Source organism: Solea solea, chromosome 15 (genome assembly GCF_958295425.1).
Source record: "Solea solea chromosome 15, fSolSol10.1, whole genome shotgun sequence".
NCBI lineage: Eukaryota > Metazoa > Chordata > Actinopteri > Pleuronectiformes > Soleidae > Solea > Solea solea.
The window spans coordinates 19,828,318-19,900,406 of NC_081148.1; the positions used below are offsets into that span (position 1 = coordinate 19,828,318).

The window sequence follows — 72,089 nt, forward strand, 5'->3', positions numbered from 1 at the left end:
TAACAGGACCAGGTCGCCGTCAGTCGAGTATCCCTCTGCTAGCGGAATAAAAGTGAATGCCAGCGAGTGAAAGTCTCCATTTTCCAGCCTCTTATTAAATCATTCTCCTTAACCCTCTTTGGTTTTTGTGCTGCCTCTGCCATGACATCCACTCAATGAACACAAATTCAGAGTTCCAAATATAATATTTTTATAGACCGATTACGCCAATGGTTGTTTTTTTGTCTCTTAGAACCAAAAAAAAAAAAAAACTCCCACATGCGAGTTTACTTCTCAAATGTTGTGCAGGTGATTAAGAGGAGAATCCTCTTTGAACTGTCAGGTAGAGAGAGATTCCCGCCCATTGCCTTCTGTCTGCTCACACACCCTGGAAACACAATATGGGGGTTTCTCCTGGCACCACAATAGATCACCACCTGCCTGATTCACCCGTGAAAGAGGAGCTGTGCGAATGCCTGAATGACCTAATTTGTTGAGGAATGAATCGGCGGATTTCTTCAAGGTCTTAAGGCGCAAAAGAACCCCCTCCATTCAATGCGAGCATCTGCCACAAAGTTATCTGAGCATCTTGATATATGGCAGGTGTGATCGTGATTGACCAGCCCGCCAACCGGCCATTAAATGTGACAGCTGCATCTCCTGTTTAGACCAAAATCTACACGTGTTTGTATAAAAGTACTTTGCAAGCAATGTTTGTTTTTAGTCAGGATGTGATTAAAACCAAAGATAAATGAAACAAGAGATTAAATTTAATTTTTCCTGCCAAATGTTAAGAAAAAACAACAGTTCAAGAAGAATTTTGTATCCTGTTCCATTTTCCTTTGTTCCTTTAAAAAGTCCACTGTGTTGTTTAGGAGCGTTTATTAGCAGAAGATGAATACACTAGCTTTAACCCTTTAACACCTAAAATTGTGGTTTTGCCCATTTTTCCAGATTAACTTACAATTTACAATTTACTACTGGTTAAAGTAGTGTATTGAAGAAAAAGATAAAGTGTTCAACAGCTTTTGCATGTTGAATTTAAAATTTGAGCAGTATAAAACATATTTAAAATAGCATTTATTTGAGTTTTTGCCTCTCTGGTGACAAAGACGCGGATTCACCAGCTTCCTGCGACAGCGCGAGTTAAATTACCATAATAACCACATGTTGCCTTTGACGTGCAACTTCTCAGCTTTCAGAAACCGCTGCAATTTTTCCAATGGCACAAACCATCGTGTAATTACGGTAATACAAAGTGCGATTGCGCAAACGCATCTTCTGCGATACGCTTGGTGTTAAAGTGTTAAAATAAAATAATTTAAGGTGGGTTTTTTTGCCTTAGCAATAGCTTAGTTTTGTCCTTTTAACAAGGGTTGTGCTTTCATAGTCTATCATCTTATATCATCTAATAGGAGCCTGGTTGTAAAGCCTCTGAACGCCTAGTTACAAACACAGAAATTATGATAATGGAGGCTTTAAAACACAAGTTCAGATCCTGATTGTCATGAGCAGTTGCCGTTTGCTTTGATGTTTGTCAGGTGGGAGCACCATCACTGCTGAACTCCACTTGAACTTTCCTCCTTCTGCATTCGACACCATTTCATTTCCTACCCCATACATGTAGTGCAAGTGCCATCATCTACTTCTCATTCTCCTCCTGCTCATTCTCCCCCCCCCAGGATGTCAACCACCACTTCTTTTTCTCTGCCTTAATCCCACTGCTCCCTATAACCTTCCCTTTCACCCACTGTATGAGCCCATTCACTCATCCACCCCCACCCAGTTTCCTCTCCCTTCCTTCCTCGGGTCCTTTTCTCCCTTAAATCGTTTCCATGGTTCATTTCAACTTCAGGCTTCAACAGCCCGGCAATGCTAATATGATTTCCAGCTGAAATGAAACATGCAAATGTGCTGCAACCTCTCCTTATCCCCAGTGGCGTCCTCTTGGCGTTTGCTTCATTAGGCTGGGTTGGACGAGGGTCGAAGATTTAAGGATTAATGTTTGACATTTTCTGGGCCTCACCTTTGGCGATCGAGTGTCAGTTATTTGTCCGGCATTATAAAAGCCCTTTTTGTTTATTGTCTCCTTATACATTTTGCAAAGTGTGTTTACTGTTACAGCTGTGTGTGTGTGTTCTTGTACAGGTATCTTTGTTTGCACCCAAAATCTTATAATTAAACCATAGGGAGTGACAACATTTTGGTCATTTTTGAGAGTTAGAATTGGGTTTAGGGTTAGGTATTTAGCTGACAGCACACAAAGGTCTGAAATAATGTCGTAATGTCCAGCTGTTTCAATACTTAAAAACCACAGAAGAGACATTATAAGGGTCGGATATGTTCAGCCTATCAGGTCCTGGGATCTATTGCTTGATCTCCACGGACTTAAGGAAGCATTTTCCTGCCACTACGGCAGTGTAAACCATCTGAGTTGACTGGTGAGGTGGCCAATCTGACTGCTTTTGTCTGTTTCTGTTCAAATAAATCCCCCTTTCTTTAACATCATTTTACATAATACAGAATCATATTAAATATTGTTGCACAAACAACTTCTTCTCCTTGCAAATGTCCATACTCACCTATGTTCATCAGACTAAGCGTTTTGGCCATTCTGGGGCTACATAACAGCTTTGAAATGCATGTTATTGTTGTTTCTTAAGTAATTACTGTATATTCTAAGAAATACCATGGATGGATGGATGGAGATAGATAGATAGATAGATAGATAGATAGATAGATAGATAGATAGATAGATAGATAGATAGATAGATAGATAGATAGATAGATAGATAGATGGATAGATGGATAGATAGATGTCAAGCACATATGTACATGATGCCTCCAGCAGCAAGCCCAGAAGTGGGCATTTGGTTCCCAGAGGGGGGGGGAGTCCGAGAATAAACTAATCTTATTAATCTCACACACAGTTTGGTGTAACGGCCTCATGAAACAAGATGAAACAAACTGATAGAGAGAATTCCTCACACTCATGCCTAATACACTGCCAGCCTTTGTTTCCAATCGGCTTTGGTCTGTGACAGTGTCTGTGTGGCGGCCCAAAGCCTGGATCATATGACTCACACATGCTCCGTCCCCTCAGGGTCTCCAAAAAAATAACCAGACGTCTGACCAAAGCCTGACCCTCAGTCTGATTCACACATATTATAAGTGTTTCTAAATTATTCACACAACAACTCGTCGCCGTTCTTATTGCATTTCATGTCCGTCTGCATAAAGCTTCGTTTACTTCTCCAAACCCTGTGCTTAATGACTCATGAATAGTTTAGGCCTCATTTGCCAAGTGGAAGAATTCTCGTTGTTCAATCAACAATGAAGCTCAAAGTGTGTCAAGAATAAATCAAACAAACAAAAAAAACAACAACATGACATACCGAATTATCCAATTATCTTTGTTTTGGCCCTTTAAAAAGAAATCATCGGCCACTCTGGCATCATATCTTTGTACCGTTCCCAATTAGTGCTCTCCAATCCCAGAGCAGCGCGTCCAGCATTCTTTGGAGGTTTATTTACATATTTACATAATGGTTGAATCAGGGGAGTGCAGCATAGCGTGAAACGCTGTATTCCTGTAGATTTCCGCTCCAGTTTGAGTCTGCGAGCTCATCCAATATTGAATGTCTTTGTCTACAAAGTAGAATGAGTGTGGCTGAGAGGCAGAGAAATGGGACAGAAATCTACTTCATCTCTGTTTTGATACTGCCGTCAGTTCACAGCCGCTCGTCTCTTCGCCCGTCAAAGGTTGGTCTTGTAAACCAACATGACAGCTCACTTTCTATTGGATTCTATCAAACTGTTAGCTGCTGCTGCTGCTGCTGCTGCTGCTGCTGCTGCAGTCAGGTCAAAGTCAGTCACACCACACACTGCTGTTCTACCCGTTCTCATTTCTCTCTCTCACTTGTACATCTGCGCGGCAAAAATAACCACACGGATAATTTATTCAGTTTCCACTTTGATCTTCCTTGCATTCCCCGTTCCTACATTTTAATTCCTGTCCCATGTGCTTACCCATCCCCTGCTTTTATTACACATTAAATACATAAAGTTGAATATTTTAAAGATAAATCCAGTGAGGAATTGCATTAATGTATGAATGCACGCCTCATTTGTGTTTTTTTCTATTGTTCCAGTCAGTGTATCTAAAGCAAAACACCATTGTGTAAGCTGTAGTCATCGCTGAAACATTTCAGAAACGTCGAACACTTCCTCCACATGAGGGTCGCAGGGCAATATAGATAGTTAGATAGATAAACTTTATTTTCTACAGATAGATAAAATGATTTTCCAATTAGTGACAGAAATGTTCCTTTCACACGAGTTGGACAACGATGAAACACTTTCAAACTCACAAGGTAAAACCAGTCAAATAGGAAACGCGGTTAAAAGAACAACGATAACAGATAAAGTTATGTGCGGTGTGATGATTGCTGTTTGATTTTGTTCTGGGTGGATATTGCAGAGGGAATTTTCGTAAATGTTTTTATGAGCCAGTGGGACTTTACAGCGTCTTTCTGAGTGATGAGTGCTGATATAGTTCAGAGAGTGGTGTTTGCCAGCAACCTTCTCGCTGTGAGGCAACAGTGATATCCACATGCACCACTGTGTGGCCCAACAAGGGTCTTCATCCGTCCATCACAGGGCCACATAGAGACAAACACACACTCACCTTGAGTCAATTTAGCCTCTCCCTTCATACTATAAAATGAAGAATTTATAGTGTGAACAAAAATCGTTACAATACACCCGCCCCAACAAGTGGTATACATACATTACTATGTAATTGTTGTGAATAATAAAATTTCTCTGCAATATTTTTTCCCCAAACATCCACTGTTGATGTTGACAGTGGAGTCAGGGAGACTCATGTTTATCTTTTCTCCTCTTTCATGATTATTAACTCACTGCTCTCTCCTGATGACATGTGTAAAGAAAGCAATAACGTCATGTTCGTTACTTAGACACAAGAGCATTTCCAAGAAATGTAGGACAGAGCTGGAGGTTGGAGCGACCTTGAACTCGTACTATATTAAAGTCATCCCTGATCTTATCTCCCTGTGATGTACACACAGATGAACACTGGAAGGGTTAATCTTGAGGTGGAGGTATTAAGTTTTATTCTGGAGGCTTTACAAACCTGCTCTGCTGTGATTAAGGATTAATTTCCCTCTCTTTTTTTTTTTCCAGGTTAATTTTTCGTCTCAGAGCTGAAAATGTGATACCGAGAGCAATCCTCTCTGGATTATTTAGTCAGCCACTTCAAAGGAGAGCAATTATAATCCTGTATTATTGATATGGGGGGGAAGAAATTGTGAGTAAATGTCAAAGTAACTGAAACCAAACCATCTGCCACAGGACAGGCATGCACATGAACATGAAAGGTTATTTATTATTTTCTAAAGACATTGTGTACACAAACACTGCAGGATAAGGAATATATCAATATTTGGTTGTGATTTTTTATTTTTATTATTATTTTGAGTGCAGCATCTGTTTAAAGGTGCAGTATAAGACGCATGGTGACCTTTGCAAACCAGAAAGTATGTAATTTGCATTGTAAGCTTCTGTTTTATAATAATAAATGTATGCTCTGGCTGGTTTGGGCTGTTTTTGAAACATGGGGGCGCAATATGACGGCAGGACTGTAAAGTAAATGTTGAATAGCATGCAGACAAATGGAAGTAGGACACATATTTATTGCTGTAGATATGCCAGAGAGTATGCCAGAGAGTATAAGACGAGACTAAGGAAAATATATAAGAATAAGGCTTAAACACAAAATGTATAGTATTTGTGAGGAAGAGGAGAGAGCAAAATGATCTTATTGGGAGTAAATCTGCCTCCTGTGAAAAGTCCGTAGCTGACTTTGCTCGGTCTATTAACACCACTGTATTTTACCAGTAATGGTGTTAGTTCGAGAGCTCAGTATTATCTCAGGTGGTACTTGGTATAAAACGTTTGACTAAAGTGGACTAAAGTGGAGATGATGAGGTGAGTTGATGTCGAAGTTACACCTGGTGGAGCTGACCTGACCCCAGCACACCTGTGGACAATCACACGCAGAGTGGGAGAGGCAGCAGTAACAGCAAGGCTCTACAAACCCAACAATCTTAATCTAAAAGTCATTCTAAACATAATCAAACATGTTTATGTGTATAGTAAAAGGTAGAAGGTAGAAGATGGATTCCACGCAAACCTTCTGTCACATCACTGATTCTCCCAGTTATTACTACTAAACCTGATACACTGTCTCACACAAGAGCCTCCCATTCTCAGATGCTTATATAAGACTTATTCCCCCACCCCCCACCCCCCATTATTCTGCATGCATTGTGTTTTCATACAGACACACTGCAGCACCATGCACCATGGAGAGTGTAGCATTATATACGCTGTCAGGCGAGCAGCGACCTTCTGTCCATGTTTGTTCACAGATAGATGAGAGAATGGCCTGACCTTTTCTCTACGGAGTGTTCATAAATGTTACTGGTGTCACATTTACTCATACGATGGACGCGAGCGTGCGCATGCAAACGTGTCAGCTGATGAAGCCAGTGACAACAGCTGTAGTTTATATTATGATCTAATTTCTGTGCGTATACTGACTGAGATTTTGTTTATGAGTCGATTTTGCATCTGACTCCACCTCTGTAGGTGGCGCTGTATCTCTCTGTAACCTGTTTCCTGTGGACCTATATGTCACAAAAAAATAAAGTGGTGAGCGGTTTGGATGGCATGGCTCTTGCGTTTATACGTTGTCTCTTTCTACTTCTGGGTCAAAGACCAGAGAGGACATTTTGGTGCATGAGCAGAACGTGAAGACTGATTCCAGCACGACTAAGCGTATACATGCAGGAGTAATCAGACTATGATTCACATCATCCAGGTATCTTAGTCTGATTAAGACTAGCTCGAGTTTAGTCAGGCTAACGTGTTCACTTGACATTAAGAGAAAAACTAATTATTGTCTTAGTCTGACTAAAAGTGGCCTTTTAACATGCATGTAAACACGCTAAATGTTAGTATGTTGATTTGAAGTTAATTTAAAGTAAATTGAGTTGCACATTGTCATGCGTCTAGCTGCATCACTGTGGGTTAAAGGTCCAGCATGTATCATAAAGTAGGATTTATATGCAGAAAATCAATATACTCCCCATAAGTATGTGTGTGTAACATGTGTAATTACTGTAAAATAACAATTGCCATGTTTTTTATAACCTTGGAATAAGCCTTTTATAGGGGTCTTGCTTTAATGAAGTGTGCCATGTTGTGCTGCTATATTTCCACAGCAGCCTGCACAGATAAACAAGCCAGAGCATGTGTTTCACGGATATGAAGGGGCCCAAATCAGCTCTTTCAGTGATATATCTTTTGCATTTCTTATCCAAACATTGCCAAATCATGATGAATGAGAACACTGCAGGAAAAACCTCCAGTTCTGAAACATTCTGCCAAGTCGCTCCGAAGATACATGCTGCAACTGCGGTAATATCTTGCTGTTCATCACCGTCAGCACTGCATGAATAATAACATTTTGTGCCTGAGTGACCCTGATGGATTTAAAGTTCACTGACCTTTAAAATGTCGGAATCAGAACCAGATGCAATTTTTCCAAAGAGCTTTCACGCATTTTTTTCCCCAAGTCATACTTATTTAAAAAAAACACCTACATTTACATGTTTTTTTAATGTGCATTTTGACAGCAAGCATGTCAGTGTGTGGCAGAGTGCGTTCAGAGTACCGGACATGCTGAAGGTTGAAAAGTGACATTTTAATGATGGGTAACTCATTGCTCCTGCGACAGATGGCTACCAGTGTGTGTCTATTATCAGAACAAGTCAAGGTCGTGTCAGCAGAACACCACCATCACCACCACTAAAACTACCACGTTTTTACATCAACGACACAGACACAAAGATGTTTTAGAGCAGGGCTGTAAAACTCAAACGACGTGGGCATCTAGTCACAGTCATGAGGGGGCCCATCCAGAGAAAAAACGTGTGGTTGGGCAGTATGAGCTTGAAATTATAACACCATATTCCACCATGGTATCGCAGTTAAGATATTCATGGTGATATATCACAGAATTTCAAAGTAAAATCCCTTCCTGTGATATGGAATTACAATAAAGATATATTTATGATGCAAAATAAATGTATTCATATCAAAAACAGAGAAATAAACCTAAAATTAGGTAAATAATAACGTGGGCAACTGTGATAAAACACCAAAAAAGCATTTAATAATGTCTTATTATTATTATTATACAAACATCGCTAGCAATTATATGTAGTGTTATATTCTGTGCCTCAGCCACACACACTGTATTTAGAGGAAGAGGAAGGTCACAGGCCTTGCTTTCATTATAACATGATATTAAGTACTGGGCCGCATGTGGCCGCCGGTTGGCCAACTCTGTCTTGGATAAAAGTTTGTGTCTTTATGCTCAGTTTATGCCACAAACCGTAAACTAACATCCCCATCATAACTTTGTCTTGCACACACACACACACAGACAGATGTGCAGCAGTGTGGGAAACAGAACAATGCGTGTTAGTTTAGATCAGCAGCTGTGGAAGAGTCTGGGTTGGCTGAGGTGATGTCTCTGGACACTCAGCACATGAGTGTGTAATCACAGACAGACAGAGACAGACGGACATCTATAGTATAGTGTTGCTCCATGCATGTGTGTGCATGTTTTATGTGTTTTTGTCAGGTCCCTTGGACTTAAATGACTTTTGATTCTTGATTTTGGACTTTTTTTGAATTTGTGTATCTCGTTTTCGTTTGATTTCGTGTTTTTCAGTTGCCCTGTACTTTGTCATAGTTTCCCGTTTTACTTTGTAGAGTCTTCTAAGTTACTTCCTGTCATTGCCTGCTCCCTCTCTCTCTGTGGTAATAGCCTGCAAAGCCCCGATGTGTTACACCTGTGTTCTCTTATCCTGGCCTCCCTGGTGCATTTCGTGCATGTGCTTCCTGTCTCTTTGTTGGTTCGTCTCTTTAGTGCTTTCAGTGTCTTAGTCCAGCAGTTAGGATTCCTTGTTTTTATTGTCTGGGAACATTTGTTTTTATCTGAGCAATATCCTGTACCCATCTTTACATTATTTTTTACATTCTAATTGTTTTTTATATATGAAAATAACATGTTGGGCTAAAGTGAACAGAGCATCTCAGAACAAATGAGAGTTTTCCAATGAAAATGCTTCAATTGCAACTGTAACATGTCTTTTCTAAACTCTGACAAGCTCTAAACAGAGTTTTCAATAGTGTTTTAGTGGTCTCTGTTCATCAAGCTGGTAGAAATGTCAGAAAAAGAACAGTGATTTATCACGATTAGATTTTTTTTTCCCACCTCTGTACTTTAATCTTCTACACCTGACACTGATGTTTAAGGAAACTCAAAATACTATATTTTTCCATCAGGATCAGAGAGAAACATTACTATGTTTGGACAATGGACAGTTATAAACCAGAAAAGGCATCACTTGCAAAGGCTTTTTGCATTTGCACTGAAGAGAGCGAAAAGGATAACATGCCTGAAAGCAAAGTGCTGTCGTGTTATTAATGTGTTAAGTCTCGGCATGAATCACGACGAGCCCAAACCGCACGGATTTATTTAAAACCACAGTGTTTCTGGTCAGAATCTCTTCAGGTCGCAATGTTTAAACATGGTTTCTGCAGCCATTTACAGAATACATACCGTGTAATTACGCCGCTGCTGCTATTGTGTTCCTTGGCGAGTCTTTGCACGCACTCAGGAAACTCACTTACAATAGCGGTTTGAACGTTAACATGATCACAGAGGCAGAGTACAAAGAAATACACAGTGCTACAAAGGCCAATGCAAATGTCATTATACAATAAAAGTCAGGGGATCTCCAAAGTACAGTTGAAACTTTATGCGGCAAATTCCATTACGCTTAAAGCACCAGTGAGTGACTTTTAAATATAAACAAATGTCAAACCCTTGTCACATTAGTTCACACGGTGGTGATTAACAACTCTCTCCCTCTCTACCCAGCGACATTCTGCGCTGCACACAGGAAGTGATTCCTTTTTGTGTTAAGACATATGCAGGCAACAGCAACATCGCTCTAGTAAAGTGAAATGGCTGTAAACAGGTTGGAATTATGATCCTTCTATTGTCTACCGCTTTATCCTCCACATGAGGGTCTCGCGGCTGCTTGTGCCAATCCCAGCTGACATAGGGTGAAAGGTGGGGTAAAGCCTGGATTAGAGTGTCCAATTAACCTCTGCATGATTTTGGACTGTGAGAGGAAACCCACCCACATACACACACACTCACACACAGGGAGAACATGCAAACTCCACACAGAAAGTTTCAGGAGTGAATTCTACTGTATATACCTGATCGTTCAGCAGTTGGATGAAGTTTGTTGACCTCTTGCCCCCGACTGCATGTGTACACAGGAACGTGTGAGTCGGAGCATTATTGATCCATCATTTCACAATAAACTTTGACCTAATAAAGATGAGAAAGGGAAAGTGAGTGGCACAGGTGACAAAATAAACCGCAAACACAGACAAGTTGAGAGACAGAATGAGTGCACACATCCGCTTCCGCACAATAAACTCCAATCAACGCGCTCTCAGTGGATTCCCTCAGAGGAGCGAGAGCCTGCTCATCAATACAAAGTTTTTGTGAAAGGTCACTTTGCTCCTGTAATGAAACAGTTCTGTCCTGGTGTTCACGGAGCACTTTGTTCCTGTACACAAGGAAGGTGCACAAGGTCACTGAAGGAAGTATTGAGTAAAAAGAATTGATGTGAATCATTTGCTGAGGCCTTCACAGTCACCAGATCTCGACCCGAATGAACTTTCCAAGAGACATTTGAGATGAGGCTTGAGGTAAGACAGCACTCATTCAACCACAAATAAGGGATATGATAGACATTTTTATTGTAGAATAATAGGGAGCACTGAAACAAACATGGCAGTCCATTGTCTTATTAAAGCAGAACTATGCAGGATCTTTACTCTAATTTACCAGCTTTGGAGTCATTGAGACTGGGGGCCGTCAAAAACAGCCTTGCAAGATCAGGGCTGCTGACCCAGAGTCGTCAGAATCTCGGGTCTCACGAGGTGGGGTTTTTTTTTTCCAAACCACAGAAGCAGGATGGACATGACTCCACATCTTGTGTTCACCTTCAGGGCATCAGTGGTGAGTTTTACGTCAGTGAGGATAAAGAGGTAGACATTGGAAGGATGTTTACGTGGTGTCGTAAAAGTGTGTACTCCAAAACTGTAGGGGGAGCTCCGAAGAGAGAAAGACAAAAAGCGACCAGAGGTGTCATGGGACAGCACAAATATTAGTCCATCGTATTGGCAACAGAGGTCATGCTACATCAGAGGTATCAAACTGGCGGCTCATGGGCCGCGTGCGGTCCTGCAACCGATTAAATGCAGTCTACCACTAAATATCACGTCATAGTGAGAACACGGCCCGCAGTATAATACTAAATATATTTGCCAGCAATATTAGGATATTTGGTTTAATTATCACATTAAATTACATATATATATAAATATAATCTTCTTTGGTGTCTTAATTACAGTTGTCCACAATAGTTTTTACTTTTATTTCTCAGTGTTTGGTATAATTAGATTTATTTAGCATCATAAATATGTTTTTATTGTGAAGTTTGCTACGTTTAATATGAAAACAAACACTTTTACTGTGGAATATGATTATGAAAATCTTTATAACAATATCATGACACACTATTGTGCTTTAATTTTAAGCTCATATTGGGTTTTTTTTTCCACCACTTTTTTTTCCTCTCTAGACCAGACTAGATGCTCATTGGCCCATTTGAGTTTGACACCTCTGTGCTACATTGTATTAAATAAAATAAAAGACAGGCACAAGCATATACTGTATATATATATATATAAATAAAACATACACACAAATGTGTAAAATACTAAAAAGAAACACATTGGAAGATCAAATGAGCATAGGAACATAAGTCTGAACTCCTGTTTTGAAGCCTCCAGAGTCACGATTCTTACAGCGCTGTGTGATTGACAGCACGCATGAGCCATGCTTTATCATTTATTTTCCTCTAAATCATTTACAAAAACAACAACATTATGTTCTATTGATGAAGACCTGAGACGACCGCTGTTCATCATATTCTAACTTCCTGGTTGACTACACCGAAGAAACCGAACGACTTATTTACAGTCTATGGTCTGGACCAACATGAGGTTCTGGGATTCCCAGGAGATTTTCAGTTACGTGACTTCTTTCCTCAAACTGGTGCGGACGACCAGAGACACAAATCCAGGAGGCAAAGCTATACAGAGCTTTCTATGTTTAGTTTCACAGTATAAAATGGCATTGTCTGAGATTGTCCTCTGCAGACTGAGGGGGGAGGAAGTGAGATGTGGGGTGGTATAGAAGAAAAAAAAGGCCAGAGGAGGGAGGCATGATAGAGGAGGAGAGAACGAACAATGCACTAATGTGGTGAGACAGGATCAGTCTCGGGAGCATCTGTTTTTAGAGTCTCTAAATTCCGAGTTTATTTTATCTGTGAGAACGGAGATTTCAGTGCTTACATTCTCCTTATTGCACACTACGATTTCAAATATGGCCGTAACCATAAAAGGATAAATATACACATAAAACAAACACAAAACAACTCCAGAAATGTACATGTAAAGTTGTCATTGTGCCGTCTTACTGTCTGAGGTATAAAAAGAGTAAACACATTGTTTGGTGTGAGCTACAGGAGACCTCAGCCTCCCACTGTGTTCAATGACCTTAACCATCAATCTGTAATGGAGAGACTTGGTTTTTAGATATATCTTCACCATACTGTCCAAAAATTACACTGACCGTGTCCAGTAATTCCTCCCTAACCTTCCATGCATCATAACACATACATAACAGTGAATATTCCTCATGCAGGTGAGTTGTATTTACACGTGATCCCGTCATTAAAAACCATTCCCAACCTTTTAGACTAACAGGCCACTTTATTAGGTACACCTGTTCAACAACAGCGTGTTAATGTAAACATCTAATCAGAAGGAAGCTAAATGGTCTTGATGATAACTCAAAGCTGATTTATGCTAAAAGAAAGAATAAAAACTATCAAGAGTAAAATACACAATGAAAAAGTAAGGAAAAAAAACGATAAAATTGGAAATTAAGAATTAAGAACAGAGGGGAAGTGTCATCGTGCTGATGAATTTTAAAAGCCATTCTGAATGGTTTTGAGTTTTGGTTTAGTTTCAAATGTACTAAGTTTAAAAACTTTTGGAAAAATGCCCAGTGATGGAATGGAAATCAGGGGGTAACCCTGTTCCAGAGGTCATGAGGAGCAACAGCAATATCGCATTAAAATCTCTGCTAAATATGGTGGAGCGAGGCCATTTATGCCTTTAAAAGCAAAAAAGTTCTTATCTAATCGAAAGGGAAAACTAGTTTAAAGTGTGTCACAGTATTTAAGCCTTGAGCTAGTAAAAGCGTGGATTGCTGTTTTCAAATCTTAAAGAAAGGGCTTTGAAAAAAGCTCATTTTAACAACAGAGTCAATGTGTTTATCAAATTTAAGACTGCTGTCAAAACTCTGGTCTGAAAGAAGAGGCCACATCAGCACCAACACTTGACATGGAGACATTGTACTTACAAGTTTACTACTATTATCTAATCTTACTAGATTACTAATTATTAGATTACTAATTAATAAAACCCTCTCTCTCTCTCCTGATGCAATTGTCGTTTTTAATCTCTCCATCCGTCCTCTTCTTCCTGACATCCTCTGCTTTTTCCTCTAAGATGAGCCTCTCTTTACTCTTCTGCGTTGTGTGTAAACAGCCTTGTGTGTTTTACCATGAAAAGGCAGAGATTGGGAGCTTCTCCCTGAGGAGCTGAACACAGCGGGGCTGCGTTTTCTGTTCCAACAGCCCAGGGTCAGTCAGTCAGTCAGTCAGAGCGGGCTCTGTTTATAGACCTTCAAAATATTCACGTGTTATTACAGCGAAGGCCTGAGAAATAATTCAAAACATGTGTGTGTGTCTTTATTACATAACACATAAGCATTTACAAAAGAATGAGTGGGGTGGCTCTGGATGCAGGAAGCAAAGATTGGAAAAGAATGAGGGGAGGTTTTCAGTCTTTGGTTCCCACTTATTTCTCACTGCCATTTAAAAAGGGAGAGGGAATCTGGAGATGATTTGAGGTCAGTCAACCTCAATCATACGAGAGTCATTCATTAGTTTGGGAACTGTTTAATAGCTGGTGGATTCCAGCCACTTGAACTCGGCTCGCTGTAAAAAAAACAAAAAAAACACCCGAAAACATCTCCCCTTCATGCCAAGTCATGCATATTTCCTCCAGTTTCTGTGTAAAAGGAGCAGATTGTTTGAAAACACGCTTGTTGCGCTCCTCCCACGTCCTCCACTGAACCCCCCCCCCCACTCTCTGGTCAGGACTTGAAGGCTCCATGTGGCATCTCTGGAGAGCATCATTTCATCTCCGCTGTGCTTTATGAGAAAGCCTGGGAGGATAGAAAATGAACATACTTGTGTAGTTACAGAAGCCCCAGGGTCAAACCCTGAGCTCATAACAAAAAAAAAAAACATGAGATGTTTAGTCGTGATCCAAGAGGAAAAATAACAATATCAGAGCTTTAAAGTCCAGAACTGCAAGAATATAAACCCCCGGGAGACAGTTTGACCTTCACTTTCAGGACAAGAAAACCACAGTAAAACATATGCAGTGGCAACAAGCTCACACTCAGATCTTAGAAACAGACGGAAGTATTTTGGCACATGCAGCTCGGCCCATTTGATCATTTTCTCCTCCTCTAATGTTTATTATGAGCTGCACTAACGTGAGACCTCCCCGCAGATCCTCCCGAATAAAGTTGATAGCTTTTTTTTTGGTGTTTGCTCAATAAAACAGATGGATTTCTTAAAGATGACGCCTGTTCTCATTAACCAGGTCACTAACTGCATCATCTGTTATTCGACCAGGTATCGATGACACTGCAAATGCTGCAATGCAGATTTCACAGGCGCACACGCGTCACTGAGAGGGTTACAAGTGCAATCACAAACTGTTTCACCCACACACACACACTCTGGTTTCAACGACTTCAGAGGACATTGCATTGACTTACATTCATTTCCTAGAGACCTTAACCATAATTACTACTGGCCTCATCCTAACCCTAACCTCAGTCTAATTTTAATTTTTCATGCCTTCACCTTAAAAAATGCATTCATTTATGTTACAGGGACTTGATTTTGATCAATAATGTGACTGTGTAAACAGAAGTCCCCACAACATAAGGAATATACCAATACCAGGTACACACACACACACACACACACACATTAACATTAACTGCCCCCTGCTGACTGAACACCTGGTACTGTCGTCTCTATTAATCAGTTAAAGCACCTACACATGTGCCTTCATTGTTTCTTACTGCAGTATTGATTTCTTATGTACATCCGGTGTATGTGTGTGTTCGTGTGTGTGTGTGTGTGTGTGTGTGTGTGTGTGTGTGTGTGTGTGTGTGTGTGTGCAGTCTTTGTGAGCACATTATGACCTTGTGAGGACATTGTGGCTGCTCCCCTCAAGCTCTATGGTGAGGGTGAGAAATGAGTGCTTAAGTTAAGCATTTAGTTGTGATCGTTAAGGGTAGAGAATGCATTATAAGTGTCTCTACATTTTGTCTGGGCACCCACAACTGTAAAGGGCTTTTTCTGGGTTAAGGTTACAATGGGATTAGGTTAAGGGTTAAGGTTAGTCACTTAGTTGTGATGGTTAAGGTTAGGGTTAGAATTGGTTAAGGTGAAGGGTTAGGGTTAGGCACTTAGCTGTGATGGTTAAGGTAAGGGTTAGACACTTAGTTGTGATGGTTAAGGTAAGGGTAAGGGGCTAGCTAGGGAATGCATTATGTTTATGAGGGTCCTCACTACGAATGCTGTGCAAACGCGCACGTGTGTGTGTGCGTGTGTGTGTCTAAGTGGGTCAAACCTCTGTTGCCTCTCATATATCAGTCTGTTGGGAGAAAAACAGTGAGAGATGAGCTTTAATCTGGGATTGGAGCTAAATCCTCTAACTCAATTAAATATCACTGTCTTACAGGAGACACACACAAACACACACTGTTACTTTATATACTGGTATGTTTTTATAACTTTTCTATCTAAATTTCATTATTTTTTAATATTTTATATTATTATTTTTTTTTTATCTATCTTATTACTATAAGGCTTAGGTGACCGACTGTGTGACGTTTTTGCAAATCCACACACACACACACACACACACACACAGGTCCCAGGTCATGTTTCACTGAGTGTGAAACACAATCAACATTAGGAGTGAAAAGGCAATTTCAGGCTTCAACGACATGAACACTTGTCTGTGTTTCAGTGTCGTTTCTTGTTTGGTGTGTGTTTTTAGGACCTTTTTCTTGGCTATAGACACTGACCTCATCAGGGCCAGTAGTAAAACCTGGTCCAAATGAAGCAGAACCTCATTACTGAGGAGCTGGTTAAGTTTAGAGCTAAGATTTGTAGGTTAAGGTTAGGGTTAGGCATTAACTGGCTGTGGTTAGGGTTTGGTAAAACACTTTGTTGAGTCTGTCCAAGTTAATGGACGTCAAAACAGTGTCCTAAGAAGACAAGCTGGACAAAACTGTACATTTTGTCTGATCACTATTATTGTTTTATTTTCTTCAATTCCTGCCAAATGAAAATAATTTCACCCATGTTTTACACAAACTTCTGAAAAGTCTCAGAGCTACAAAATGTCCTCACTGTGACAGCAAAAGGTTTTAGGTTTCATTCCCGAAGGAGCCTTTTCTTTTCACACAGGAAGGTCAGAGTTCACGGTCGGCCTCTGGAGCAGGCAGGAGCTCGACCCTCACTGTCGTTCACTGACACCTGGACACCCACTGACATGACAGATGAGTGGGTCAAGGTTAGTCTCACACTCTCCACTGCACGACCACAATCAGAGGAAATGGACAGTGTCTTACCCGGTCTAATCTAAAATGTCCTTGTGTGGAAACACAGATCTTTAGCTCCAGCATTCAGGATAAAACAAAGACTTTCATCACTTACTGAAGCTGTTTGACTCCAGGCTGTGTCACCGTCCACTCCATTTAAGCAGAGAGAGGTAAATCCAGCTCCTGCAGCAAACAAACAAAATCCAGAATGAACATTAAAACAAATACCAGGCACATGATTAGATTGTGCAGTGTCAACAGGGAAAAATGAAGTTAAATGTGTACAGAGAGGTGAGTAAATGTCCTAAATTAATAATAATGTGGCATTTTTTATCATTTATTTACAGAACATGTGGTTATGATTTGACAGCAGACTGAGAAGAGCCCCTTTATTATCATTGTATGTTCATATAAAGGAAATTAAAGTTGCTGCTAGATGGTGACAATATAAAAAGAGAGGACATAAAATAAGAGGAATTAAACGTTTTACATTTTGATTCTGACTGACATATTTTTTTCTTCTGGGACAGAAGTTCAGGACTCTTGATTAAAATTTAAATGTCTTATTTAACAGTCTCTAAATCTCATATTTATATTGTAGGAGAGAAAAGACTGAACGGTGACATGAGGATTTTCCATGAACAGACTGACTGTGACCTCCAGTGGTCAACAGCAGAAGTGCACGTGACCTTATTGCACAGAGAAGGTCACTAGGTGGCGCCACCTGCATAAGAATACATGTTAGAGCGCGAGCTCATTGTCCAAAGGGTTCGACAGTTCAACACAAACACAAACTTGTTTTTATGTCTTAGTGATGACACATTATTGATATAATACATTCCCTATCCCTTTAACTCAATTCTAACCCTAAAACCAGGTCTTAACCCTGAAAAGCTCCAAAATGTTCTGGGGTCAAGACAATAAAAAAAAAATAAAATAAAAAAAGTCAATAAAGATAGCTTATTTTATGTTTGTTTGTTATGTTAGGACCACACAAAGATAAAAATACATGTATACACACACACACACACACACACACACACACACACACAGCTATCAATCTTAAAATTATCTTAATTCTTCAATTCCTTTGGACAGCCTTAACAAAGCATAAACCTTAACCCTAACCAGTTATTTAATGCTCTAACCTTAAGCTTAGCCTAACCCTAAACATACAACATGTCTTAAAGAAGACCCCACAAACACAGAAACATGCTCACACGCATTAGAAGAAGATGAAGTCATTAATTAGTGAGTCACATGATGGACATATAAGCAGAACATGCAGTTCAGGTCCCGGGACTTGTTTTTTCCAAAGACTGCTCTTCTCTATTTGTCCACCTTTAAACATTAAAGGGAAATCAGAGCTGCAGGCTGTTTACACACTGTCAAAGTCCACAAGTCAAAGCTCATCAGACACTTTGTCTCTGCTTCTCCTGGTGTGTGTGTTCTTTTCCTCTCTGTTAATCCTCACTCATATTTACACATACATATTTTGTTGCATAATTAGAAGAAGGAAAAGAAAAACATCACATGAGAAAGTAAGTTTCATTGTTATTGTTCATGAAGTTTCAGGTGAAACTGCAGTGAGATGAAGTTCAAACCGAAACAACATCAGTATAATCGCAGGAAATCTTGCAACACTCGGGTGTATAAGTGTGTGTGTGTGTGTGTGTGTGCGTGTGTCACACTGAGACTTTGGTTGTCATGTTGACAGTCCAGGTGACGTGTCATGAGGTGTGTCTGCATCTGGTAATAGTACCTGCTATTACTTCCTCCACTGCTACTATGTAAACTGAAGATAATATCACACCTTCTCAGTTGGCCTCTGTGAGAAAATAAAAAAAAACTAAACTAAAAACACTTGATTTACTAATACTTGACTGTTTTTGTCTGTTTCTGGTCAAATAAAACCCCACTTTCTTCTGATTTTACTAGGGATGTCCAGATACCACTGCTTTGTATCTGTCCAATATGCAATCCAGTCATTTTGACCAGTATCGGACCGATACCGATACTGATTGATACCAATTCCCATCCCTAGATTTTACATAATAGCTGGCTAGATAGCTGGCTGCATGAAGTTACCTGACACTCGTCTAAACAACAGAACTGTACACGTCCAACAAGTGTTATGTATATATATATATATATACATATATATATTCTGAAGTGTTAAATTAACCTGCACATACAGTTTATAGCAGAAAAACAGTCTAAATGCTATTTAAATGTGTTAATGATAGATAGAGAAGATGGAGGTGTGGTGTTGATGACAGCAGAGATGTGGGGCCTTGTTTTGTGTCAAACTGGTCTGGGAGGAGACAGAGGTGACACTCGTCTTGTTTTGTTTTGCATGAACCAGCAGCAGCAGCAGCAGCAGCAGCAGCAGCAGCAGCAGCAGCATCAGTGTTTGTTTTGGGGAAGAAAAGTGCAGTGTGACACTTTGCTTTGATGGACAGGATTTCCATGGTGGTGACAACCACACAAAACCATCAGCAAGTGGAAACTGTCTGTTGTTGATGCAGTATCCTGGATGTGTTGTATAAAAGTACCTCAAAGGGATACTTGAGTAAAAGTACAAATGTGTTGCCAGAAAATGACTGTGGTAGAAGTTGAAGTCCCTTTTTATTAAATCATATTACTTAAGTTTTAGAAGTAAAAGTAGTAAAAAAAAAGTGAGGATTTAGGATTGAGCCATGGTAGCTCAGTGGTAGGGCAAGTTGTCTTTCAACTGATAGATGAGGGTTCAATTCCTGGCTCTGCTAGTCTATAGGTGTCCTTGAGCAAGAAACTTAACCCCATGTTGAAGTGTGTGAATGACAAAACTATAGTGTGAAGCGGCTCATCAAGACTAGAAAAGCTCTAAATAAATAAATACAGACCATTACCAACTCTTCTTCTGATTTTATTTGGTAGTAACAAAGATAGTTAGAGAAAATGTAGGGGAGTAAAAGTAAAAGTTGCTAGAAATATAAATAACAAAGTAAAGTAGACACGTGAATTTTGTACTTAAGTACACTAACAAAGTATTTGACATTTGTCCAAACTCTACCACTAATAACTGTGACATTTCCAAATGAAAAGCTCAGACTTTGCACATCTTTTTGAAGTGTCACTACAAAAGCAGCGAGTGTATTCAGTAGATGATGGATACGAGAAACGATTGTCTTTTACGCGGGTTTTAATGTGACAATATTTATGCAAAACATACTGAGTTGTTTCTGTTGTAGTGGCTAACCCTCATGGACAAAATACAGAAGCAGCTGTTTTGACATTTTAATTAAAATAAAAGAAAAACACACTAATAATACAAAAAGAGGAACATGGATTATGGAGGCAATGGGAGCAGAAATAAAAGAAAAAGAACAGTGGGAACAAGAACGCAACACGTTCCACTGTGTCTGTCTCACAGAGGGTGACTTTGAAATGTGACTGACGTTGAGAAAGTCTGTTCTTTTTATTCTTTTTTTTATTCTCATCTGTCAATGAAAGCCTTTTCAACTTATATCAAATGTCAACAGTTTGTTTTCTCGGGGAAGAAAAAAGAACATTTTTCTCTGACATGTAAATTTAGTCCAGGAATAGAACGTGTGTTTTGATCCTAGATTAAGTTACCTGACAGTCAGCGTGTCGAAACAACAGAACTGTACACGTCTAACCAGTAAGTGTAAAAACACATTTTTCTTTTCTGCAGTCGAAATGCTGTTTTAAGATGACAGACGTTGACTGTTAACTTGGATTGAATTCAAATATTCAAAATAAGTCTAAAAACACTTAACAGTAATCTCACAAATATGTAAATTGATCAATTTGACAAACACATGTAGTGGTGGAGAGCAGATTATTTACTTCCATTCACATTTTAGAGCAGGGGCCTCAAACTCAAATGACCAGTGAGCATCTAGTCTGGTCAGTAGGAGCCAGTCAAGTGAAAAAAAAATCCAACTTTCTTTCAAAAATGAGGGGGTGGGCACTATATACTTAAACATTCTAAATAAAAGTGTTTGTTTGGGTATGGAATGACAGTAAAACATGTATTTAAGATGCAAAATGTACCTATAGACATCAGAAAATGACATAAACCTGATGGCGGGCCATATGTGGTCCATGGGCCGCGAATTTAGCTCCAAAAGCCAAACAGAGTTAATCCATAATTCTTTATTCAGAAGCACAAACTCAATTATTTTTAACAATTAATTCCCAGTATCGAGTAAGACGCCACAAATCTCCTCAGAGCAGGGCGGTTTTCTTTAATTCAGCTTTAATTCAGCTCGTCCCGTTGGCCCCGATTCAACAACCGAGGCAGCGCGTTACGTAAATAACAACACAGCGGCCATGACTGTGTGTTAATCACATGCCACGCAGCAGTCACTGCAGGTAACTGGCTCTCTTACAAATCACCCTGTGGCTGTGTTTGCCTGTGTGTCCTATTTATGTGCACGTTTGTGCTGGATTTTCCCCAAGAGAAAAGCTCATCTACAGGTGAATGATGGACCAATCAGTGGCTCTCACAGAGAGGGCTGAACCATGCAGATACAACGTCTAATTGCGACGGTAATTGGAAATTCTGACATATTTTGCAACCGCAGTTTTTATTTGGGATAACACAGAAGTCACGCTTCTGTTTAAGGTTATTTATACATGTATTTATACATATATACACACACATGTAAATACAAATCAGCTACAGTATTTTAGCTGAGTCATGTTTTGGGCTTTTTATTTCTTCTTTAAGGGAGCTGACTATTTTTCAGACTTTTCGTATCGTGCTGATATCTGTCGATATCCGTCCATTTGTGGTGATAAATGTTAAATATATGTTACATATACATTAAATGTATGTTAAATTCAAACAACAGTGACTTTTACTGTCACTGCAATGCTAATTGAACATATTGCAGGTGCACCGATACTCGACCTTACACTCTGTTCACACTAATTCATTTACATTATAAACTTTGAACTGATGTGGTTAATTTTAGTGTGTCAGCGACATGCTTGAAAGACAGACAGTGTCTCTGCTTTAGAGCAGCAGCAAAGAATGATCACATGATGTGAGGAGAGGGTGAAACAGATCACAAGATCGTTACATTCTTCATATATATATGTATATATATATATACATATATATATCCACAAACAAAGCATGCATGTGTGTGTGAGAGAGAGAGCATTAGCTAACCTGAGGTAAGGTTCCTCCTGTTGCTTGTTTCCCTGTTGAGGAGAAAAGTTTCCACACCAGCACGTCGATATGTGAACGCAGGGTTTCTCAAACCTCTGAAAAACCCTGATACCGAGCCATTAATTAGAATCAGGTGTGTTGGACCAGGGAAACATCTAAACCATGCAGGACACTGGGTCACCAGGATCAGGACTGAGAAACACAATTGGCGCTTTTCCATGATACAGTTCTAGCACGACTCGGCTCAACTCTGCTTTATATTATGACAAACGCACTTGACCTGAATAAGCGAGTATCTCAATAGTTGCCAATTCATTTGGTAGTCAGTTAATCAATCAATCAATCAATCAATCAATTGCTCAGCTTTAAGTATATGAACTGTAGAATCTATAGAAATGCCACAAGTAACGCCTTCACAGGACACACTGTATTTTTGGGTTTTTGTTGAAAACACCACTCTCGTTATTTTGGAATCAGCCTACAACCTCTCAGCAGTGTTTCTTCTATGTGTACCAGTCAGTGCCAGGCTGCAGGAGCTCGGGCTCACTTCCAGTATCTGTGGTAACAATGCAGCAGACGCCTCCTCCTCCTTCCTCCTGCCTGTTTGACAATATTTACCACCTGCTGCAGTTTTGCTCAGCTCAGCCTCCTCTCGTGTCATACCAGAGCTCGGCTCCACTAATTTGCCACAAGGAAAAGGTTTGTTTCATATATATATATATATATATATATATATACACATATACATATATATATATATATATATATATATATATATACATACTGTGAATAAGTGTTTTATATATATATATATATATATATATATATATATGTATACAAGCAATGATGAGAGAGAGGAAGAGGTTGAAGAACAAAGTTTAATTTGAAAGTCACAACTGCCCTGTTCTTCTTCTTTGTGTTAGTTAAAGGTGCAATATGCAACATTCTGCATCACAAGAAAACCAGGAAAACAAATGTTACTTAGATAAATATGTATTGTAGAGTCTTGACCAGAGAGTTTCATCTCACTCCTTCTCTGTGTGTTGATATGATTTTGATTTTAATGCTGCAGCTCAGAGGTCTCAAACACGCGGTCTGTGGGCCAAATGCAGCCCTTCAAATGGTTTTATGCGGCTCCACCACTTCACGTCAATAAATTATAATTAGTAATTTCTCAATTTCTTTTAATTTACATATTAATTTTGCAAGTTTTGTAACAAAACACTTTCATTATGAAAAGTCACCACAAACATTGTCACTGCGATATCACATTGAAATGTTGAGAACAAACAAAACGCTCCAGTACTTATTTCTTTCTTCCTGAGGTAGTGAGTGCACATAGTTCCACAGAAAGCCTCTTGTTCCTGGTATCAGTGGAAACCACATCTAACCTCCAAAGAAAGTTTGTTCATTGGCTATAAAAGCTTCAGCCAAGTAACGCCACTTTTCCACTACATGGTTCCGGCACGACTCGACTCAGCACGGCTTGCTTTTCCATTAGCGATGGTACCTGGTACTTCTTTTAGTACCTGCTCTGACGAGGTTCCAAGCGAGCTGAGTCGATACTATGCGTGACGTCACCAGTCATGAGCACGACGTCCAACACAAGAATCAAACCGAACAATGTCGAACTGTAGATCAGTTAAAAACCTGCATTAATCTCTAATTCTAATATCTCTAATAAAATCTCACTAAACTAATCTTTTTAATTAACCGATTGTAATGATTCAGTCACACCGAAAACAACTGCTTTACAAGTCATTTGTTTGTGTGTGTCGCGTATAAAACAAAGTCACAGCAGTTTCATGCAGCCGTGCTGTGATGACCCCGCCCACATTGAGGAGGTACTACATTGTAATGGAAGAGTTGAGCCGTGCCGTGCCGGGACCATGTAGTGGATAAGCGGTTTAGTTCTTTCTTCCGGAGGTGAATGTGCACATAGTTCCACAGAAAGTATCTCGTTCCTGGGATCAATGGAAACACAGCTAAACCGAAGGTGACTCTCTGGATTGACCTCCAAAGAAAGTTTGTTCTTTGATTATAAAAACTTCAGCCAAGTAAGAGATAAAACCATGGCTAAAACTGGTCTGGCATTTCCACAATGCTGAGCTCAACGAGCCGAGAAAGGGCTCAGAAAAGACTCCGAGCTTCTGCTGGACTCGTACTGATGCATAAGTTATTTTAACATCTGTATTCATTGGCGACTGCCTAGAATAGCTATGATAGCTCACTGGGCTTAGCTGCCTGATCACAGTCTGACACGTGTGATCAACCGCGATGACTAGTTAGTGGTGCTCAACTACTGCATATTGAACCTTTAAGTGTAATAATTGAATTGTCCGAGGGTACAAACGTGGTGTAACATGCAAATATAGATCAAAACAAATATGCGGATGTTGCAGTGACAGAGAAGCTGAGTGACACCTCATCCATGAGTCATAATGAACAGTTCAATTAGTCGGTTACAAGTGTTAAATTCAGTGTTGCTGGTGCTCTGCATGCTTTGGGCTACCATGCCTCTATTAATCACATGTGGTGAGAAGACACTGCGACCTTCCTATTAAACAGATGCGTGTATTATACAAGTGGCACAGAAATAGCAACAATAACCATAATGTCCAAAAAACTAAATAAACAAAATAAATACACCTTGCGTTTTTTTCTGGTTCTGCATTAAAATGGGCTCACAAAGCTATTTTTAATCATTGGCCTTGGCAATTCTTATTCGTATAATGGTGGAAGGTCCTTGTTGTTTCCTTGACACAAACAACAAAGGGCCGCGTTGAGACATAATTCATGCAGCAAGTGTGACAAAAAGGTCATTACACGTCAAGTTCGGTCTGACGAGTTTGCATCAAGGCAAGGACACGTCAGTCGTCTGTGCACAAAGATCCGCTGTCTGCTCAGCCAACAATTATCATTCCAGCTGTGGGGAAGCAGAGAGTCTTATCCCAGCCGCTGCTTGTTCTCTTCTGACGTTGCTGTCCACTAACAATTAAGTTTCACCTCTCATTAAAAAAAATATCTTTGCAAACAGAGTCTGACCAGGTGACGCTGGGCGGGCGATGGTATCCACGGCAATGAGGTGAAGAGAGATGCAACTGACCAGCAACTCATCAGATCTACAAATGGGAAAAGGAGAGAAATATTATGCCACAGTTAGAAATGTGTCAATCCCAGTTGACATAGGGTGGACAGGTCGCCAGTCCATCAAAGGACCACATAGAGACAAACAACCGTCCACTCTCACAGTGTCCAATTTACCTAATCCCCAAATCTGCATGTTTTTGGACTGTGGGAGGTAACTGGAAAACCAGGAGAACATGTAAACTCCATAGAGAAAGGCCCTTGTTCTGACCGGGTCATATTTTAGATAATTATACAGGACCACAGAGCCATAACCTGAAAAATAAAACATTGCTGTTTTGTTTCCCTCCCCCGGTTTTCTTGTACTTTGTGTTGCGGTCAAGAGGGTTTTTAAACGTAAGCTTTTTAATATGTGAAGTGTGCAGCGTCCACATCTGTCTTCTTTCATGACTTTGATCAGCGCCACTGACAGGAGAGCTCGGCTCTGCAAACCACAGCAGCAGCAGAAGCAGCAGCAGCAGCAGCAGGAGCAGCAGCAGCACGTGCAGCTCACACTCTGACATCACAGGCTCGTTAGATTCAATTATACGTGAGATCACACGAGCGTGCCAGTGCCTCAGAGGAACATCTGTGGAAAAGTGTGAATGGCTCGGCCTGAAGTTCTGATGGAGTGATGAATTGCAAAACCCTCACTCTTAGTCTGAGGGTATGAGAAGGTAAGGAGTTTGAGAGTGTAAAAACTTTTAAATAGGGGTGGGTCGAAATATCGATTTGGCGATATATCGCCGTCCTTCCTCGTGCAATATGACGATATATGATATACTTTTAAATACATACCTTTGTCTACTACATTTAAACCGCAGCCAAATAAGTTCACACAAGGCTGATTAAGCCTCTCCACTCCACACACCTCTCTCGGTCTGTGTTTCTCAGTGCAGCAGTATTTAGATCAACATTCCCAAGCTGCACAAAGGAAGTGATGTGTTTTAGTGTCGAGGCAGACACAAGGCAAAGACAACACTGTGATAACTAAAGTGAGACGGCTGCTAAACAGATTCAAATATCACTCAAAACATTAAGAATCGCCCAGCAAAACATTTCAGAAGTGAATTCTACTGCTCATCCCCTGCTCTGCTGCTATAAACATCTGATAGTTTTGCTTCACAGAGCCTTTTTTCAGATGAAGGTCACGGCATAAAAATAAATACAATCATTTTTTGTTCATGAAGACCAAACAGAGGCAGAATCATAATATCACCAACAACCAAACAAAATCACCAGCAGTTACACACTGCAGCTTTAAATCTCTGGAGACATTTATGGCCCCACCCCCTCATGCAATAAGGTCAGACTTGTCATACAACAAGTGTTTAATTATTGCTCCTGTCTGAATGTAGAACAAAAGCACAAATAAAGATGCAGTCAGAGATAGACTGAAGCAGATAAAACAACATACGCTCTTATAGTTATAGAAGAGCAAATCCAGTGAAAGTGAGATAACGCGGTGACCTCACGCGTCTGTATTTATACTCCAACTCTGAGATACTGTATGTACTGTGGGATATAAAAAACATATCTACCTTAGGATGTGTGCTCCTGTGCTCCACAGTCAGTCCCTCAGCGCTGCGGTCTCATGCAGCATGTCTCTCTGCAGTGGATCCAGTCTCAGTGTTGTGGCCCTGGTCACACCCGCCCCCCCCCACTGCTGCAGATACAACCACTCAAAAAGCTCTGCTGGGTTTCCCGACGGTTTGTAGTGTCACGTTCAAAAACTGTGTCGGAAAACTTTCGCCCGAAATGTGTTAAAATTAATCGTTAAAGTGCATTAAAAATATTAATAATACTGTCATGTTTTCATCAGGTTTCTTATCAACACTTGGTGAAATAATCATCATTTAATATGTCTTTAATAATGTATAGGTAAAGTAAGAGGATTTTTCTTGTTTAGGCATTAATATTTTATGAATACTACAGTGTATGAATCCAATAAAGACCTCTAATGGTTGTGTGAATTTATTTCCAATGTGTAGCAGACAAGGTTTCAAAAGCTATTTCAACTATTTACGACGGACTGAGAGTCTCAGCTGTTATAAAGTACATTATTATTGTTTATTGTGGTTGTGAGTATTTTTAAAAGGAGTGACAACATCAACCTGCTAAATATCTTATTACCAATTAATTGTCAGTTGCGGTACTGGAATGGTACAGTTTTAATTCCACATATCAGGGATTGTTTGACTGTTGTTATTTAACATTAATATTAAATCATGATTAGTTCACCAGGTTTTTTTTTTTACCATATATTATTCTGTTTGTATAAAATTAGAAACACTGACTCGTGCACCATAAGTCCCTCAATTCACAAAAACCATCTTTCGGCGTTCAAAATCCTGTGAATTTGCTGTTTTTAAAAAAAAATCCAAAGGCCATCTGTGCACTCGCCAGTGCAGACTTTGGCTAGCTGCCCTTCAGTGTGAACTGAGCCAAATATGGCCACCACACAGCACACAGTCCTCACATGTATTTATGTTCCCACAGGGCTCTGCTCCTCTTTAAAGTTTGTGTATCGGAGCTCTGTGGATCGCAGTCGTGCGTGTAACTGACGGATTGTGTCCTTCTGAGCAGTGTTCAAGTGAGGTAGATCACACTTTTTTCCACTTCATGCTCAATCCTTCATTGGGAAATTTGAAAAATTTGAGAAGTAAAGTTGTCAAACAGCCCTGACGTAAAAAAAAAAAAAAAAACAATGTCTGAATGTGGACTTGTAAAAATGTAAATAAGACTGTTATTGCTTTAGTCCACAGCAATAACCAAGCATGTGACAGGCACTTGAAACTCATCGGTCCTCCCACCACAGTGGGGCGCTATATGTAACCTACACCGAGCTCTCGTCCGGCCTGGGCAGCAGCTGCGTGTGTTTCCTCTTCTCTAAGATCTTATTGAGCTCCTCGGCAAAGGAGTAACAGACCGGTGAAGTGTTCTCAGAGTCACTCTGCCTCAGCAGCACATAACTGTTCCCGTTCATCCTCCGCAGGACGCTGGGCAGCGTGGCCGACAGTCCGTTGGGGAAGTCGCACTCTGGAGACGGATGTTGCGGCGTGGGAGGGAGAGGAGGTGCGGGGGGAGGTGGCCCCTTATTAGGCGATGGGTGACCCTCGCCAGGGACAATCTGGAGGAAACCTCCGTCCTCGATGTTGCCGTTATGATGCTTTGAATCGCCGTTGCAAATGCTTTTGCCGTTACAGTGGTTTGAGATTGTCTTCAGCTCCATGTGGGAGGAGCTTCTGAGCTGTTTCCTGTTCTTGTTGTGCCTCTTGCTGCTCGGGTAGGCTGACGTCGCTGCACGTAACGAGTACTTCCCTCTGTTGCCCACGCGCAGGCAGAATCCCACATAGAGGAGGACGACGGTGAGGACCACACACAGTCCTGTGAGGATGGTGATGAGGGACAAGTACATGGCCTCCATGTTCCTGGGGGAGAACAGCTTTGAGTGGGGGAGGAGAGGAGCTGGAGCTGGCGGGAAGGGCTTCTCCGAAGACGGATGTTCTGTCAGCGGTGGATGTTCTGGCGGGGTGGTGAAGACGTGGTGAGGGTCTTCAGTTGGCTCAACCCGTGGTGGCGGGGGCAGGTTGGGGTTGATGGTGACGTTGTAGGTAACTACAGCGACCCTGACGTTGTTCTCAACAGCGTAGCAGGTGTACAGCCCGCTCTGGTCCTGCCGCGCCTCAATGATCAACAGTCCGTCTGTGCCAGTTCGAAAACCCGAGTTGAGACCGTAGCCATGCAGCTCGCTGCCATCGAGAGTCCAGAGAGGAGTCGCCAGGTTGGAGCTGAGCTCACACTGCAGCAGCACGTCGTCGCCCACCCTCACAGAGCGGCTCCGCTGCACGACGTCTGCAACACAGATATATACAGTTTACAACAAGCCTCTGACTTCTTGATGGTTTTATATTTTTAAATGTCCAATGAGTAAGAATCAGTCATATTTAAATGTGACAAACGGAGGACGTCTCCAGTCTTCTCTAACTTTCTCTGGGACTAGAGGACCTACAGTGGCCTTCATAGGCCAGAAAATTGGTCATTCACAAGCAGGTTCTTACTCAAAAACATGCACATACAAACAACAGGCTTATTCGATGGCTACACATCACAGTGATAACAGACATACTTATCGGTAGTATATTCAATTTCTGCTAATGAACCTTTCTAAAGGTTACACACTGGACCTTTAAAGCTGTAGTGCATACCTTTTTGTGTCTTTTGTTGTTGTACATGTTATTATTTAGCTGTTTAGTGTTTATAATCACAATGTGACATTATTTGCATGCTGCTTCCTCTATTTCTGCCAAGCAACACTATCAGACCTGACAAAGGGAGCGTTTATGTGTATACAGCAGCAGTGCAGAGGCGGGCGGGGAGGAGAAGTGTCTCTCCTGTCAAACTGCTGACAAACCAGGTTCTTTTACAAGTAGAATTCACTTCTGAATCTTTTCATGGACGTGTTTCTATGTGTTCTCTGTCACACTCAACATGTTTACGGCCTTCTCTGCAAGCTTTACTTGTAAAATGTCTTTACATACTGTGAAACAAATCATTTCCTGTGTGCCACATAAAATCAAAACACCACTATACTGAGAAACAGAGCTGTGTGGTGCTGATAGACTAAATCAGTATTGTGTTTCAATATAATGAACATTTGCTTGTATTCAGAGGTCACTCACTATAGTTTTAACACAAACTAAATTCCATTTAAAGGCTGTCCAAACGCCACTGAAGCATAGATTTCAATGACATAGTTTAATTCCTGCCCTCGTGTTCCCTCAAACAAAGAGAGACACAGCAAGACAATAGAGAAGATGCTACAATTTATCTGGCTCAAACCCAGGAGCCAGGAGTGAGAGAGGCTATTTTCCTGTCTGGAATATCAAACAGATCTCTCTCCAAAGATGTTAAAAATGTGATTAAAGAAGGGAGGAGAGGATTTTTGCCAACACAGTGTGTGCATAATCAACTTTCAAAGAGGCCGTCATGCCATCTCCTGACAACTATGCATCTTTCAAGTAATTCTCTATTTTTACTCCTCCTTTCATCATTCACTGTCAAAACTTTTCCAGAGCAGTAGCACCTAGCAGCATACCATCTTGTACGTTCTCACATCCACTGCTGCCATGCTGAATGTCCTGTCTTAAAGTGGACCTGCAGAGAGGAAGAAAACAACATAATGAAAAAAATAATAGTCAATTCAGTGCAATGCAATAGTAATAATAACATTAGGGCAAGAAGTACACATTTGCTGTAATGTCCTTATTTCTATTTTGTGCTGAATTCTAATCTAAATGCGTTATCACCCATGTCTTTTAGCACTTAACGGGGTTTCTACTGAGTAAGCATTGCTGTTTAGGTTAATCAGTGTCCAGTGAGTACACAGCTGCACGCAATGTTTATCATCAAAGCCGACATTTCTGTCTGTCCTGTCATTACGCAACACTTCTTGGAGCTGCCGCGGTGACAGGACACCGTGATACGGCGAGGTTACTCAAACCAAACACAGAAAAGGGCACCTGCAGCACTTCAATCACTGGATAAAATCTCACACACACACACACACACACACACACACAGCCAAGCACCCACCTGTCTGCTTGTGTCATTATGTCCACGCAGTGGGCTCCGTTCCAGGCACAGTGAGGGTCTCTGGCAAAGATGCAGTCATAACAGGAAACGTACCTGCGGCAGTCAGAGAGCGGCAGCTGCACCACGCCTGATGGAGAGCCCACGTACACACTCATCTGAGGGAGGAGACGGGGATTAAATATCGCACGATGGAGATGACTCCTCAAATGTGTGTGTTTACAAGTTAGAGTCCAACACACTACCTGTTCAACAGATATCAGTAGATTGTTAACAGGCTGTGGTTCCTCGAATAGTTGGAGCTCCTCGATAATGTGCAGTTGACCTTTGACTTCTACGGCCTTGTGCAACCATCCTTCATCTGTGCGACACAGGAAAAGAAGGAGAAACATGGTTGGTCATTCTTTAAGCAGGCCATTTTATTCTTTTTCTTCTTAGTTTACGCAGCTGTGTTTTTGAATCTCGTTTCACCTGTCCACATTCCAGCTCTGCATACAGGAAGTGAGGCAAGAGGCAAGGAGGAAGTACAACTGCAGCATTGCGCTAGTAAAGCAAGATGGTTAGAACAGGTTGGGGTATGTTTGAAAACAACAAAACTGGGGATGGAAAGTCTCCTGGATGTTCAGCGGTTTGACAGAATTAATGTTTGTTATGAATGGTTAACTATCACTTAGGTATACGTGAACTCAAATCCAGTCACTTTTTTATATATAGCCCAACATCACAAACACAGTTTGCCTCAAAGGGTTTTTACATTCTGTAGAGTAATGTCCAGTTATCATGTAGTTACACCGGCAGTGTTTTAATAATTCCTCAGAATTTGTTTATAATACAAGAGAATTTACTGAATAAACCAGGATTATTTACATTGCCTCAAGTATTGTTGTATTTATTTATTCTTTTTTGACTTTAATGTGTAGTATTTATTTATTTATTTATTTATTTATATTTTTTTTTTCTTTAGTATTACCTACTCCTTTTGAGTTTGGTCTCGCTTAGTTTGTATGCGGGTGGGACATGGGAGGGATTTGGAGGGATTTGGAGCCATGTTTGTGTATTTTCTGTGGTGTGTATGTCTTGTTAAAATGGAAAATTGAAAATAAAATATTCCCCCCCCCCCCCCCCCCCCAAAAAAAAAGTACCAAGAAGGTTCAAGAGGTTCAAAGATGTGCTCTTTCTCCTGCAAACAGCAACATTTCAAGTGACAGGCTGCTATTTTTGATCAAGTCTCTGCTTCTGATTTTCATATTAGAAAGTAGAGCTAATTAGAATAATTGGGACCATTTTTTTGGGCAAACTTTTAATAGCTATTAAATAATTAAACAGCCAATTATAACTTATTGTTGTAATTTGTGTTCTCAGAAACGGCCAATAAGTGAACCATCCAAATGTATCACATTTCTATAAAATACATATACACAGTGCAGACTCAAAATGCAGTAGAGAGAGACAGGCTAAGTTAAGCTAATGCGTCTTCTCATGGAACTGCTTTATACTTTTTAGATGGAGGAAAAGAGATAAGTGGACAAACCCAACACACAACGGTCGAAATAAAATCAATATAATGGAAAAAGTAATCGATAGTAAACAATAACAAGGCTCTCGGACGACACGGTACATACATCATATGGATGATATAGATTGGTACACACCAGTGCCCATGTATAACACATGGTTCGCTTGTCCGTCCACGCCTTGGATCGTGTGCACGGCCATGTGCGTGTAGTGCGTGGTCCTCCTGAACAAGAGGGGGCGCCTGTCTGACGGCTGGACCTGCTGAAACATCAGAGGATGTCTTCTGACGAAGTTCAGCATGTCATCGGGCAGCGAGGTGGAATCATTTATGGCCCTGGCCCTCAGAGCGTCGGTCATGCACTGTAAAAAAAAAAAAAAAAGAAAGAAGAAGAAGCCAGAGAGAGAGAGAGAGAGAGAGAGCAATGAAGGCACGATGTGAGCTGCAGGAAATAAAAGAGACACCTTTGGCTCATTCGTTATTTAAGTGTCTTTAAATAGATACGGTATTAGAAGGAAGAGAGTCGGGCGTGAAGCTTAGTGCGATGGTCTGCAGACAAAATTAGAGATCAAGAAGAAAGTGCCTGTGGAAGAGTATGTGTGTATGTGTGTGGGGAAAAGTGACCTGCCGATGCAAACATGTGGATGCCTCAGCTCTTTCCGTCCCTGACTAAGGGAACAACTTCCCCTCTCTCTTTGTGCCAAATGACTCAAACCAGCTCCTCTAAGAGGCTTTCACGCTCCCGCATTAAAACCTTCGACTGCTTCCACTTTTTCAGTTTTTCAGTTAATAGCAAAGTTTAAATTAAGTCCTACAAAGTGCTGAAGTGATACTACAGCGGATAATGTTTGTAGTGCCATGGACCCAAATGCCACACAAAGCCACCGTCACCAAAGCCATGGGCTGGAGTTAATAATCATGGAAATGGGTTTCAGTGCCATAAGCTGTTTTTTTGAGCTTCTTTCCTCCATCTTGTTCCCTGCTTCCTCACTTCATACGTTCAGATTGCCAACTACACTCTTTAAAATTGGATTAAAATCTGATTCAGTACAACAGATTTGAGGGTCCACATTCACAGCAACAATCTGCAATGAAGCATGAGTTTGGTAAGATAAGATGTGTTGCACGGCCACATATTGATCACCTATACTTTATGTGACAGAAATCCTCTAAAAGAAATCCGATGCGAGTCACTTCAGCCTGGTAATGTGAATGTACTCTTTTACTCTGGATCAGTTCCATCTGTCGTGGCTTTCTGGGTATGAAGAGCAGACGGAGAGAGGGTGTGAGTGTTTACCGTCCCAGGTCGTGGGTCAGGGATCTTTCCAGTGTATTCCTTCCAGTTGGAGCCTGAATCCTGGTTCTCCATGTAGGGTCCTTGAAAAGCCTCTTGGACTTCAGACAGAGAGAACCGACACACAGCAGACGCCTTCACGTTTTTCCTTTGGACATCGACACAGGCACAATGAGAAAGACCAGAGACACACGCCGCCCACAATAACATCAGTAAACCCAGAGTTGCCATAGAGACAGCAGTAGAAGTACAGCAGATCAGTGGTGGCTCACCTAGCTGCGACTTCAGAAAGAGATAAATGGGAGGAACAAACACGGGAGGGGTGGGGAGTTTGTAAGAAGCTGATTACTACAGACAGGATCCAGACGTTTAGTGAGAGCTTAGGTGACAAGAGGATGGATCTTAAGAGGAGAAAGAGATGCTGTTGTTTACACTTTTACTGATACGGAAGGTAGATCATTAGATACGTAAGGTTAAGATACTATTGGTATTTGATCTGAAAAAGTGGTATCAAGCTTTCCCTAATTCAAGCCCAACATTTTATTCTTCTTGAACTGGCAGGTGATGGGTGTCTGTTATTGTGGAGTAGTGAATACTTTTCATAAACGCCAGCCATAGTGACATTTTAAAGGCGTCAGGCTGCACAATTCTAAATCCTAAGCAGGGTAGAGACTTCAGTGTGACGCAGTATTGTGTGGGAAAACTACTTTCACCTTGTGCCACATGAAAATCAGACCCGGGGTGCTATTTTTCAAAGACTAAAAGATGTGAGTTTGTTTCATTGGAAGGGTAAACTCTTTTCACAAGCTGTTCTTTTGTTTAGTAGCTGTTCAATATATGTTTGCTGAATCAAGTCTAACTGGCTGTTTCCATGGCAACCGCAGGTATGGTTAAACCAACCAGGGCTGAAAAACAACTTTGAGATTTAAGCCCACCGAAATTGACGTAAATTATATAAATATTCAGTCTTCCTCTGAGCAGTTGGCTTCTTTATGTTACAATTACTATTCTCCCCACAGTTTGGATTAATAAAAAAAGATTCTCCCTTTGTCTCGCCCGCCTCTCTCTCATCTCATCCCTTCTTTTTCGTCTCAGTGTATCGATTGCTCCCATCGCTGTCCCACTCCTTTTTGCATTTGCATCCTTAAAAAGACTCCTTCGGGCAGAGTATCAAGACAACATGAAAATTCCCTCTCACCACTCCAGGCCGAAGATGCCGTAGAAGAGTGTGTCCTGTGGTGTTTGCCCAGGCGTGACGAACACGCTCCGCAGCACGTTGAAGTGAAAGTCGTACTCCGGCAGGGAACACATCAGTCTGGTCTTAAGGAAGGACGTCCACCGCTTCTGGAGAGTTAGACGGCCTCCTCTGTCGCCCTGAGGGAAGAGAGGTGGAGGGGGAGCGGAGAAACAGGGCTCATATTAGTTGATATGTTCATATCAACTAAGATATGTTCAAGACTCCCTACAGTTACCAGTGTTTACACCTGCTCGACACAGGCGATCATTCATTTATTGCCTCTGTAGAACCAACCACTACATTATCCTTTAAAGAGGTGGAAATTATGACCTTCACTTGCAGGGTTTTATTATTTATTTCCAATTGGGATGAATATCTTTCTACTTTTCTGCTCGATCAGCCTGAAATCAATTGCAAAAGAAGCTAGAATCTTAAGAGAGCTGGTCTCACTGCATGTTTTTAAATGAACTCTGTGAAGAATAAGTTTACAGAGTCACGTAAATGCGGCTGTAGGTGTTTTGAATTGAGAGTGCCCAGTTTGATCGCTGAATGCTGACAATTTCACAGTTTATATGTTGACATTTTATCACACAGCAATTTCTTTCTTTGTTTAGATTGATATTAATTAACAGCGTGTGAATGTGTAGGATAAATACTGACAGATGATATCTTAAGTTGCCTGCAAATGTTAATGTAATTTGCTGTTTTGTCTGAGTGCAACCGTGTTAAATGTACTGCCGTGTGATCATTTAATCTCAACACGGTGTTCCTGGGTGAAACAACATACCTCGCTGACAGAGGAGCATGAGCTATGTGTTTGTCCTCAGTAAGTAGATAGCACTCACTGTGGAGTAAAGTTTCTCACAGGTGGCGACAATCACACTCAGACACAGACACATCTCAACACCCACTCGGTGTCCTAAAAAAAGCCCTGACAGGTTTATAACAGAGAAGCTCCACTCACATCTACAATTCATCTGAAACCCCTGAGCAAATCCTCTTTTTTGTTTTCATCATCTCCTTAGATTTGAATGCGCTCAGTCAGTGGCAAATTGAAAATGTCAAACTTACTGAAACACAGCATTTTGACGAGGATGGGGACAAAAAATAAATAAATGTTGCCAAACTTTCAGTGAGAGGAACTTGTGAGATTGTTTTATTTTTTAGACGCCACAAGAGACAACAACAAGGTTATTACACTGTGCAGGTGAATCTGTTTGTTCACTGCTGCGTCCTCGGCAACAGGGAATGTAAATCATTCATATTTTAGGCATCAGAGAAGATGCTAAACAGTCAAGTATTGCCCCTGCAGTCAGTTATCGCTCTCACTCTGAGGCACTCCGACTCTGCGCCTCATTCATCAGCTACACAGTGTGCTCCTGGGGCCTTGTTACAAATGAAGGCTCCATGTAGCCGCTCATCTATTACAGCAGCCATGACTTCACTTACAGTAGCCTCATGATGTATAGCTGCACTACCAGTTGCCAAACAATCTCGCGCTCTCACCTTACAAACGCGAGCCACTCGTGCCACTCTGCTGTGGCTGTAGGTGGTCGTTTGCTCCGGGCTCCGCTCGGTGAAGAAGAAGTAGATCTTATCGTCGTCGCCAATGCTGCTGCTCAAACTTTCCCTCACAAGTGCAGATCCCACAAAGTCTGCCTCTGTGTGTTGGAGAAAAAGATGCAATAAGTCGTACGGTGGTTCTGTAGTGATCCACAGAAAGTGTTTACATTCATGGAAACTTGTCTACTGATCTCTAACCCTGTAAAGACCTGATATTGGAGGGGAATTCTGGGATTTGTTTGACCCATGTCTGTAAGAGTGGCTGTGTTAGAGAATAGCACTTTACAAAAACCTTTATAATTGGTCCAGTAGATCAAATGGTCAGCGGCTGTGTCCTGGCTACAATGTAATCCTATGGGACGACTATAAAATTCCACTTCATGCCCACTAAATATCATTGTTTTCCCCATTAAATGGCTTGAATTGTTATTGTAAGAGTCTGACAACATCACTGAAGCAGAAGCAACAGCTTCACATCCTTGCTGCAGCTACTTTATAATACTGTCACTTCACCCTGACCCGCTTCTGATCCACAAAGGGTTAATCATGAACTGGATGGGTGTTTTTCTTACATTAACCAGCACCCATAGATTAATTTTTAGTAGCCAGTGCACATCGTTTCTTTTTTTTTTTTTACCAAAGGTTAAATCATATTTCAAGTTATAGCAGCTCAAGTAGAGCTTTGACTCACTCAGCTCCCCTTGCCTCATTATCATCTCTCTCTACCTGTCACTCATGCAGACTCACAGACACACACACTGACAATAGACACATCTGCACAGTGAAGCCAAATATGAACTATGGTCACAGGAGATGCACTTTTTTTTGTCGTATTTATCACTGTCAGCAAAGGATTGGATCTCCCGGGACAGATGTGAATACCAAGTCTGAATGAGGCCATGAGAGTGATTATAGTAGCTGTCCTGAACAAAAAAAAGACAATAATAAAACAGTCTAATGGCTGTAAAAGGGTCCAGATGCAGACAAAGTTTCAGTCTTTCTCTAAGCAACTGCCTTCTTATACTACGAGTGTGCACAGATGGAGAAAACAAAAAAGTAAGAGGAGAAGATGTTTACATGCTTCACTAATCATATTTGGGGGAATGTGTTAATGAGACTTTCTGAAGCTCGGCTCGCACCTCCGGAATGACAGACTGGGTCTGAAAAAACAGGATTATCTATGCATGAAAAACGCTTTAAGAGAAAGTGGAGCAATCAGTAGCTGCTTTTGAAAAGCAGTAAAAATATTCATTATCGATCCACTGAAACTGCTCGGGCAACCTCAGCAGAATACTGTGGATGATTAACCTGGGGTTTGGTGGACAGAAGCGTCCACTTCTTGGACATTTAACTCACCATTAAGCCAGCGCGTTGGCGCATCTTCTGTCTTCAGCGTAGGAGCCGGAGAGTTGCGGCGAATATCCGGAAAACTCCTGAACTCATACTGGGATGCTGAATACATCTGCTGGTCTGGAGGTGAAAACAATTTGTCTAGTAATTCGGTTCATCTGTGAAACTCTAGGAATGATTAGCAGCTGGTGAAGGGTTTTACCGATGATGAGGGCAGTGTAGCCTGTTGTTGGGCCATAGGGACATTTGTCTTTGCCCTCCTCAGGCGGAGACGACATCACAAACCTCTTCTCATTCTATATGAACACAAACACTTGGGTGATTAGGAAGACATTTAGATCATAACAACACCAAATGGACTATGATCTGTCGAGCACAGACATACTATATATGCACAGAGTGGTTTGAAGGCGTAGGTCCCACACACGTAGAGATGAGTCGAGTTGAACCTCTGAAGGAAGCGGATGTGATTGAAACACTCGGTCTGGAAGAGGAAGTGAATATTAATCCACAGAGAACCAATCACACACAAAAAAAGATGAAACAAAAGAACTGAAGGAGAAATAACTAAATGACTACCTCATTGTCTTTTCCCTTAAGTAGACACTGCTGTTTTTGTTCAGGAGAGGCCTCCCACTCCATCTACAACACATCATATAACATGCAGTGAGACAGAAAGACAGCACAGGGGTTTCATATCACTGACTTGCACAAGTTTAAGATGAAGACAACAGATCTGGCTGCCGAGAAATGGAGCATAATGTCTACTTTATTTCCAGCAGGATGTGGAGGAGTGGTTTGTGAGGGAGTGCTGCAGTACGTACACACACACATATCCACACACACACACACACAGCACAAACGTACGGTGTCACACGTCAATGCTGTGTCAACATAATTAGTATTAACAGCCTAATGTCAAGTTGTCAGCAAGTAAAAAAACACAGCAGCACGAACAGGTGAAAGAGTTTCCAGCTTCTAGTACGTAAGGGAACATAACTCTCTATATCGATGTAATCACAGCAAAGCATCTTACAGTAAACTAGAAAGAAATGGAAATAGCTATCAACTGAGCATGAATGCTATATATCCCTCTAGATTTCACATGTGGTTGGTTTTGTGACGGATGTTACTGGTGAGAAAACTGTATTAGTTACTGGGGAAGGAAACAGTTGCTGCACAACCTCTATATTTCCTCAGTGAAGTCAATCGGGAAGTAAGAATAGATTCAGTTGTGCAAAGAATTTGAATTTGATTGATTTAATACATATTCTTGAGGAGCTAATGGTCTCAGTCACTAGTTTTAAGGTCATCTTTAATAACACATGATGTCAATTTTGTAAATTATGCCTCCATTTGGAAGAAAATAGAGAGTGAAGGACAGCACATATGTGTGAACACCAGGATTAAATTAACAACAACAGTCCTGCTCTCAGGATTATGTTATTAACTGACGTAAACACATCAGTGCCATGTTCCCCCAGCACACAGTGCTGCCACTTATGATGTAAAAATACTACACAGTGACGGAAATGATGAGTGATCAATAATTCAACGGCCATGAGAATTACCAGTGATTAGTTTTCAATGTGAAGAAATACAACGTGAAGGTTGACACTGTATAAAAGGAAGAGTGCTTGTATAATCATGAGCCGTGGCACGGGGGGCATTTTTTTGCAAATGTGCCGAGCAGAAGAGACAGTTTAAGCTGTGACCTTTAAATACAAAACATCCTGGAGTTTGCAAAAATGCCACAGATGTCAGAGAAATGTGCATAAAATGATGAATTACATAAATAAGGCAAATGTTGCCAATGTTAAGTTTCATGTGTTTCAGCGGCATTGGATGATATTAATATGAATTCTGTTTAAAGAAGATACAATAGTCATTAATATGTATGTTTATGCAGCAAAATGCTCCCGTGGTGTAACTCTGAGCTGTTGTGCAAAAGTTATTTAACACAGTTAGAGGGGGTTGTTTTTATTATAAAAAAATAAAAATAAATCCCCACATTGTAGAATGAAAATAAGGCCATGGTAGAGTTAAGGACACGGTGGCTGCGGTGCACAACACGGAAACAAACACTCACAGTGAGAGCAGAGTCGGCTGAGATGTCAGAGGCATTGAGACGGTATACAACTCCCCGGGCACCGACATAGAGATGCTCACTGTCAGCCTCCAGCAGCATGGTGCTGTAGTTCACGGCAGAGGACTGGAAACGCCTGCAGCCCTGGAGACCTGAGGAGAGGAGAGGAGAGGAATTGGTTTTCAAGGTCCCATCCTCATTAATAATTCACCCAAAAAAAGAAAGAAAAACACAATTTAACACAGACCAAAATCGATAAAATTAAGTCTCAGAAGAAAAAACGCCCCCCAAACAGCACAGACATTACTTAAAGAGATCAGATTGACCATCATTCAAATAACAGGAATATTCAACAAGCAGTCAAGCCTCTCTAAGAGTCTGTGTTTAACACACAGTCTTTCAGACCTCCATGTTAGCCTCCATGTTTGCAGAACTACACATAAAGTATCAAGAGGGTATGTGCAATTTTTGGGACAAAAAAGATCAAGGTGTGCTCTGTGTTTGTTGGTGGCAATTGCCCCATGTACGGCACTCCACTGGAGGAGGAGTACGTGAGGAGAAGAGAGGAGATTATTTGGGAATAAAAGTGACCTTTTGTAACCGTCTGACAACATTTGTCCATGAAAAATGGCTCCAAATGTCCTTGGGTAAAAAAAAAAAAAAAAGAATTAACAAGCAGCGCTGCTATAAAAGAAGATTGGCGAAACTTTTTGATGGGAAAAAAAAACAGTCACGACAACCGGGTTTAACCGTCCCTTCACTGCTGAGCGTCTTTTCAGTGGCATATGTGAGAATTGGACTATACGAGGCTCCGTTGAAAAGGACTGATTCACATTTGTATGGCTGAACACGTTACCAACGGAGCCTTCTCTCTGCAGAAACACTGTACACTGCAGCTATTGATCACGGTCTTTCTCTGTGGGAACACTTTCATTTGTCCTCTGTAATACTTCTTAGTGCAAAGTGCACGTCCAAATACATGCAACGTCCTGTTAAGTGAATATTTGGACGGATGGATGGATAGATGTACACCTCCCGTGTTGAATTTGCACAAAGTTATTACCATTAGAGGTGTGGCGTAATAAACGCAGAAGAGTGAAGAGCGAACACTCCTTGAATCAAACATGACAGCATGAGAATAAAAGGAGAAATATAAATCTATTCATCTTCATGATGGATTTCTCGCGGTATGATTGTCGAACATCAGTGCAAATTGGCACAACGTCCTTGCTCTTTGATTCTGAGGAGCCGGCTTCAAAAACTCTGAGCTTCTGCTTTTTTTAGACGGCCTGGGAAGAGGGGCTTTTATCGAACTCCATTGTACTGCAGCTGCACAGAGAATCTCTTCAGGCAACTTCACAGCTCTGTTTAGTTCACGGCAACAAATTCAATGTTGAGCAAATTTTAAGATTTGATTCACATAGGCGTCTACTAATTATCTAGCCATCCTCGCCTGGACTTGAGGAATCAATTACTGAGCCGATGATTGAAGATTACATGTCATCTACTTTGATGATGAATGACTTGTTAGTTAGAGTGCCGCCGCTAACGCTGCGAAACATCTAATCAACTTTGTTTTTAAAGATTTTCCACTTGTAAAGTATATGAACAACCACAGAAGTATGACAGAAGAGGAAAAAGAAGAACGTTTCTGTGGCTCAATGTCTCTGTCGCGCTTGTGTAATATACACAAAAACCTCTGTTTAGCTTCTTCACGTGTTTGACAGGACAGGATACTAATGAGGGGTCACATGTACAAACACTCGTTCTGTGAAGTACACGCACACAGGTCGTGCAGTTAAGGAGTTATGTCATTTATAAACACACAATCAAATGTGCCTAAATAAACACACATGTCCTCACGCACGCACAGATGATAAAAATACTGCAGCTAAAAATAACACAAAAGTTGTAACTGTATGTGTAAAAATAGGTTGTACCGTGATCTTCTTGGGTGGAGTTTTCCCAGCAATTAAGACACACAAACCTCACCAATTTGGCACAAAACAAACATTCAGCAGCTCTAAACACAAGAGCGTCCGACTTCCGTCATCCTCAGCCAACCCCACTTCCCCCCCCCCGAAGACTGCATGCATCTCAAGTAAGCCATTATTAAGATTCTTATCAGCTGCTGCAAAACACAATCCACTCTGCTCACTCCGGCAGCAGCAGCAGCAGTCAGTTCTCATCGCAGGCAGCTTCTAGGTGATCAGGTGTCTACTTTTCCTACTTAATTCACAGCTGCAGGAAGCAGGGTATTACCTGTACGGGATTGTCGGAACAATACCCTTTCCCTACGTGATGCGAGTGTTTCATTGTGGGTGAAGTCAAAGCATTATAGCGGACACAATGCCCAAGTTTCCTCGCTGTAATCCGAGTATTAGGACACACAATACCTATTGTGTGTGAGGGGCCCTGACAGCCAGAGTCAGGTAATATAAAACAAGTTTGCTAATGGAATGACACAGCCGAGGGAGATTTGTCTGGGTGATATTAAACAATCTCACGAAAAGCATTTTAGCCTCAGCTTACCAGATTGTGCGTCAAAAGGCACGTTGGTGTTTTCCGCGGGAGAAGAATAAAGAATAAAGAGGCAGTGAGAGGAAACATGGAGGGACATTGGCTCATCAGCATAGTACACAGTGTTCAGGGAATAAGCACACACACACACACGTGTGCTTATTCTACACTTGAGGCGTTGGACTGTGATGTGACGGAAGTCTAACGTGTACATTTACACTCCAGCGCCTGACCAGTGTGTACAGTTCAGATGTTCTGAAGAACAAAGGAGCCGACTGAATAAATAAACACAGTGAAGTCATCTGACTATTGCTTGTTTTCTTGTGTGATAGATTTTTCAGAACCGTTTTTACACATAAAATGAAACAAACTAGGGCTGAACGATGGGAACTTAATTTGTGTACTCAAATGACTTAAGACTTAAAATCTGATGCTACACAACAACTAATAATACATGAAATCAATATTTTTGGCTAATCCTTGACATATCCAAGACTGATTTGAAAAAGAAAAATCCCCCAGCTCCCAAACATTTGTTATATGGAAAATAACACCTTTTTTTTTTTTTTTTTTTTTTTTAAATACAGTAAATAACATTGACATCAAGTAATCAAACTGGCCTTTAAAGGGTTAAAATCCTCACAATGATTGAATGTTTGGTAGTTTTGAGCAGGGCTCAAGTTGTTTAAGAGATTTATGCAGAAAAAAGCAAAAAAGAATACTAATCTGTAATGTTTTATAACAGCTTCTGGAAATGGACATTTTTGTCCTCTAATGACTTGAGTAGGTAGTAAGAGTATTTAAAAAAAAAAAATTGGAATTCCAAAATTTGTCAAGAGACTTTCTTACAAATAAAAACGCTGACACAGCCAAAATCACAGCCAGATCAAGAGGGTAAAAGTTGCCCAAATGGACAACAATGTCTATAATGAAGCCTGAGGGAAAATATCTAATTGAAATCTATTCTAATTAATTTTCTACCAGATTTGCGAAAAAGTCATTGCAACATAGACTTAAAACATGATGGCGCATTATCAAAAGAGATACAAGAGCTGGGACTATTTGTTTTTGTCGTGATTTGACTGTATTTTGATACTTGGTGCTGATTCAATACTCCACAAATATTGTGATGAGTCATATTTCCAAAATCAATGCAGTGTACAAAAGTGGTACATCAACAGAGTGTTTTATGTTAAAGTTAACTGCTATATTTAGCTGCCAAAGATTATAATAATTATAAATACTATCAGGCCAAGTAGAAAATACAGTGTTGTGTCTACGTTTGGCCTGGTTCACACTGCATGGATCACGGCTGTGTTTTCATTTCAGCTCCCATGTTCACAAATGAGAGTGTTTACTCTGCATGCGTGAGGCACACATCTATTTTGGAGCTCAGGCATCTTGCCTATTATTGAAGATTTTCACAAATTTTTCCCAGCAAAAATAGACAGAGAGAGGATTTGTTGATCATGATATTGACATTCTACCAGCATGATTACGTAAATCAGACACCTCTCGTCGTAGTTTCAGTGTCTCGGCTGAATCTGAAATACATGAGAAAGATACGTATTATATTTGAAAAAGTAGTTTAGCAACTGTGCAGATTCTCTCCCTCTCTCTCTGAGTAAATAAAAACCATGTGATGATCTCTGTCAGAGATAAATCAGAAAATAAAGTCCCAATCACACTGGTGGTGTGGGGAGACGAGTGAGACGCAGCGTGAGTGAAACTCATAACACACAGATGCACGTTAGACACGAGCAAGACAACTGAACATTTTATAATGACTGTACTATGGGTTAATGTGCAACGTGTGGTAGTTGTTGTGTGTTCTCTGTACGCATGAGTGTAAGAATAATACTATTCTAATAATAATAATAGAATAAACACAGACTATTAGAACAGGACACCTCACAAATGTAAAAAAACTAAGACAGTTCCCAAATTAAAAAATTAAAAAATCTTGAATTAAATGTGCAGCTGGTACTTTTAATCCATTTTAATCCATTTCTGTTCATTAAAATAGTAGAAATATCACAATTATGGGAAGAAAATAAACCCCCACAATATATCATGATTTGAGATACTATCAAAATACTAACTACTCTACATTCTGTATACAGAAACCTGCAGCTTTTGCAATTTGCTTGCAAAGTGCATTATAATTTCTATTTGAAAGCGGTTAACTGTTCAATCCTGGACTGAAAGTGTGAATGCAAGTGTCCGCAACAGGTGCTCCAGAGATTCTCCTGCCAGCTGCCAACTCTAATCTGTGGTTAATGTCCAAGTAAAGTAATCTGAGAAACATTTACTTAGATTTACAGTTATAAAGATAACTCCAATATTCACAATTGGACTGACGCCATGCCAGTTTTTAAACATGCTACTAATAATCGGTCGATTATTTTCTCGATTAATCCATAAAATGTCAGAAAATGTTGAAAAATGTCAATCAGTGTTTGTCAAACCTGGAAATGATGATGTTCTCGAATGTCGAACGAAAATGATTAACTTTTAATGATTTCTTTGTTATGTGGAGCAAAGAAACCAGAGAATATTCACATTTCAGAAGCTGAAACAATCAGAAAGCTTCAAACCTACTAATCGAATATCAAGATAGTTGACGATTAATTTAGTGATCGCTTAATAATCGTGTTATCGAGTAATTGTTTCAGCTCTACCTGCTACTTCCATTTACTTCCTGGGCTTCACTTTTCAAACAGGAAGGCTACATTCACAATTAAATTACCGTCGACAAGTGAGAACACAGCGGGAGAAACTCCAGACAGAACACACAGTGAGTGAATGGACGAGTGTCATCACCTCACCTTGATCCCCTGGAGATTCTCCTGCTGTTGTGAACACATTTCGTTCACTTTTGTTCACAAAAAAAATCAACTCTCAGTTCATTACCCAGAGTCCAAAACGACTTCTGTTTTGGCTGCTCACGAGCCAGAATTCATTATATTAATAACCTTTCTGACTTTCCTCCCTTGGTTCTTTTGACCTTGGGTAGAAGTGAGGAGAGAGCAACAGATGTGCTTCAGTGCATGCATTTACCAAATCAATAGCCACCCAGGTGAGGGGGCCTTTAGGTTGCTAAGGAACACAGCGATTAAAGGCATTAGTGATACATTTGCACATTGAAAAATCTGCAAAAACGCAAAACTGAAGAGACAACGCAGCATGAAGTCATCGGAGAGAGCGAGAGAGAGACAAAGCCAGAGTACAAAACTAAGCAATGTGGACAGGAGATATATGGGAGAGGAGGGAGAGGAGGGAGAGTGATGAGGTGGCAGATGAGGAGATGAGTGTAGGAGGACCTGTAGGTTGCAGACTTGAGCAGAAACTGATGATATACAGGAAACTGCATGAGATAAAGGTATTAGGAAAGGCTCAGAGCCGGTGAGGAGTATTGTGAACGGAGAGATGGGTAATGATGAGTGTGAGAAGAAGAGGAGGAGAGGAGGAGAATGGGGATATTGTCCCACAAATAGATTGCATTAGCAGATTTGGCTGCAGGTCAAACCTGAGAAAATGTATTTCAAACGTCTTTGTGTTAAGTCCCGGATCAGGTAACAGTGAGAGAGACACACTTGGCGACACATCCACAAAAGAAAAATACTGTATATAACTATCTTGAGCCATACTATGACAGTTGTCATGGTTACAGTGCTTTTCACAAGACCCTACAATGGTCTCAGTCTCCCTGGATGCTCCAAGAGTATAAGCACTTTACTCCTCCTCCTTTTCTGTCTGCGCGACCTCCAGCTACATCCCATCACTCACACAAGGTAAATGAATAAAAATCCGAAAAGAAATCATAGTTTACAGGAGGGGCAGGTGAGGATCAACAGAGGGAGGCAAATGTGTGTGTGCACATCGGTGCAAATAAGACGAGGAGCGAGAAGGGTGTGCGGGGGAAAAGAGAAAAGAGCTGTGTCAGGACAGAGTGGGGGATTAAGGGAGGCATAAGAGAGGAAGGAAATAAAGCGCGCTGAAAACGAGATCAAGACAGGGACAGAAGACAGTGACTGTAATATAACAGAGTTTCTTTGCAACGGGAGACGTGCAGCTGTGTATTTTACAAAACATGCAAAAGCACTGCATCAATATTTGAAGTTCACTTCGTCGTGAGGTATTTTGCCGCGACGGGGTTCAGTGTTTAAGAGTTGAATCAGAGCCAGAATCAGAGTATTTCAATAATCCCTTGAGAGGAAAATTGGAAGTCGGCGTTTCAGTTGCTCCGTGAAGAATAGAATTTGCACAAAGACTAAGAGAAAATAAAATGTAAACTTAAATAATGTAAGCAAAAAGATTGGTACAATGCTTGGGCCACAATTTTGTTGTTGTTCTCAATCAGCAAAAGTATGAATAAAATTTTTCAGTTCTAAAGGCTAAATTGTATTTAAAAGTATTTAGTGTAAAAAAAAACACTCCCTTTCATTGAAGCCTTGATAAGAACGGTTGGTAAAACCTTTGTTTGTCCTACTATTTCAAGTCAAAATGGCTGCTGTGAAAAATGCCTATTATTCCAAGTTTATTCAAGTGTATTCATGTTTAAACATGTTGTAGGAGGACCTGTGCAGGGTGAACCCAGCCTTTCGCCCTATGTCTCCTCCCACGAGGTGAATAAATGAATGAATGTTGCATGAAATGAACTCATCGCGAGCTTGCTAACATACAGCATAAGACCAACCTTCAATCACACCGTGACGTTCAAAATGCCAAAGATCACGGAATCTGACATAAAATCCTTACTTTGCATCAGAAAGGCCAACAGCTACGCTAGTGGGGGCCTAAGACTTTTGCACAGTGCTGCAGATAAACATAAACATCACAAGCTACACAGTACGTATACAAACCAAATTCATAAAGCGGCGGTTAAATGTAATTGTGCAGACACGTGTACCAGCTAAAGATATTAATGTTATTGTGCAGTTTAGTGTGATTATAATTATACAGGAACAGGAGCAGCAGGTACTGTCTTATCGCAAGAAATGATGAGGTGGTGAGTGGGGCTGCAAGGATTAATCGATTTTTCGATTAAAACTGTTTTCATAAATGATTACTTTTTTCAAGTAAAATAATAAAGAAAATTTAAAAAATATAATAATCAAAAGAAGCTCTCTGGTTTGTTTTAGCTTCTTATCTGTGAATATTTTCTGGTTTCTTTGCTAAATACTAATTACATCACAACATTTTTCTAGTTGATTAATCGAGAAATTAATTGTTAGTTGCAGCTGTATCAATGAGTCTGATGCCAGTCTAGCTCAATAAAAGATATTTAAAGATTCAATACATAAATTTATGCATTACAATGCATTAACAAGTTGAACGTGATATATTTCCTTGACTAGTGTACTTATGTACATTAGCCAAAATGATTCCAACACTCTTAAAATGCCGAAAAATCTGTATTTCTATTCAATATAAGTGACTAGAGTGTACTACAACTTCCACAGCAAAGCCCCATATGAAATGTCAAAGTGAAGAAGGAAATATTTGGTGCCAAAAGTGTAGCCAATGTGGATTTTTTTCATTTTATTCTATGTATTTGTCACTAATGGATCACAACAACTGATTGCCTCTGCTAAGTGTTCTGCCGCCAAAGCTCGAATACACAGGGTAACCAAACGAAACAAGAAGATGTGTTTCCATCATGGTTTCGGCTACATTTGGTACAGTCCGGTACAGTTTGGAATGGTAAAACCCCGTATTAGGCTTTGTGTTTCAACTGAGAACAAGTACCTCTACTTGGTTGAAGAAACTGGGCCAGGAAGAAACACCAATCACAAGGGAGTGATGTTTTTCTGTCGCCCAATCAGCTGACTGTCATAACATTTTAATCTGGTACCCCAAGAGAAGGGTAGGAGCTGGTTATTTTGGTACTATTCCTAATGGATAACGCAAAAAAATTCATGTACTGTACCGAAACTGGACCATTTCACTTGATGGAAACACGGCTAAAGACAACAAGGCCCATGATCCCACACAAGAGAGGCAGAAAATACATATTGTGCTTTTAAATCATAAAGATAGATGACATTGTTAACATGTGATAGAGGGTGTGTTGTACCAGGAACTGTCTTTGTGTGTTTCGTGCGCATGCTTACCACTGCTAAACACGGTGATGCGTGGAGTCACATCCAGGTCCTGTGGTGTTTTGAACGGGTAGCCGGCTGCCACACACACGCAGCAGCTTAGCAGCACGAGTCGCAGTGCTGGGGACTGGGCTCCCTGCATCTCTGTCGAGCGTGTGTATACACAACATGCAAACACACTCGCACGTAAACCTACAAACGCACGGGCACACCCCGCGTGGCCGCACAAACAGGCAGACGGTCTCCTTCACCGTGCATGGACTGAAGAAACCTGAAGAGATAAAACACAAACATATGAAAGAGTTAAGTGTTTGTCAGCATGAAAAGCAAAAAACACAAAAACGCTGCGACTGAAAACAACATAAAGTCAGAGGAGACGTTGACAGAGAAGGGAAGCTGGTGGAGTTCAGACACGGTAAATATGCTGATGTGCAGGATTTTTTTTAGCGTGGACGACAACAGAGATATGACAGATACAGCGAGTATTCACTCAATAAAATATTGGATGCTACTTGTGGATCAATGGAGCCGCGTGAGACTGAAGTGTCTCGCAGTTTTTTGCAGCTTGTGATGTGTGTGTGTGTGTGTGTGTGTGTGTGTGTTTGTGTGCATATGTGAACAACAGCTGCCTCGTCTACACAAGACTGAAAATATCATTAACCAAACAACGTCTGTCAAACAGAGAAGTGTGTTGATATCGTGCTCAAGTGTTTGCGTGTGCTCTTAACACTTGAGGATTAAACTGCTAAGTGGAGATATCCAGATCGATAAGGTGTGAGGTCGTTTAAAGCAGCGGCATAACCTGAGACCCAGTTTCCAGGAGAGGAAATGACTGTGTGATATGATAATTACTTTTGTGCCTGTGTGTCTGTGTGTCTGTGTGTTTGTGAGTAAGTAAGTAAGTAAGTAAATGTGGTCGAGGGCCCATTTTCTTGTAAGCAACTGAATATTGGGTCAAAACATTGTATCTTCATCAGGCAAAAGTGCCTTAAACGTCTTCAGTCAGAAACAAAAACCCACTTTTGCTGCCTTAAACTAACAATTTCAAGAATCACTGCTTCTTCTTTGAGTCTAACATATGCAAGTGGTTATTACGGACATTTACTCAGAATATATTTGCAAAGTTATAAAATGCGCACATAAAATGGTTCTTTTCATAGGAAAGGTTTTGGCCCCCTTCCATAGCCCCTCACCCTGACATTACCCATCACAACTAAATGCCTAACCCTTGACCCTCCCCATAACCTAACCCTAAAACCAGGTCTTAACCCATAAAGAGCAGTTTCAAAAACCCACTTTCCCCACAATGTCCTCACTAAGATATACTGTACATACAGTACACACATAAACGGACACACATTTCCTTTGTAGATGTTAACAGTCACACACTTTAGCAGCACTTTCCATGAAACAAAGCATGCCTCTAGAACACTGAAGCTGCCTGAACGTCCAAGCATTCCATTGACCATGGACACACACACACACACACACACCACAAATCAATTAACACACAGACACACACACAGAGACAGAAAGACATGGATGTAACAAAGAAGAGCAGAAAAGCCATTAGCACAAACGTGTGTGACTGCACTGTTATAGAAAAGTCCCAGCAGCGCCTTCAGGGCTGACGCCATGACAACAGCTGGCTTGAGTGCAGCAGCATCATGTTTCGGTCAAAATGCTGCAGCATGAAGGTGTGTGGATGAGAGAGAAACTCCACCAGCTGTGATTTTAACACTGGGTACTAACAGTAAAGACGACTGTAATGTGATGATATTGCATTTCACCGCTCACTAGTATTATGTAACTGGACGGCTGGTATTAAATCTTCCTGTGGTCTCACACATTTCAGCAGATTGTTCCTCACGAAACACAATCAGCAGAAAGACTGCAACTAGCGATTCTTTTCCTTATGGATTCATCTCTAGATTATTTTCTTGATTCATTGAGGGCTTGTTTCGTCCGTGAAATTTCAGAAAATGTTGATCGGTGTTCACCAAACCTGGAAATTTCAATTATTCATTTTTAATGATTTCTGTATTACATGGAGTGGATAAAAAGCAGAAAATATTCACATTTAACAAGCTGAAAAATCAGAAAGCTTTTTTTATTAACGAAAAAAGAACCTCAAGCCGATTAATTGATGATCAAAAAAAGTTGCTGTAAACGTTTAATAATGAAACCTTTCTGTCTGTTCGGTAAAACATCACACTTGGGATGGGACGATACCACTTTTTCGTGTCCTATACCAATACCGATATTACAAACCCAAGTGCCTACTGATATTGATATTAGTCCGATACAGTCCTTATAGACCATTTATTAGGGTTCGAGCACAAGGTGCCTTAGAACCCTATTGAAATTCACATTCACATTTGTGCTGAGTCATTTCAACACATAATTCTCCAACTGTGTAACAGACATTGTTCTCCTCCAAAGAAGAAATAATCAGCCCTAAACATGATGACTCAGCTATAATGCCTGACTATTATTTACATTTTAACAGTCTGTGCATAGTGAAGCATGCGATATATAGACATTTTTGGATTGTATCGTACCGATACTAACCTATACCGATACCCATCCCTACACTGAACACTCGGGATGAGCTTATTCAATGCTCATTATCAGTATCAATCTGTAACAAGTCAAAATTACTGGTAAAGGACAAAAGTAAAATCCTATACCACCCCTAAACTCCGACGCTGTCATGTGACCAGAACGCCACACAGCAGTAGTGATGTCACAGTGCAGATCTTCTACCGCCCTCTTAGGGAAGCACCGTTGACGGCGTATATGCATTTTCATTATCGCACAATCGCGTTCAAAGTCGTGATTGTGATAATAAATACGATTGTTTAACCCTGCTGAACGTCCAGGTTTATCTGTAAACTTTTAATGGCCTCTTTTTGGTGTTTTCATTCGTAGTAGTGCTGCTTATTAGGAAGCGGTTTTGCTGTGCGACTCTTTTGCCTCATTCATGACACTAAAGGCATGGCTCTGTGTGCACTGTGCAATTATGTTGTCTATTGTTTTCAGTCAAAAAGAGGCATCATGATTTCCATCTGAATGGACTCCAGGTTTTCATGTTGTGAGATAACGGTTTCTTTTCGGATAAGAATAGACTATTTGTTGCATAGTTGAAGCATTATGTCCTTTAAATGTCCTTTAAATGTTCTTTAAATGGCTGGTTATTGACAGTAAAAGCAACTGCGTAGCTTAGATGTCTTGTTTGAACTTGTAAACACTGTAAGAAATCTTTTTTATGTTAAACATTTGATGGTTCCCTGTGTTTTTTTTGTCATTTTTTTCCTCAAGAAATTTGAATGCTGTGAATTTAGTAGCTCCACTGCCTTACCGTGACATGAATGTAAAAAAGGACAAAGTTAAGCCAATTAAAATATTCACAGTAATATATCTCTGCAAATGGACGCGTTGATTGCATTGGCATGATGATAAAACATTGTTAACAAAAAAAGAATAAGCTATAAATAAGGTGACATTACTGAGCTCCTTAAATGCAGTTGTTTGGGGAATATTACACGTTTTATAGGTTGCTATACGGGTAAATTATATCCAAATCATGAACACTAAGTCACTCAAATGGACTGTCTCGGTCCAAATTTGTCAGCCACGGCAATGCACTCTCATTCAGATGTAAATGTTTCATGACAATATGACAGAAAAAAAGCAGCGAGCAAAGACACAAAATAGTGTCAGAAAGTCCAGCGGTGCAGAGCAAAGAGACAGTAATTGCTGCATTTCCAATTCTCTCTCATCTATAATCCATTAGCCCTGACTAGCTCAGAGACCCTGACACTTTAAATGCAGGGGCTTTCAACAGTTAATTGGCCATTGAGCACAGCAGTCAAAACTAAGAAAACACCGAAGAGAGAGAAGCTGGAAATAAAATGAGGCGTGCCCACAGGAAATCAGAGTGACTCCAGCACTCTCGGCCAGACCTTTCTAATCTCTGCTCCCTCTGATTTTTACTGCCAGCTCCCGGTCCCATGACATTCATTCAAGGAAATGGATTTTATCAGGCAATTCTAAAATGTCTGTCTATAAACCTGCCTGAATGGACGAGAGCAGTGCACTGTGGTGACAGCTCCATCAACAAACAACTTCTGTCTCATAAAAGGACTCAAAAAAGTGTGAGCTGTGCCTCGACTGACTGCTTTAAAACACTCGCGTTTCACTGACGCACAAAAGGGGGTGAAAAAAACCCAAACTGAACTCTATTTGTTCCCAGTACAGTACTACACTTTGTTTACTCAATTGAATAACACTGGGCTAAACTGACCATTCACACACACAACAATGAATCGCACACACAGCTGTGCGCATTCAGTGTTGTTTACAATGATTTTACAGCTTATTTGGGGTTAATTGTGAGGATCCTTTGGCTATAAGGGCCAGTCCGTCCAAAAATTGGAGGCTTTAGAGGAGGCAGAAAGACGTCTAGATAATCAAAAAGCACTTGCATATGAGGAAAAGGGAAGCTTTTCACATTTTTTACAGAAAATATCGACAAACAAAACCCTCTCAATTTTTTGGCTTCACAATGTGTCCTTAGAGAGAGAAATTCTCCCTTCACACAAATCTAAGAGGAAAAACAGGGATAACAGAAATCTCACGTAGGACATAAAGAAAAGAAACTTTATGATCCAGTCTGAGTCTGTATTTTATCATCTCACAGTAAAATACATACAGGCTAAGAGCAATAAATATCAAACAAAACCAAAAATAAGATAAATTGAATTAAGTATCTCAATATCACATCATCCATGCAGTATCCCAACAGGATCAACAGTGTCCAGCCTACACTCTCCAGTTTAAATTGACTGTAGTTGTAGAGAGTGGGGAACAAATACAGAGATAAAACATAGTATTTTCATAGATATTATCTCAGAGCTTCTATTTTATAAGGATGTGCCAAATCACAATGAGAGGCTGCAGCACAATGTCAGTCAGCAGTGACATTGACAGACATTTTTTAAACTGAGAATCAGCTTAAAACCAGTTAAACCAACCCTTTGACAGACGGGGTGTGACAGGAAAGAGACCATCAATGACTCTTTATACATAACAATAACATACTTCTGTTGAGTGAAATGACCACATGTTTGCATGCCTTGGATGTGTTTCATTCCACTTATCACACCACAGAGTCATGCATTTTTCAAGGCAGGGTAAATGGCTTCAATCGATTCGTATACATTTCCCTGCGATTTGATGATTTCATCAGCGTCATGAGACAACAGGACGGCTGATTACGTCTCGTTAACAGCATCCTGAGCATCATCAGTGTGTGTTTACAGCCCATTCACTGTAATCACAGCCGCTCTTATGGCGTTTCTACATACAGTATGTGTTACACAGGCATGTACTGTATATCATAATAATTGTAATTACAATAACAATAGTGTGTATGCTGGGTGTGCTTTACATTCAGCACTTCTCAAATGGGAGTCAGTGGCACACTCACAGGGGATATATATCATTTCAGGGTATGATGGAAGTTAAATGAATTTTCATTTTGCAATCTAAAACAGCACCACTTACTCTCTATTCAGAGAATTTATAGTCAAACTATTGCAGAGGAAAAACCTCAGGGGTTGTAGAGAGTCCTTGGCTGAGGGAATAATTGAGAGCCTCGAGTCTAGTGTGAAGGAGTTTAAAAGCTCACACACTAATTTTGTAATGCCAGACATAAATTAGCCACATTTCTAAAGCTATATAGATCCATAACACAGCTGTTACTGACAATAGTTACTACTGTTCTTCTGAGTAAGACATAAGTCACATGATGGTGTTGCTAATAGCACATTAGATGTAAATATCTGGTTACATGATACAGAGCATAGTCAGATTATGACTCATCATCATGAATCTACTGCTGTGTAAAAGGATGTTGCAATCCAACTAATACATACACATGTCATCATTATTGCTTATTCTGAATACATGACCCTTTATGAAAGGATATCAGGCAAAAGGTAGTGTTTTATTCTGACTATTATTTTATCTTAACAGGATTAGAGCTGCAAAAAAATCAAATCAATTACTAAATTAATCCTAAAATATTTTGATACTAGTTTTATGTTCTTAAAAGTAAATATGTAAAAAAAAAAATTGCTATAGGGCTGCAACTAACAATTATTTAATTTCATAATAGATTCATCTGTCGATTATTTTCTCGATGAATCAGATACTTTGGTCGAGGTTGATCACCTCGACTAAGACGACGACCAAAAGATAAGCACTTACTTATACATCGCACTTATGACTAGCACTTGGCTTACTTGAAGCTCTTACTTACTTCTAGCTCTTGTTTGTGCCCAAATGTTTAATGCACTTATTGTAAGTCGCTTTGGATAAAAGCGTCTGCTAAATGACATGTAATTGATCAGTGTTTTCCCAAACGTGGAAATATTGATGTTCTCAGATCCAAAATTATTCATTTTAATGATTTAATTCTGTATATGGAGCAAAGAAACCAGAATATATTCAAATTTAACACTCAAACCGATTATTCGATGAACAAAATAGTTGACAATTAATTTACTAATCGATTAATAATTTAAGTTAAGGGGGAAGACATTGGATATTTACACCCTTTTCTACATTTTATGGAAGAAACTAATTGATTGATAGAGAAGCATATCGAATTAATTGATAAAGGAGATAATCATTTTTATAATCAAATTAGTTGAACTTTTGTGGTATCGAACTTCCTCTGCATCACCTAATATCGAAAGTGTGTTGTCAATTCAACAAATTTCGCTTCCTTTTTAGTCATAATTATTAAATAAAATCGGCAGCGAAAAAGAAGCAGTGTTCAGGAATCAGCTCAATATCTCAATATCAGTAGCATATCGGAAATGCCTAATCGATACCCAGCAATAGCTGCAGTCCTGATCAGGCAGGACACTGCTGTATTCTCCATTGTAGTGCAGTGAAGGACCTTGAACGCACCACGGGAGACTGGAAAAACATATAAATACACACAAAGAGGGAAAAAGTGACTTTTTTTAAATGTCAGCTGATAACGCTCGTTGTCTCTTACCTGAGTCAAAGTCCACAGAGGTGAAAACACGTACGTTTCCTTGAGCTCCGGATTCACACACACTCTCTTTTAAAAAAACGGACAACTACACACTCCGCGACAGCAACAACAGCAGCAGCGGCAGCTCAGCGACTGTGACACGGAGCTTCTCTCCACTCCTGTGCCGTCACACAGGTGGTGGTGTCCCGCCCTCCCACGACGCTGCCTGGTTCACCCCTCCTCCTCCTCCTCCTCCTCCTTCTTCTCCTCCTTCTCCTACTTCTTCTTTGTCTGCTCCTTCTTCTCCGTCTTGCTTCGAACACAGAGGCAGTTCTGTCTCTTTGTTATTTCACGGTGAGTCGGTTCCTCTTTTCCCTCTTCAGGTGAATCATCAAGAGCTTCAGTTTGTGGGAGAAAAGGTGAACAAACCAAACGCAACCTGTCCTCCCCAGCGCTGTACGCCTGCATTCTACTGACACCTACCGTCCGAAGTGGGAATTACACGTGACAATGAATCAGTTTCTGGACAGATTTACTGTAAAATATCACTTCTGGGGTTTTTTATTTAAATTCTGTTCACGTAGTATGGAAAGGGATTAGAGCCACATATGATGATAACTTTGTTGGAAACAAACAAAAAAAGAGGCCAGAATTCTGAGACCAATCTAAAATTAGAATTCTGACTTAATAAGAATCCTGCTAGAATTCTGACTTTAATTCATGTCTTTTTTTTCTCAGAATTTTGACTTTAATCTTCGAATTCTTCTGTATTGAATGGATGAAGGAATGATTGAGAAATGATTATACTGTATTGTCATTGGTGAAAGCAAATCTAAATGTGCACAGAAGTGTAGATTTCTGTAGCTGCAGAGATACATTACACTCTGTTCATGTTTGGCAGGTTAAAGACTATTTAGCATTGCAGGAATTATTTCTTCTCAGGCTAAGAAAAGCAAGAGTGAAGTCCTGCCAGTTTGAAAAAACAACCACTTTTGAGGATGAAGAGGATTTTTTTCCCCCTCCAGTTTCAAGTTATGAGGAGAGAAGAGGGAGAACAAGAAGAAGAGAACCCTAGTCTTTGAAGATCATGTTTGTGTTTAAGTTTATGCTCCAGTGAATTCACTTCTCAAATGATTCTTATAATTCTTACACGATTGTACAGTAAGTATTAGATACCATTGCAATCAGTACATTTCTATACAATTTCCTCTGAATACTGATTTTGCCCTCTCTCATCCTGCACGGTGTAGCACCTCATACATTCACGCCCTACTTGCTTGCCATAATATATTGTTTAATGTAGTGTTATCTGTCAGCTGCCGGGCTGACGGTCTCCCCCTTCACTCCTGTTCCTCCTGTGTATGATTGAAGGAGAGGTGTCAGGTCACCAGCTGTCATGCATCCACATCGAGCTCTGCCTACAAATACCTGCTTCCTCATTCAGCACTCTGCCAGATCATAGACTCTTTATCAAATCAGTCATGTATATCCAGCCACCTTTGTGTCCTTTATGAACATTTACTCTGAGTTTTTGGACGTGTTTCTCACACCTGTTTTCCTCATAGTTCCTGACCTGCACTTCAAATCGCTCAGCTATGTTCTCTGAATTCAGCCCCACCTTTGGCCCATATCAACACTACTTCCTCTGGTGGTACAATAAATATCAAAAAATCAGAAATACTCTTCTAAAGTTTGAGAACCACTGTGCTGGCCCATCATCATTAACCATTTGTTTTCTTTAATATAAGATAAGATCAAATAAGATAAGCTAGTCCTTTATTTGTCCCACAGTGGGGAAATGTTCAATGTTACAACAGCAAAGACAGTAAAGATAAAGATAATAAATAATATACATGCATTACCAAAATATGTACAATATATAAAGATATTAACACTCTAAGACTATAAAAAATAGTTAAAATAGAATGTGGAACGTACTGCCTCATTCCTTGTGTTATATTATATTAATATATAGTTTACACATAAAGTTCATCTTCTTGCACATATTTAATACACTTTATTCACATACCTTATTTCTACAAGGACGAATAAAGGAATATCTTAACTTATCTTGATTTGATTTGTGAGACAAAACCTGACACATTCATAATAGCAACGTTTCTATGCAATTATACCCTTGAACCTGCTAACTGCAGGTTTGTAGAACATTAAAGGTCCAGTGTGTAAAACTAATTTTTTATATTAATTTCGTTTTATACGCAACACACACACACAAACAAGACGAGTGACTTGCAAAGCAGTTGTTTTCGATGTACTGAATCATTAGAATCAGTTAATTAAAAAGATTCAGATCAGTTGAAAATAAAAAGCTTTCAGCAGTGTTGTCACTAAATACAACACTACCACATCAGGTGAGTTTCACGGTGAGGCTGATCTCATATTCGGGTGAATGTGGATGTTGTGTTCACTGAAGCTGGAAACCATGGCTCCATCTCTCTATCCCCTGTTTGTGTCCCCTGAGATACACCAACCTGATGAAAACACACGGCTGGAGAGGCTATATGTGGAATTTGAGTCATTATATCATACAAGGCAATAGAAAAAGCATGGATCAGATTTATATGTGTGTTCATTCACCCTGTGGGTCTATGAACACAATACAAAAAAAAAGGGCTCCTGCTAGAGAGCAGCAGATATCAATTATGGAGGGACAGCAGTGGCAGCAGCAGCAGCCATGTATCATTCCATGTATGGATGATGCCGTTATCACTGACACAGGACTTTTAATTCATTATGAATGCATGCATCAATTATGCAGGCAGTGAGTGGGCAATACTGGTGAATCCCTGATGAAATCCAGCAGTGTGTGTCCTTGACGCTCACAGAGAGAGGGAGAGAGATGATGACGATGATGACAATAGAAAAGCTGATTACAGTCACAACAGCAATCCCAGTCATGACGTCTATGTGTGGACTTACAGGATGTTGCAGTTTTATTATTAGTTGCATCACAGCTTGCACTCTTGTCCCCCACACATATGCAGTGTTTTTAATGTAACAAAGTACAAATACTGTGTTAGAATTCACATATCTGTGCTTTACTTTGTTATTTATACTTCTAGCAACTTTTCCTTTTACTCTACTACATTTCCTAGTAACTATCTTTGCTACCCAAATAAAATCACAGTGCACACAGACACAAGGAGGTAACAGACTCAGTATTTACTGTAAGTTTTCTTCCATTGTGTCTCAGCCAATAACAACAACAACATTAGTGTGGACTCTTGTTTATTCCGCCTGCTGCTCTGCTGCAGAGACTTGCACAGCAAACACAGCGTGCTGCAGGACTTCAAACCAGCACATTGAAATTCCAGTCATGAAGTGTTTTCATGTTACATGTATCGCATTGTAAACACAATATATTATTTAAGAAATCAGACACAACAGGAGATAGTGGATCATGGATAAACATGTTTAAAGCCATGGGTGATAATGTACCTGTTGACCGCTTTGGTCAAACTTAAATTAACGTTATGAGTTTTTGTTTTTTTTACAGACAGTCATGGTCTCCTTTTTTTATTTATTAACTTATTTATTCTGTAACTCCTTCTCTGGTGTCTCCTCATTTGCAAACTGGTGTGAGAGCGTTTCCTAAGATCAGGACCAGCAGTCCTCATGGTGACCAAAACCTGGTCCTTCTGAGGAAATGGTTAAGTTTAGCAGTAAAATGTTCCTTTGTGTCCTTCTCACAGCACACTGAATCAATTCACAAAAAAAGCACACAACAACAACAACAACAACAACACCTCCACCTGCTGAGGAAACCTCAGGTCATCGAGGACATCTTAATCTTGGTCTAAAGGCTCACTTATTGAATCAGTTCTCACCTTCACCCTCATTTTCTCCTGGTACAATCTGCTCACCATCGAACACAAGACAAGACAAGACTCTCACGCATTATAAATCATTCCTACAGGAATATAATGTACCACTAGAAATCCTTCACATCCTCTGCAATAACCATCCCGAACAGTAACAAATGAACATAACACAGCAGCTGCTGCTGTTTCCTCCCAGCCCCTGGTTTTCAATATGTTTCAAATGTTTTTAAATGCGATTCTTGGAGCGCTGTCTAAGAAAGTGTTCTGAGGTCTGGTACATGTGGTGGAAATGCCCCTCAAGTTCTTAAATTGCCCCCCCCTCCCCTAAATCAAACCAAACTGCTTCACTCTAAACTGTTCATTGACTGGGGAGTGTATGAAACGTACATTTTTTTTAAATTGCTAGATTTGTTGTTACTGTGTGATAAAAATTAATAAAAAAAAAGATGTGTTTACTGTGCAGAATATGTGTACTGAATATATGTAAATGATCACCAGTAACTATGTTACTTCCCACTGAGACTCTGGCGCTGTACACATCATAAACTCTTCATTTTCCCCGCTCTGCTCTGTCGGGACCACGCTGTTTGTTCTCATTCGCAGGCCGGGGTGATTAAAAGGAAATTAAGTTTTGACTGTACAACATTGTGTAATTAGAAACGCTGACATTCTTGAGCGTCTTTAATCCCCTCCCTACTTTTCACCAAGGACAGTAAACTCATAAACGGAACAAAAGCACCACTCATGTTTGCATCTTTTTTTCCACAACACACTTTCTGCCACTGTGGGAGTGGTCCAGGTGTTTCTGATCACACTAACGATGGCTCTGCTCCACTCAACAGTCCCGGTCGTTAACTTCATTATGTACACCTGTGTTTTCCAAAAAATAAAAAATAAAGTGTATAAAGGCAAGTAAAAGTGTGGTTACTGCAAAATATACTACCATAGCTTCACTTTCCACAAGAGGGCAGCAAATGTAGATTCTAAAATAAATGACTTCTTTTGGAAGAAAGTAGTGTTTTCATTCATTCATTCATTCATTCATTCATTCATTGTCTACCGCTTTATCCCCCACATGAAGGTCACGGGTAGCTGGAGCCAAACCCGGCTAACATAGGGCAGAAGGCAGGGTCAAAACCTGGACAAACACACAGAGACAAACTCTCACATTTATACACCTAAGGTCAGTGTAGAGTGTCCAATTAAGCTCTGCATGTGTTTGGATTGTGGGAGGAAACAAGAGAAAACCACACACACACACACACACAGGGAGATGATGAACTCCAACCTCCTTGCTGTGAGGCAACAATGCTGGCCACTATCCCGCTGTGCTTTTAATACAGTTGAATTCAATTTAAACTTTATTGTCATTCTTCCACTTACACATCCGGACGACAGGTTTCATATGACCCCAGGTGTTCACCCAGTTCTTTTTACTTGTTGGAATACTGTTAAACCAGTACAACCAATAACATGCTCTTTTGCACTTGCCAAAATGTGATTACAGCTCCTACCAAGGTTTTTTTTCATTTCATTCATTCATGAGGCTTAAATTTGGCAAGCTACACCTCACTGATTCCTATGTACTCATTGGAATACCCCATAAAAGGCCAGTGCAGCCCATAAAATCTTCATTTCCATTTGCCAAAAACATGATTGCAGCTCCAACCTTGTGATTTAAATGTTTTTTTCTGGCTCAAAATCACTCGGTTACATTCATGAGGCTTATGATTAGGCAGATTGTACCTCTTGTGTTCTCCTTTACCCGCTGGTATATCCTTTAAGTGCCACAATCCATAAAAAAAACAAAAAAAAAAACACAGTAAATATTAAGTCCCATGTTTCCTGTGTCTGCCTCCGGTACTGTAATGACTTTATAAATTCAAATCATATTTAATATCTGAAAATCCAAAATAGATTGTTAAAGAAAAAATATTATCGAATACCTAAAATAATGACCTTTATTTTCAGAGGATAACATGTCTTAACAAGATAACAAGATTTTGACTACAATAGAGAACGGAAAAATGGATTAAAAACACCCTTTTGCGGTTAGTAACAAGTCGACATAACCTTAGTACAAAGTATTTTATTGTAAATGCTTGAAACACTACAGTACATTTGTGATTATAATAAAAAAAATAGCTAAAGAAAAAATAAAAATAAATACATCTGCTTTGACAGAGATATGTGATACGTTGTGTTTTGGGAATGTTTGAGAGAATGAAAGTCCTTTTTCTTTTTCTTTTATAATCCAGGTTTTCTGGTGGAAGGTCTTGCCTGTGTGACCTCGCTGCATGGTCATGGAACGGCTACAATGAAAAACAAACAAACATACTGCATGGCATCTCCTTCACGGCCTCTTAAGAGTCGTCTTAAGTCCATCCTCACAACAATATGATCACTACAGTAAAAAATATTTCTAGATGAACAGATAGACAGATGTGACAGAAATTCATGTATACACAGTATGTTACGGCATCTCAAACACGTGCCGATACAGGAGACGAGACGGCGATGAATCAAATGCGTCATCATCTCCACCAATCTGTTTCATTTTCCATTTATTTCACAGCTGAAACTCCACTGCTGCACGTATTTACAGAGGCGTGGTGACGACAAACAACACCCACACAGATTGTCATGGCGACGTTTCTAAAACGTCACCATCATCATCATCATCATCCACTCACACACCTCAAACAATGTAGAGCTCTCACGCATGTTAGAAAATAATGAATAGTTCATTCACAAGTGTAAAAAATATCACTTTATCTCTGGATAAAAATACTGCTTGTTCCATTTACATCCCAAATGTCTTGAGGTCCTGTCCGTTTAGAAACAGTAGACGGGTAGTTCAGACACTTATTACAAAAACAGTGGAAGAAAAGAAAAGAAAAAAAAACGATGCCTTTAGCGGCGTAAGTATAAAGTACACACAGTGTGGCCTAGAAAACGTAAAGCGAGAAAATCCTTCTGTTGTAGGTACAGAAAAGTGCCAGAGATAGAGCTCATAGATGATCCTTCATATTATTTGGTCTGTCCTTATCTCTTCATTTCATCAGTGTCCTTCAGTGTGTGTGTGTGTGTGTATTGGGAGGTGCTGGCAGACTGGAATGTGCAGACATCATTGTGTTTTAAGCCAGACTCCTCTGTCTTGGCTTTATTCTGGGATAGAGCTATAAAGGACAATAAGAAGACATGTCAGGAGATATAAAGTACACACACACACACATATGGTGAAAACATACCATACCAAAACTAAACAGTTCCACTCACTGGAAACATGCCATTATTACTATTTCATAATCAAATAATTTGTCAATTACTTTCTTTAAAAAAAATTACTTTCTCTATTAATCGATTAGTTGTTTGGGTTAGGGTCCATAAAGTGTCTGCACTGGGAAACCTGCACTTTTAATTTCGTTGTCACAGTGACAATAAAGATTGATTCTGATTCTGAAAATGTCAACCCGTTTATTTCCAAACCTCCGAATTATGACTATTATAAAATGTCATGTTCTGTCCACAAACCAAAGATATTATTTTATTACATTATTAATTTGTTTGTTATGTGAAGCAAATAAACCTTAAACTATTCAAACATTCAAAAATCAGTGAACTAAAACACTCAAAATGACTGTTGTAGCCTTAAATATAACGTCACTGATGAATGACTCACCCCGAGGAGGTTGCGGGGAATGTAGCCCTCCGTGTCGCCCATGCGCGCCCACCACCATTCGGTCTCGTCGTCGTCTTCTCTGCGGACGATGGTCATGCACTCCCCCTCGTCGAATGACAGCTCGTCCGGGTTTTCACCAGTGTAATCCCACAGACCGTACACCACGCCTCTGTTCATGATGCCCATCTTCTCTTGAACACCTGAGGTTAGACGGAACAAAAACAAAAAGAGGAATGATTATGACAACCATTTTACGTATTTATTTCCAAGCTATTTATTGAAACATTTACTCTGTGACAAAGTATGACTAAAAACAGATGGCACTGACCGTAGAGGAACTGAGAGCACTGGGTGTAGCCCTCCTCCATCTCTTCACATTTATCAGCTGCTGTCTGCATGTCACTGTAGGTCATGGCGAACACTGCAGCACCAGACTCCACCAGGAACTTGCACACTTGCACATTGTTGCAGGACGCAGCACAGTGAAGAGGTGTCCTGTTTTTTTTTTTTTTTAAAGTAACCAAGAGAGAACAAGAAAAGGTGAAGGTGAAAGTAGACAACATTCAGGCTTCTGCAGTTCATACTGTAGCAATTTGATATAATAATCCATTATCAACTGTGTTAGCAGTGATTCTGAACTTACCAGCCGTCACTGTCCGCAGCATTGACATTGACACCAAACTGAACCAGAAACTTGACGATCTCCGTGTGTCCAGCGCAGACTGCGTTGTGGAGCGCTGTGATGCCTTCGTCGTTGGGCTGACTGGGATCCTCCACCTGTGATTGAGGAGTCACAAGGTAGACTCGTCAAAATCTTCCTGACAAAGTGAGAGAAACAGATGCCAAATAAACCACATTTCTTACTTCGTAGATGATCCTCTGGACCAGGTCATACTCTCCCTCCAGAGAAGAGTCCAGCAGCAGAGCCAGTGGGTTAAACTTCACCCTCATGCTGTGGTCGATGCGTTCAGAGCCAGTCTTGCGCAGGTTGGTCCTCTTTCCCTAAACACACATACAGTCATAATTCTGAATCACTGAAGAAGAGAATGGAAGCGTCTACTGTGCAATGTGTTCAGTATAAACTGAGAGCAGAGGGACTTGTTTTTCCAGCTCTTGGTGCAATGCTAATCCATTTTACCAGCATAAGCTCTAAGACCGCTCTAAGTTCATTTCTCCAAAACCGTGATTATGCAACCTGATTAGGAACAATGATCCTCCATTGGAGTAGATTCAAGTCGGTAAGTAGGTCTTAAGAAGGAAAAATGGGGAATAATACAAAACAAACTTCACCAAAAAAACAAACTTCCACTCTGGGATTGATGGATGCATGTACGATCTATGCATCCACCCATCTTTTTCCTTTTAATGTCAGTGGTTTGCCGTTTGGGTTTAAACCTGCCACAAAATATACTCGAGGAGTTACATTAATTGCCTTCAATTACATATGAGAAAGTAGGGTGGGTATCGGCTTAGTGTAAGCAGAACAAGGCAGTTTTTTCCCCCCAGAAACAATAGCCGTACTTGATGAGGATAAATAATTATATAACATCAGAGCAGGTCACTGCTGTTGGAAAGCAGAATGTGCACTTAATTAACTCATGAGCTGCCTCCTCACAAACCTGAGATAAGTATCATCTAGAAAGGTATAGCGTATACATACAACCCTGAAAAATATTCAACAATAAAACGTCACATCAACTGCGATCCAGGAGTTTTCTTACCGGGGGAAGTGTGACCTGACCCGTGACCTCCGGTGCCTTCATGTAAAACGTGTCCTCCCCAAAACTCTCCTGCTCCGCTCCACTGGGGTATGGAGGTGGTGGGTAGGGAGGGAACTCTTCCAGGAAGCCTTCAGGAGGTGGAGGGGGCAAGTTGGGAATTGTTTCCTCCAAGCCAGCAGGGGGTGGTGGTGGGAATATAGCGTCATCTGGCCTGGGAGCAGGGTGGGACGGGGGAGGAGGGGGTATAATGTCCTCAGTCTCTGGGATGGCTGGAGGCATTTTGGCGTGTTCAGTTGGGACAGGGACAGAGACATTAGCCTCTGGGACGTGAGACGGGGGCTGTCCTCCCTCCAGAGTCTGTCCCATCTCTGATGGCTGGTTCTCTGCGCCACTCTGAACATGTAGCCCCGCAGATCCCTCTGCCGTCCTCTCCGCTTCACCAGCAAAGGTCGGAGTGGTCGGTGTGGTCACAGTGGTCTCCATCGCCGCCAGTGTGGTCTTCTGATAGAGGAGTTTCTGGATATTGGGCCCCGCGGGACCCTCTGGTTCAGTGATGGAGCTGCGTTTCTTCAGGGGCCTCGGGGCGTTGTAGAGTTTCTTTCTCAGGGCTTCCAGGTCGCTCTCACTCTGATGTCTGTAGGGGTTGGATATGAAGGGAAGCAGCTTGGTGGGGCTGAGGGGCCGGGGGGTGCGCTCTGTCTCTGGTTGGGGCCCATCAGACGAGCTGGGACCCATGCTGATGGCTCCTGTGTGGTCAACCTCAGATTCTAGGGCAGGGGAGCGACGGTCCATGTAAGGGTTCTCTGGATGCGGGAACCCTCCACTGATCACTGGTTTACCATACACTATAAACAAAGACAGAAAGAAACTGTGATGACTGCAATTTATTTTTACAACACATGTGAAGAGGAACCACGTGAATAAGTTAAGACTGTAGTGTGTAACTGTTTAATATTAACAAAGGGTCCATTACATTCAAACAACTGTCAAATGAGCTCTGTGTTTGAATCTGTGTTTCTCAGTATAGCGGTGTTTAGACCTTGTGGCACTCTGTGACATTCCTGCACACAGGAAGTGACTTGTTTTATGCCAAGAAAGAGGGAGACAACAGCAACATTGAAGGAAAGTTGGAGTAAAAACACAAAGAAACAAAAGTACAACAATATAATAAGTATAAATGCACAATCACAGAGTTAGACACGGGGTAAAGCCACAATTCAGCTACTTTTAACTTCATAAATAACGTTTGTGGCAAAATCTCTAAACCAATCAGACTCTCAGTGAACTTCTGTGCAACATATTATGATAACTGAGCTTACATCACTGACAGATACACTTGAAACTCACCAGCTACTGACCCCGCTGCAATCATAAAGTATCTTTGCATATATTTCTATTTTATAAACTTAAGGTCAGCTTAAATATGAGGTTACTCTCGTGCTTTCATTGCCTACAGAACACTGGATTCCTATCAGGAGCAGCAGGTACGGCTGCCTGTGAAATGAAGATGTAACAGATGGCCTGGTCTTTCTCACGGCTGCTCCTCCGGGTCAGTGGTGTGTGAATATTTCTTATGATCAGTATGCTGAAGAAAACAGCAGCAGGGTAGATTTATGTTACAGTGAATGAATCCTGAGTGAAATATGCACTACACTGTGTGACTTGTGAGGAGCGTAACACAAAAAGTAGAAGACTGATGTTGATCAAATTTTCTGGGGGCTGAATACTGTTGCCCAGGGGGAAAAAAATAATCATTTAATTTGATCCAGGACTTTTGGAAGAGTGTGTTGACACTGGGGGAAACTGAGGGGCTTTAGTGAAGGTTTGCACTCAATGTCCGGTCAAATTACTCAAGTATTAAGGCAAAGGACAAACAGCTTCTACTGCAGTATTTGAGGAGTATAACCCTGTTTATCCCAATGACCTCAAATAACACAGATGAGACACTAAAGGAGATGTTACAAGAGGACCGACTTACCACTGACAAATCCGTTGGAGCGGTTCTGGGTCCTGTTGACGGCACCTTGCAAAGCAGCGGGGAAGGGCTTTCCTGAGCCAGATTGCTGTGTGTACATGGAGTATATGGAGCTGGCCGCTAAGGTTTGGGGCTTACTCAGGCTGGCATCTTTGGAGGAAGGCAGCTCTGGAGTGAATGGCCTCACTGTGGCTGCAGGTGGAGGGTCCTGCTTGGCTGGTAGGGGGAGTGTCTGGCTCTGTATGGGTGTCATAGCGCGGTTCTGGACAGTCTGGGGCTGCGGGCTGTGGGGCTTGGCTTTAGGGAAAGTGCCTGTGTTGAGGCCTGGTTTGCCATAAGGCACAACACCAGGGCCTTTGGGTTTGGTGGGGACTGGAGGAGGAACCTTGCCTGGAGCCTTAGGAGCAGACTGGAAAGATGAGAAGAAGGCAAGGAAATGAATGGCAGTGTGTGCTCATGTGGTCCATTAACAAAACTGATTAGTCATTATGCAAGTGTGTGTGTGTTTTTGCTGACTCTCACCTGAGCGTCCCGGACCAGGTCATCGCTGCTCTGGTTTTTGCGGAGAGAGGTAGTGGGAATCTCTGTTGGCTCGAACATGGAAAATGGACGTACCTTCCTGTCCTTCCTCAGTTCTGTCTCATCTATTCACAGACCACACATTGACACAGTCGTCAGTTGAAAGCTTTTTCCTTCCACTATTGACAACCTTTTTTTTTTAACACCTTAAGGACGGGACTGCTTTGCCATTACTATAGAGATACTCCAAGTGTCATATGATGTTTGCGCGTGTGTATGTGTCTCTTACCTTGTTCTAGGTTAGAGCTGGAGTGAGAGTTCATTCGTGGCAGTGTGGAAGAAGATCCATGACCATTGGCATTGGTGTCTGGACCTGAAGAGCCCCAGTCTGCCAGTCTGGATGGCTGAATACCTAGGAAATGCATACAAGGACAACAGAGTTTAGAAGTAAATTTCAGACCTAAGTTGGAATAAAACCCACTATGCATCAACACACAGTAGAAATTGGTTTCCTTATCAATCCAGAAAAACACAACGAGTTGTGCTCTGCAGAGTCACACAAAGCAAAGAAAGCCTGGATATAAAAAAAGAAAGAAAGAAGAGAAACTGTCCGATTTTTGCTTCCTTCTTAACTCGTCATTGATTTGTCCCAAAAGCATGATGTTCTTTTAAACAAGCAACATTACTGACTTCTTGCAGTCTGTGCCCTGCAGAGAGGTGTTGTACATGTACAACATAAACACACATTCGCTAACAAGACCTGACTTAGTCGGTCAGAATCCAGCCAGAATGTCAGTACAACTAAAGGTTTGTTCCAGCTGACCCATTTTGGGCAGCAGATGTGAGGTGAAATCTAATACATGCTTTGACAAACAGCGAAAAAAGAAAACAGTCAAAAGTCCCATAGATTCAATCCAAATGTTATCGGACTAAAACTTTCAAAGCTTTACTGAAAACACAAACAAATACAAATCCAAAGCTGCTGAGAAGCAGTCATACATGCACACACACACAAACAAAAGTGTGTACCTTTTCTCTTAGCTCGCAGCTCTTTCAGAGGCTTGAGCAAGAACATGGCTTCTGAGGAAGATGCAGTTAAAAGACAAGAAAAAAAAAAAAACAGAGCAGCCTTAGAGCTACAGACCTCCCTTTGCTCTGGACTTGCCGTTGGCTGGGTCCAATCGGGGGCCCCTCTGAGGGGCCACGCGCACACACAACACGCACAACACTCAGGAGCCCGATTTGTACTACTCACAATATTCCCGCGGAAGAGGAACTAGGAATGGGTTTACACCGAGAGCAGATGCCTCTGCATCCCCGCCCATCCCTATCTCTCCATAATGCACATCAACTTGGCATGCAGAAATAATCGCATGCAACATCATGACAGACGGGGGAAAAACCTGTTACTTTTACTTCCTGTGGGAAGGATTGCTTTAAATAGGAAAACATGGCCTCATCAGGAGAGGAAACAAGAGTGAGGAAACCTATCTTTTTTTTCCTGTGTAGTGACTAATTCAGTGTTTGATCATTCATTTAAATATCACTAATGGCCCAGAATCCACTATGAAAAAAACTTACAACAGGACATTATTAAATGGCATATGTTGCTCTGGTCCGTCATTGTTTGTCCTGACTTAATTTCCCTTCATTACACTGCAAACAGCAGCAGTGATAAAGAACTAATAATTACTAATATTAATAATTGTTCAGTGTTTGTAAGTACAGCGACCTAAACCCATGCTCCAGTGCATCAATAACAACTGACACACACACACACACAAACGATTTCAATAAACTCAAAATGTGGTTCACTCACAGCAAAACAGTTCAGAAAATGTAAAGAGACTAAGAGACTGAGATGTTCAAGCTCAGCAAAACGTGTTGAGGACACAGCGTCTGTAGCTTGCTACCTTCTGAGCTCAGAGTGACATCACAACCAGCAGGTGTCCCAGACTCCTCTGCTCCTGCTGGAGTCAGGACAGCCTTGTAACATTTCAGTACAGCAACAAACAAAAAAAGCTCAAAGGTGACAAACAACAATTATGACGAACAGCAACTGGGGATTCTTGGAGAGTTGAGAAGTCTTTACTGTTGATTACCAGGTGACATATGTATGTGAAGTTTCTCTTAAAGCATTTTTGATTAGTTGAGAGAGTGCGGTGGTGAGGGTCACCTGCTAGGAGCTTCAGCCGAATCAGCACTTACAAAAACAATGGGATGATAAAAACTCTGAGGAGCACTACTTCCTCAGGGCAGACTGGACAAAACAGAGACTCATTATCATAAAAGATGAGACGGCCCAGGCAGGAAAGGGCCAACTTCAGAGCGACTAAGAGAAGTGATGAAATAGAAGGAAAGCATAGCTGACAGTCGTGTTGGCTTCATTACTGGGGCAATGAATGGATGAATAACATGATTCTATGCAGCACAAGAAATGCAAGTTTCAAAAAAATGTTTTCACTCCGTTGCCGACTGAGCAGTTACCACCTCTAAATGCTGATTAATATATTTTGTAAAATGACAGTGGGGGCAGAGTAAAGGTCTGCTTCGACATCAGGCCCCAGCAGAGATCTGAGTTATGGTCTGGGAGGAAGAGAGTTTGAGTAAAGAGGCGAGTTGAGAGCTTCAGACAGGGATTTGTGTCTGGTTAATCACCTGCGCTGGCCTTGCTGTGTGGGTCGTGGGTCGGTAGGGTGGCAGTGCCGTCAGGGTAGGCTGGTTTTACGAGCAGCTCATGTCTTACTGGGCCTCGGGGCATGGTAGACGACAGTATGTATGGGCCGACCGCTGCCACACGAGATGGTCCTGTCTGCTGTCCAGCTTGGCCATCAGAGGGTTGCTGTACAGTGGAAACAACAAACAAGAGGCTGTTAGAGCAGCTAAGGTCAGTGAGGAGGAGCTGGTGTGATAAAATGGCAACCAAAACATGGCATAATAATATGGTATGATTAAAAAAAAGAAAGAAAAAAAAAACAGCCAAGATTCAAATCTGCTGGTGGAGCTTGATGACAAGTCAGGTGATCAAAATAATTAGGATTCATTCTTCAACCGAGAGACAATACATCCAACAGTGAATGAGATATTTTACTCTGGAAAACAGAATGTGGCAGTGACAGATCATCATAACCAGCTCTGCACTTTACAAAACTGGTGTTTAAGTAGGAAAACAAATGGATTACAGTTACTGAGCAAAAATCCTGCAAATTAATAAGAAACGTGATGATTTCTAGATGTTGGAACACAATAACTTCATAAGAATAACATGCAAGCGGTTGACCAGTATGGGTTTCTCGATGGCTGATGCCAGTTTTTAGAAATCATGACAGCCAATAGCCAATAATTGATGCCTTTTTTTGGGCCCATATATTTAGGCAGTTCTCTTTTTTTTCCTCCACATGATAAATATAACTGTTGTAATGATAACAAAAAATACAAAAATAATGCTGAACATCAGTAATCAGTTGCTGAACAATTCTAATGTTTTTTTTTGTGCAAATACATACAGTATTTAATAAAATAATAACATTATATGTACAGTATAAACTAAATATTAAATACAGGTTATCAAAAATGTATAAACTTTCTGAGAACAAAAATGCATCGTTAGTTAAATAACTGGCCAATGCTGATTATAAAAAAATGTATGGATCTATAGCTATCACATGCGATAAAGCTTTGCAAACACAGCTAACACACTCATCGGTCTAAGCATTTTAAAACTAAGTCTAAAGGACAAACATTTCTCTCACGACTGTTGACATCATGACAACATTGTTTGTCCTTTCAAAACAAAATAATCATGGCTGATTTTGCGTGTCAACTCTAAAGCTAAAAAAACCTCCCCAGAACTGATGGGATTATACTCAAATGAAGTCATACGCATACGATCAGATCAGAGAGAAATAGTGTTCAGCTCTGACACTTGTTTTTATTACCTGAGGATGAGTTTCTTTTGAAGCCCTCTCTTTAACAGGATAGCCATTCTTGAGAAAACAAAAGCACAAACATGCAACAGCAGTTCAAAAAACCAAATAACATCCCCCTTTTTCTTTAATCAATCTAATATGAGCCTTTTCAAAGTTTTTCCCTGAAATATGTGACCAAGGCGCTACGAGATGACTAATCTGGCAGCTCTCGTGTCCCTCTCTTCAGTCAGTATGGTTCTAAGTGTCTGTTGTGTGATGTCAGCCGGGCACTTGCTGTTTGGTAGGAGGAGAGAGCAGCCTGGATGGAGTGTGTCTTTGTGCCGGTGTGAAAAAGGCTCGCTCATTATGATTCCAGGCAGGCTGTGGGTAAATCACCTCCTGGCTAACTCCTATTCAGGCCTCCATCTCCAAAACACACGCATGCACACACACACATGCACGCTCGCCTTCTCTGTTCTCGTCCTACTTAATCACGCATGTCAACATCAAATAAATAAATAAATAATAATGGAATAGATAAGGGCGTGATTTGCTTACTTATCTTTACAACTTCTAGAAAATGTGTAAAATTAGAATTATGAGTTTTCTATTCTAAATCTAGTGCTGGTAACTTAACATCTTGTTACAATTCACATTGTATGCATGTCATGCTGCTAAGAATGTTTGACAAGAAAAAAAACCATTTGTTTTGTACTTTGTGGTACAAAGATACCAAAAGTATTACATGTTAAAAAACAATGATTGCAGTTAATTGGGTAAAAGTTAAATTGGGTTGAAAGAAAGAAAGTTAGAGTCAAAATCAATAAG

The 72,089-nt window shown here is 40.6% G+C and overlaps 2 protein-coding genes across 5 annotated transcripts in view; both read right to left on the reverse strand.

Moving 5' to 3' along the window:
• Window positions 1-23,038: 23,038 nt before the first annotated feature.
• LOC131474211 (semaphorin-4G-like) lies at window positions 23,039-55,817 on the reverse strand. The gene is made up of 16 exons (XM_058651974.1): window positions 55,636-55,817; window positions 48,576-48,834; window positions 39,943-40,091; window positions 38,433-38,495; window positions 38,239-38,337; window positions 38,056-38,149; window positions 37,860-37,973; window positions 36,447-36,601; window positions 34,902-35,077; window positions 33,707-33,851; window positions 32,549-32,771; window positions 31,142-31,257; window positions 30,900-31,054; window positions 30,403-30,461; window positions 26,846-29,159; window positions 23,039-25,300 (listed from the first exon to the last, which is right to left on the reverse strand). Exons 2-15 carry the CDS (start codon window positions 48,703-48,705, stop codon window positions 28,141-28,143), a joined length of 2,697 nt encoding a protein of 898 aa, XP_058507957.1. The 5' UTR covers window positions 48,706-48,834; window positions 55,636-55,817; the 3' UTR covers window positions 23,039-25,300; window positions 26,846-28,140.
• A 5,712-nt stretch (window positions 55,818-61,529) lies between these two features.
• LOC131473938 (apoptosis-stimulating of p53 protein 2-like) overlaps window positions 61,530-72,089 on the reverse strand; it is a 28,169-nt gene continuing 17,609 nt past the window's right edge. For 3 of the 4 annotated variants that reach the window (XM_058651561.1, XM_058651560.1, XM_058651559.1), the window contains 11 exons: window positions 71,292-71,339; window positions 70,012-70,195; window positions 67,643-67,765; window positions 67,357-67,478; window positions 66,838-67,243; window positions 64,860-65,704; window positions 64,003-64,140; window positions 63,782-63,915; window positions 63,467-63,633; window positions 63,139-63,338; window positions 61,530-62,635 (listed from right to left, as the gene is read on the reverse strand). In XM_058651561.1, coding sequence (XP_058507544.1) covers window positions 62,594-62,635; window positions 63,139-63,338; window positions 63,467-63,633; window positions 63,782-63,915; window positions 64,003-64,140; window positions 64,860-65,704; window positions 66,838-67,243; window positions 67,357-67,478; window positions 67,643-67,765; window positions 70,012-70,195; window positions 71,292-71,339 — 2,409 coding nt within the window. In that variant the 3' untranslated portion in view covers window positions 61,530-62,593. The remainder of the gene's footprint in view (window positions 62,636-63,138; window positions 63,339-63,466; window positions 63,634-63,781; window positions 63,916-64,002; window positions 64,141-64,859; window positions 65,705-66,837; window positions 67,244-67,356; window positions 67,479-67,642; window positions 67,766-70,011; window positions 70,196-71,291; window positions 71,340-72,089) is intronic. The other variant, XM_058651562.1, reaches the window with a different exon arrangement.

Bases quoted from the DNA above. Each gene is read 5' to 3' on its own strand.
- LOC131474211 (XM_058651974.1), bottom strand. From the start codon at position 48,705: ATGCAGGGAGCCCAGTCCCCAGCACTGCGACTCGTGCTGCTAAGCTGC. The intron at 38,496-39,942 runs GTGAGTGTTTGT...GATGTGTTGTAG, and splicing joins CAGCCGACTCTGCTCTCACT to ATGGAGTGGGAGGCCTCTCC. The intron at 31,258-32,548 runs GTGTGTACCAAT...TGTGTCGCACAG, and splicing joins TGTGTTATACATGGGCACTG to ATGAAGGATGGTTGCACAAG.